Here is a 72,089-nt window from a genome sequence, read left to right as displayed (position 1 = left end):
TTTATTGCATTTCCTTATTTGTAATAGTAATCAAATCAATTCCAAAAATGTTTAGTAAATATAACCAAAGGCATCTTTAATAATCTAGATAGTAGGTGAGCGCGCCAGAATTAATAAGGAAAAGCAGAAAAAGAGGAAATACCTAATTAGTAAGGGAAAAATTATCCTTTTAAATAACACAACTTATATCATTTCACTCTTACAAAGAGGTGAGACCCATACCTTTATTTTTTTGTCAACTCTCTCTCCTCCTTTATCTATCTCTTTCTCTCTCTTAAAATGACACAACTTTTTTTTGGTAAGTTAAATGATACAACTTTACATCCTTTAAAATGACACACACTTTTCTCAGTTATTAAAGTCTACACGTTTATCTTTAAATGATTAGTAGAAATTTTTATCCCTTTATTTTGAAAAAAATTAAATTCATCCCTTTCTTCAATATAGGCCAACATCGAATACAGGCTTCCTTTACTAAGCTTAAAGGGGCATTTGATAGATGAGAAAAAAAAAATTACCGGAGAAATATAATTACTAGGAATATATATGGTGAAAAGTTAAAAAATATTGTTTGGCAGACCAAAATATTATCGAAAAAATTGGGTTATATTTTCTAATTCTATGTTTGGTTGAAGATAAAATATTGATGAAAAATGAAATGAAATTACCAAACTAACCATTGATTAAATACAAAGAAGACTCTCTCTCCAGTTTTCTTTTGGCACGTTTTTTTAGAAGGAATATTTGTGTCCATTGCCTTTTTTTTCTACTTTTTAGTTTGATGGGGGAATAAGGTGATATTCTTAAATGACAATTTTTTTTTTAATTTTACACACAAACCGAGATTACTATGCAAATTCGAATGATAGACAAATTCTTTAAAACCTCCTACCAAACATGATCAACTAGAAAACTCATCTAAACCTTTCCGGTCATCCTAAAAAAAACCTCCTACTAAATACCTCCTAAAGGAATATGCTAGGGAGAATATCTTCTTTGTTTTGTTATCAGAAGTGTCCTAAACTTTTAGCTTTAGAAGAAAAATAAGGAGAGTGAAGATTCAAGTAGAGATCAAATACCTCCCTTTAGGGCCTATTTTGTGTGATGTATAAGGCTTATTAGTATAAGTTTATACTATACGTTATAATATTTTTAGTTGTTGACAGTGACATTCGTATAGTATAAGCTTATACAGTAGAACCCCTTAATACATCAAAATAATGTATAACTTAGTCAGGCATAAGAGAGTGAGATTAAGGCTGATAAGGGGTTGATGTATGAACATTGTTGACGAGTGAAATTCTCAATTAATAATTAATTTTTAAAATATGGAATTTTTTTATTTTTATAAAATTTAATATATTTTATTACAGACCGATCAATATAATTTTATAAAATTAATATCATTAATATATTTGGAATAATTATATAAATTATTTATTACAGGGTAATTTTGTTAAAAATATTTATTTTTTTCCTATCTAGTATTACAGAGTGCATTACCAAATATTGGATGATATTATCTTATACAATATATTATCTTATACAATATCGTGTCAAACACTGGAGAATACTAAAATTTAATCAATCTTATACAATCAGATTTTATACTCTCATGTCTTATACTATCAGATCTTATTCTATACTGTGCACAAAATATGCTCTTAGTGTCAAGTTTGGAAATTCAAAACTTATGATAGTATTGGTCAAATATAGAATTATAATGATAAATATTAATTCTAAATATCAAAACTTCAGATTTAATGGTAATAAATATCTCGAATAAATATAAACATTAAAATATGGGATATGATCCGTTTACAAATTTTTTTTTGTAAATTACACTAAGTACGACCGGTCGTACACTGCATGATTAAAGTATGACTGGTCGTACTTAGTGTAATCTGTAAGAGTTTTTAAACAAAAAAATTTATAAATATAACCTGCCCCTTAAAATATTAACATATTTATTTGCTTAAATATTTAAAATTTTCAAAATATACAAAAAACAATTTTAAAATGTAAAATTAGTAATATTATTTAAAATTTCCTATAAATATTATAAAATTTAATTCGATGATATTAAATATCTTTATATAAATACTAAATGAATAAAAGTTTAAAATTTCCAATATAACGCCTAAAACAAACAAGATGTAAGATGAAAGGCTTCAAGATAGACACAAAACAATTCAACAAGACCACTGAATATAATAATAATAATAAAATAATAATATTAAAAACAATAAGACAAATTCTAGACTGGCAAAACCTCACCCAGCGAAAACTATGAAGCACCGACACTTCAAAAACTCTAACGTGTCGTGTCCGACACTTTCCGACACTCTCCTACACTCCGACACTCCAACACGCGTTATAGAAATTCAAAAAAAATATTTAAAAGTTACGTTGCGTGGAGTTTTTAGTTCCAACTATTAGATTCGTTGGATTACGATTACCATTTTATTGAGTTTAATATAAATATTTGGGATATCTTATGTTTCTTTGCAAAATTGATGAATATTATAAGTTTAATTTTATTTTTTTGTTAAATTATTGAATATTAAATATAATAAACACTACATAAATTAAAAAAAAATATTTAGTATCAAAACGTGTCCTAATGTGTCGAAATCTAACATTTTTAAAATTAACATGTCGAAGTGTCGTGTCATATCGCGTCACGTGTCCCGTGTTAGTATCGTTGCTACGTAGAGCCAAAATGTCATTGGTGCATAGGAATTGATAATTAATTTTACTTAATACAATGAGTAAAATTGTTACAGGTTCCTTTCAAAATTTGAATGTAGACAACACTTTGTATAGTAACTCCTTGAATATATATTTTCTAAAATTTCTTTCTTACAATGGGGTCCATTAAATGATGTAAGAAAAATACAAATAATCCAAGAAAAAACGCAAAAGAACATATATACCATATAAGCATGGATTTCGTCAAAGCTAGCCTTAAAAGAGAACATGATAACGTCTATTCCATAAGGTTGTATCCATTGCCTTCAATCTCTATAAACACACACACACACACACACACCAGATAAACTCAAAAAAAAATCAAGGTTTTCTTCAATCACCATAGCCATATGGCACCAAGCTTTGACATGCTGAGTTCGTTGCCAGATTCTTTGCTTTCAAGCATCGTTTCCTACCTTCCATTCAAGGAAGCGGTAAGAACATCTGTCCTTTCCAAAAGCTGGGAAAACATTTTCAAGGCAACAAAAAACATAGAGTTCAATGAACTCTTTTTTGTTAGATTTGATCAACCTGCTGATGATGAAACTAGAGAAGCCCAAAGAAGGGCTTTTCTGGATTTTGCAACATCTTGGATTGATAACCATGGACAAAATGTCTTGGACAAGTTCTCTTTGAGGTTATCAATGCCTAATAGAAATGCTGTTGGGGTCATAGAAAGATGCATTGCTTTTGCTACACAGCATGGGGTGAAGGAGTTGGAGCTTGACTTTTCTGATCCAGATTGGAACGAGAATATTATTTATTATGATGATCATGAGGCCTTGTTTGAATTGCCTAGGCATGTTTATGACCACAGTTGCCTTGAATATTTGAAGTTGTTTTCTTGTAGTTTTGTTGCAACTGATACGGTTAACTTTCATGCACTCAAAGAAGTTTCTTTGGGTTGGATGGAAGTGAGACTCACTGCTATTCAGGCTTTGTTATCCAATTGTAAAATGCTTGAGATTTTGAGTCTGAAAAAGTGCTGGAATTTTGATGCCTTTGAAATCGGGGGAGAAATCCTGAGCCTAAGAAAGCTGGTGGTGGAAAAGTGCCGTTTTCAATTTGATATTTTCAAAGTGCATGCACCAAATCTAAAGTATTTCAAGTACTCCGGGTTGATGAATTTTTTTGTCCTGGAACTACGTTCAATGGTAATGGAAGAGGCAGATCTTGATTTCTCCCTTGAATTTGGATTCGAAGGACATGGTTCTTTCCTTTACCACCTCTTGGAAGATCTCCACAATGTTAGTGTTTTGACTGTCTGTAGTTACTTGCTTCTGGTAATTTTCTTCACCCAGTTTTTTTCTTCTCAAAATTAATTTTTTATTAATTATATATAGTCAATCAGCTGCATTAATTAAGGTACTTCTGTATTTTTATTGTATTCAAATAGTATTAATATTCTAGATAAGAGAGAACTAAAATACAAGTGGTGTATTAAATCTGGATTCACATAATACACAGGGATATGGGATATTGGAGAGAACCCTGGTCTCTTAGAACACATTGTTGTCTAGAGCCACCTAATACATATATCCTTTCCCTTTAACCAATCTTTAGTTTTCAACCTCCTTCTACACCTTGATCTCTAGATACACCTATTATACAAGCATATATCCTTTCCCTCCTAGCCCTCCTTGGTTTTTAACCTCCCCTAATAACTTGTTGGGGTTACGTGACCCAACAATTTCTTCTGTGTGCTCGCAGGTCTATATAATCCCTTCAGGTATATGTAATGTGTAAATGTGATGTTCATCAACACAAATGTGCAACCTCTCATATCCGCCCATCATATAATATGATGCTCTAAATATGTATATGAACCAAATGGATAAAGAAGTAAATTAAGTGGTTAATATCCCCATAAATTCTTACAAGATAGAAGATTGTTCCATTTAATTAAGTAACCCATTTCTTGAGGAAAAAACATATCTACCAGAGCCATATCCACAACTCTATATCTTCCATCTACCTTTTGCTTCATTCTTTGCTGAGCATGAAGCAAATGATGCTGATCAGTTCACCATGCTAGATGATATTATGTGCTTGCAGCATATCCTCAGTATTAGCCACACTCGGTTCAAATTAGATTAGTTCAGATGAATAATATATATATATATATATATATATATATATATATATATAGCCACACAGCTTCCATCAGGCTATAAGTAACTAACTATTTCCCTCCCCTTCGGTGCTTGTCATGTGTTGTTATCTCTGTCCTACCTAGTGTATTAGAGGCTTATAATATAATATTCATTTTAGTCCATGATAACTTTCAGTCTTGATATATATATATATATATATATATATATATATATATATATATATATATATATATATCTTTTTTGTTTTAATTAACGTTTTGTGTTTGATATATATGCCAAGGTTATTCCTACTCCAATGGAACCGATGCGTACTCACCGTGACATGAATGTAACGCATTTGACAATGAAGACGGCTTTGCACGAGAATGAGTTTTGTGGAATCACATTCATGCTTAACAGCTGCCCGATATTAGAGCGTCTCACCATTGAATTAGGTTTTGCAAAACACTTGTTTGTGAGTATTGCATATAATTTATGTTCCTATTTATACATATATATATATATATATATATATATATGATTCATTGGAAGAAAAACGGGCAAATAAATTTTTGTTGTTTATATTGTAGGGTTACGAACCAGTATTCCAATATGATCCCAAGAGATTCTGGATAGACGATGTATATATTTACAGATGCGTGAGACATACACTCAAGGAGGTGGAGATTAAAGGGTTTACAGGAACTGCGAATGAGCTTCTTGTGCTGAGCTATTTTATCGTTTGTGGGAGTGTGCTGAAAAAGATTACTATCAATATAGTGAAGGATGATGATGATGCTACAGCTGCCTACACCCGTGAAGTTGCAGAAATCCTCCTCACCTTTCCAAAAGCTTCACCTGATTTGGAGATTTCAATCTCTTAATGCATATTAATTTCAGAGTAAACTGCGTCTGTGTGCTACTTTTTTTATTTAATATGTTATTGTGTTTAATTAATTAGTTGCTAAGACACTTTTTGACTTATTTCAGTGTTGTGTCAATAAATCTTTAGAACCTTCAGTTATATAGACAAACAGATGCCGGTTGCGTTGGATAATTATATGCATCGTGTGATTCGTGTTCATGATTTTTATACATCTTGATTTCTTAAATTTCGTTTTTTTTTTTTATTTCATAATGAAAAAATATATATCTAAGGAGTTATAAATTGCACATTCAGGTTTTGATGGTATAAATAATTTATACATTAGCTTTAATGTGATAAGTTTTGATTCTGATACCGGCTAGCTATTTATTTCTGTGCATTAATTCGGTTTTTAAACCTCACTAAATGCAAGACGGCTGACTATGTTATATATGTACTTTTTTTTTTTTTAACTTCATGAGTTTAGATATATATGAGTATTACAATATTATTCAATTTACGATTTAATTTTGACAGAGTGCCTTTCAGGTTTAGATTTTTTTTTTTCTTCAACTACGGTAAAATCTAGTATTTATATGCATCTAATCATTCACGCATAATGTTAATACTTAAAATCTAAAAGCTTAGCAGTATTAAGTACTTCATCAAAGGGGTTAGATAGATCCAAATTTGCTGCTTTTATGGCAGGACAATGATATTCTACATAAAAAATACTTACATTAATTATACATTTTATTTATTTGAAAAAATAAAGATAAAAATTTGTTTTATTTTATAAGATAAATCACAACATATAACTCTCACTTAGGTTGTTTTTCATAAATGCCCTCGTGTGCTCTCAGTTAAAACAATTAAATTTGCATTATATCATTATAAACATTAAACATAACCTCTTGCTTATAATTAAGATTAAAAACACCATAACCTCTTGCTTATAATTAAGATTAAAAACACCATAACCTCTTGCTTATAATTAAGATTAAAAACACCCCAATTCATCAACCCACCACCAGCTGCGGTCACCACCGGTTGGGGCAGCAGTGGCCATGATAAGTAATTTTGGTGACTGTATTGGCGATGGTGGACTAAAGGAATATGAATGTTTTTATCATAAAATTAAGATATGTGCTTAATTGTTATAATATTATAACATAAGTAGATTAATTGAGTCAATTAAAAATACATTATATTTTAAAAAAAAAATTACGTGATGGATGGTTTATACTTTACCTTAATTTCTATAAAAAGAAACGATATAAAAATTCTGTAATCAAAATCAGGTATAAATATCATTACTCTTTTACATGAGTGGATAAGATGTTGCATCAAGATGTCACAACTAATTTCTTTTAAGAGAGTAAATATATAAATTCCACAAAATTGTCTTCCTCTAAATGCCTTTTTTCTGGATTTTTATGAAAAATAATAGTTAGCCAATTTTTATCAAAATGAGTTAACACTGTGAGTGACTTTTAGTAATTATTATACAGTTTACACCATAATTTAACGAACAATTGATTTTAAATCTTAAAAACCTATGGCAGAAACTTAAAGAACGCATAAAATAGTTTTTTTTTTCTTGTCACTTATGCAAAACCTATTTTAATAAAGGTAAAAAGGTGTGTCATTTTAGTGTGTTTACACTATGTTTTACTACTGGTAAGACATAGTGTTAATATAAAAAGTTGATTTTTTTTCTCTCTTCGGTCATATTAGTTGATGTGTAAAGTAAAAAAGAGAGTAACTTTTCATATTATAATTATGTTTTACTGATAAGACATAGTGTAACATATTAAAAAGACAAAAGTTGTGTCTTTTAAAAGGACATCCACTACACCCTTTAATAAAATAAAAACAATAAACTGGACTACAAAAAGGACTAGAGGAATATTATTCATATAACAATTTTTATTGGTGGAACACAAGCTAAGTGTAGATATCAAGAAAAGCACCATTTTAAGATTTTTGGGCAAAAGAATTATCCAGTTAAAGTTGATTGGATAAGTTTTTTCAAACTAATACAGTCAAACATGTCATTGATACTGACGGACTAGCCCCGTCAATGATACTGACGGGACTCGTGTCATGTCAGTACCACGTAGACAGTCCTGTTATCGTAAAACTTCGGAAGACCATAATTTTGACTTGGGTATCCAAATCAGATTTTTTATTTATTTCATATAACTTTTCGAGATCTACGCAATGACACCTTATTTAACATATTTTATCTTCTACAAACATAGTTTGAATTTGTAATAATGGTACCACAATCACAAGAGCGTTTAAATTCAGAAGATGGCACGTGCGGCAACTCATGGTATTGGTTCGGAAAGAACTCGGGATCTTCTGGATTTAAATGATCTTGTAATTGTGGAATTATTGTTGGAAATTCAAACTATGTTTGTGGGAGATAAAATATGTCAAATGAGATGTCATTGCATAGATCTCGAAAGTTATGTGAAATAAAAAAAATCATCTGATTTGAATATCCGAGTTAAAAGTTATAGCCTTCCAAAATTTTACGGTAGCGGGACTGCCTACGTGGCGCTGACATGGCACGAATCTCGTGAGTATCAGTGACGTTTTGATTGCATTACTTTGAAAAAACTTTTCGATATTCCTACTACCTGTTTTTTCTACTACCACTTCACTACCACTTTAATCACCATTGGATTCAAAAGTTATTTTTTTTTCTCTCTCTTCATTCAACTTTTCCTTTAATCAAATGGTGATTAGAGTGGTAGTAAAAAAAATAGGTAGTTAGAATATCCTAACTCAATGGGTAATTCTTTTGGCCAAAAATCTTAAAATGATGCTTCGGCCGTAGATACCAGCGAGTCAGCGACAGTCATATTCTCAGCCACTTCAAGATTTTGCTAACATTTATATCGTGGGTTGCACTTGGAAAAAAATAAAAGCTACCTACATCGCCTTGCATAAGCTAGCCCTTGGGCCTTGCCTTTGGGTCCATGGAATATAATATAATAAAATGTAACACTTAATTTAAAGTAATAAAGTGTGAATTTGTAACCAAAAAAAAAAAGTAATGAACTGCGAACATTACTGATCTGACTTTAATCAACATGTAGGCCCCAAATTTTATAGTTAATTTAATTAACGCGGAAACAAGTAGAATTTTGTAAAACTCAAGAGCTGAGTTTCCAATAAAGACTCCTATTTATTAGAGGAATTCTTGTTCCCAAGTCAATCAAGGGTCTATATATTCGTCAATGGGAAAAAATGACCAAGACAAATAAAGCAGGCCCCAGCATGTATGATAAAGGGAAACTTACTAAACCTACTTTCAATGTAAGTTGCAGCTGTAAGTGTTATACCTCTGCTTACAATTGACCATTGCAAATCTTGGAGAAGTCTTCCAAAACCATCAACGTGGTTACTATTAGAATGGGAATTGCACTCTGAAAGTCAATAGCACAGTCATTAGAAATTTCCCCACAAATATGTCAAGTTTGGGACATATTAACAAGAAATATTGACATGTTAAACACATATCATACATTAGCTTATAAATAATTTCAATCAGCTCCTTTTTCTTTGTAATGTTAATGAAAAATTAAAATCACTTACAGGTCATTATGGTTGTTAAAGCCTTATCAATATAATAATGCAGTTCCTCTATTCAATTGTATTTCTCTTTTTTCAAAAGAGTTTCTTGTGAGAAGCATTTGGAACTACTAGACTTTAATAAGTGACATCTAGTTCACGAATTCAAGTAATTCGAAAAGTATTGACTAAGTAAAGGCACCAGATTCCACTTTCTCGCTTCATTATAACTATGCAACCCTGCTGAAACACGGCTAAGTATTTGTTTGGTGTGATGTATAAAGTCTGATAGTATAAGCTTATATTATACGTTACGATTAGTGGCGGATCTAATTTTTTTTTTGTATATCTGCATATTTAGGACGGGGGTTTGGGGGGCGCTGCCCCCAAATTTTTTTTTTAAAGATCATGATCATGGTCTAATTTTTGCTTCAACTTCAAAAGTAAAGCTTTGGTGAATCAACCAAAGTTTTAAGGAAATAATCGATAATGATAATTAAAAATAAATAAACATCACAAAAAGACATTGATAAAATATAGTATAATTGTAGAGATTAATCGATCAAAAACTCACCTTTGTCGATGTCTATTTGATTCAAAGTTGGCCACTTTTGTTTCACAAAAAAGGTGAAAAATCTCGTACGATTCTCATCCACTTGATAAAAATTGAATTTCAGAAATCGTTGATGTCTATTAAGATTTGGAGCTAATAAAGTTTATCTAAAAAAAAAAAGAGACAAAACAATGGGCTACGATTTAAGCTTTAAGCTTTTAATTGTAGGGGTTGGGCCTATCTTTACTTTTTTTTCTTTCAATCTTCATATTTTTATTTTATTTTATTTTTGACTTGAATCACATATCCCATGTAAATTTTTTTTCCACCCAACTTTGTGTCTGCAAGTGCAGACAACTGTCAAAGAAATGAAGAAAGAGATGAACGAGAGAGAAGACATTCAGAGAATGCTGATGAGAGAGAAAGCTAAAGTATTTCATGTATTTTCTTAATGAATCAGGAACTGTACACGTTGATCTTTATAGAGATACATTGATGACACGTCACTGATTCTGTTTGAACAGAATCAGTTCCACACTAACTAATCCTTATTTGAGCTATTACAAAAGTGCCCTCAGCTGACATTACAAATATACCCTTAAGTGATACTTTACTCTAATAGTCCCCTGCAAACTCAGGGTGGATGAGAAAGAGAGGGAAGATCAGTCACACTGAGTTTGTCTCTGAGAATGGCAAACCGGGAGGCTGAGAGGCTCTTAGTTAAGGTATCAGCAATTTGATCAACAGCAGGAATGTGACACACTTTAATGTCCTTAGCTAAAACACGTTCCCGAACAAAAAATATATCTAACTCCATATGTTTCGTACGAGCATGGAGCACAGGATTGTGAGACAAAGAAACTGTGCTGAGATTATCACACAGAATGAGGGGAGTAGTAAACCGAATATGAAGTTCACTAAGAAGTGACTTTAACCAGAGAACCTCAGTTGTGGCAAGAGCTAGGCTGCGATATTCGGCTTCAGTGCTTGAGCGGGCAATCAATGTTTGCTTCTTTGACCACCAGGAGATCATATTCGAGCCAAAATACACACAAACACCAGATGTTAATCTACGGTCATCAGGGTCTCCAGCCTAATCAGCATCACAGAAAGCAGTAATAGAGAAGGGATGACTAGGATGACAAGGTTGCAATAGCATTCCATGCTGAATGGTACCTCGAAGATACCTCAAGATTCGTTTGACAGCAGTCTAGTGTTCCTCAAGAGGCTGAGCCATAAATTGACAAGCCTTGTTTACAGCAAAACTAATTTCTGGTCTAGTGAGTGTGGCATACTGCAGTGCTCCAACAATTGAGCGATAAAAGGAGGAATCTGGGTGATAGTTGGAACCATATTTGGATAACTTGCATCCAGAGGGAAGTGGAGTAGAGATTCCTTTGGCCTCAGCCATATTGGCCTTAATGAGCAGGTCTCGAACATATTTGGATTGGGAGAGCAAAATAGCACCAGATGAGGTCTTTTTAACTTCAATGCCAAGGAAAAAATCAAGATCACCAAGATCCTTCAAAGCAAAGGCACTATTTAGGTTTTGTACCACAGACTGAAGAAGAGTAGCATCATTGCCGGTGATGATTATATCATCCACATAGACTAAAAGAAAGATGCAGTGACTGGATCTTCGGTAGATGAAGAGAGATGGATCACATTTACTTGCTGTGAAACCAAGCTGAAATAAGGAAACTTTAAGCTTATCAAACCATGCTCTTGGTGCCTGTTTCAGACCATAGAGAGCCTTATGCAGCCTGCAAACAAGAGATTTGTTAGAAGATTCAAAACCAAGAGGTTGTTTCATGTATACCTCTTCCTCTAAGATGCCATTGAGAAAGGCATTGTTGACATCTAATTGCTTTAGTTGCCAACCAAATGAAATAGCAATAGTGAGTATAATCCGAATGATAATAGGCTTCACAACTGGTGAGAAGGTTTCAGTGTAGTCAAAACCAGCTTGTTGATGGAACCCTTTAGCCACTAATCTGGCCTTATACCTACTAATGGACCCATCTGGATTCTCTTTAATTCGGAAAACCCACTTGCAACCAATAGCCATTCTGTTTTTGGGAAGAGGAACCAAGGTCCAGGTACTGTTTGCTTGAAGAGCTTGGAATTCGGATTGCATGGCAGTAAGCCAATGAGGATTACAAAGAGCCTGTTTGACTGATGTAGGTTCAAGGGTGGTTAGAAGAATTCGAGGTATAAGGGCAGATTTGGAGCGGGTAATAATGGTGTGATCAGATGAAGGAGAAAGGGTTCCAGAAGGGACATATTCTGAACCAGAACTGATGGTGGAAGATGAAGAAGTAAATAAAGGAGATGATAAAGGAGTACCTGAACTTGAAGGTGTCTGATCACTGTGGAAATATGAAGTGCTTGCTGCTTTGGAGGATGACGATGGTGACACAGCTGAGTGGGGAAATTCTGAAGGAGGAGAGACTAGGAGAGGAGAATTACACTGTTGTACAAAGGTGGCAGTGTTGGAATCAGCAGTGTGTGAGCTAGATGAGGTATAAGATGACAGCTGATGACCAAAGGATGAAGGAATTGTATGCAAAAGTGAAGATGGAACCAAGGGAATTAAATTTGTAATGGGTTGTGAACCAGGACATACAGGATCAGAGGAGTGTACAGCTGTCCAGGAAGAATAAGGAGATTTTGTTTCATTGAAGAGAACATCTTTAGAGATGAACAAACGATCAGAAGAATTCAAGCATTTATAACCTTTATGATTAGGAGAGTAACCAAGGAATATGCACTCACTGCTTCTAAAGTCTAATTTGTGGTTGTTATAAGGTCTCAAGAATGGGAAACATGCACAGCCAAAGACCTTAAGGCTTGTATAGTCAGGAGTGGATTTATAAAGCTTGGTGAAGGGTACTTCAAAATTCAATGCAGCTGTTGGAAGACAGTTTATGAGATGAACAGCTGAAATGAATGCATGATCCCAAAACTTGATGGGTAGAGATGCATGAGCGAGCAATGTGAGACCAGTTTCTACTATGTGACGATGTTTCCTCTCAACCACTCCATTTTGATGATGAGTGTGAGGACATGTGATCCTATGGACAATACCCTGTTGTTTTAAAGTTTGATGAAAGGATCGAAATTCTCCTCCCCAGTCAGTTTGGAGGGCTTTTATAAGGATTGAAAGTGATTGGAGACAAGAGCTTGAAATTGAGAAAATATCACTAATGCCTCAGATTTCTGTTTGAGAGGGTAAATCCAGGTATATCTGGAGTGGGCATCCACAAAGGATATATAGTATGTAAAGCCTAAAGTAGATGTCATAGGGGCAGGACCCCATAGATCACTGAATATCAAGTCAAAAGGTTTTTGCATAAACTGTGGTAGATGGTGGAGAATGTAACCTATGTATTTTACCCAAACAACAAGCTGAGCATAATTCAACATCATTTTTATTTGGAATAGGGAGATTACAAGATTTCAAAACAGAATTAAGTGCCTCAGTATGAGGATGACCTAAACGACAATGCCATAAGGAGTACATATATGAGGAAGCTACATCTTTCTGATGACTAGAAGTTACATTTATTGTAGACTTTGAATTTACACTGGAAGAAATAGAACTATGACTTATAGGTGTATTACAAAGAGACAGTGAGGTAGAATGACAATTCTGTCTGGAGTTGGGAGTGAGACAGATTTCTTTGAAGCGATATAAGCCATCTGAACCCAAGTCACCCTCCAGCAGCACTTCATGAGATTCCTGTGATTTTACACAACAAGTAAAGGGGTGAAATTCAAAATAAACTCCATTATCTCTGGCAAATTTACTCACACTAATGAGGTTTTTGGTGATAGAAGGTACAAGTAATAGATTGTCAAGGTGTAGTTGAGTGTGTGGTTTAAAATGAGAGGGAAAGGAGGATAAACCAGTAGCATTAACCCTTAGACCTTGGCCATTCCCTATGTAGACTTGATCTGCTCCTGACAACTGAGTGCTTTGTAGAAGATTTTGAGGATGTGCTGTGACATGATGGGAAGCTCCTGAGTCCGGATACCACTCAATAGCTTGAACATTTTGAGGAGTTGGTATGATTCCTTGTCCCTGTGAGGCAACATTACACTGTGGTTGAAGTGTGTTCTGAAGTTGATTTGTTGTGAGTTGATTTGCTGTGAGCAGCACTTGAGGAGGATTTGCAGGAGGTCGAATATACTGATGTGGCCTTCGAAAGGATTGTTGAGAAATTGGAAAATAGTGTGGAGCTTCAGGTGAGGATGATTCAGGTGCAAAATTTTCATCAAACCTGTACCAACAGCTTTGAACACTATGTCCAAATTTGTAGCAAAGCTGACATTGCAGGTTGTTGCGTCCTCTACCTCTGCTATTCCTGTTGTTACAAACAAATGACCTTCCTCTTCCTCTACTGAAACCATATGACCTTTGGCTTTGAAAGTTTTGATCATGATTCTGCTGGATCACACCAAATGGAGCTCTGCCAGGTGCAGATTCGTCCTTCTGATCAGCAGAAGTTGTTTGCACAACATTCACAGACATTGATTCAGCAAGGAGTGTTTCATTCTGCTTTGTTAGCATCTGTTCATAGGACATCAGTTCAACTCGCAAATCATTTATCGAGTAAGGATTCTCACGAGCTCTTACAGATGTGACAAAAGGATTAAACTCTGCAGGAAGTCCAGCCAAGATTATTTTGGTTTGTTCTTCAAAGGATACAGGACTCTTGATAGCTTTCAGTTCATCACACAGTGATTTGAAACGTCTGAGATACTCAGCAACTGATCTTCCACCTTTCTTCATGGTTCGAAGCTCAGATCTAAGTTGATGAGCTTTAGATCTCATCATTCCTTGGAAGAACTTGTGGATCTGGTCCCACGCTTCGTATGCATGACTGACTCCTAAGATCTCGTTCAGTATATCTTCGGAGATCGTTGACAAAATCCATGAAAGGAGCATCTGATCCTGACGGATCTAGTCAGTGTATGCAGGGTTGATTACTTCATTTTCTCGATCTTGTTCTGACTCGTACTGTAGAGGAACTTTAGGGTTGACAAGAAATTTGTGGAGTTGGTGAGAAGTGATGACAGGTTCTACAACCTGATTCCACAGAAGAAAGTTGCTCTCAGTTAGCTTGACTGAGATCGTGTGGTTGAACAGCGACGGAGAAGATGAAGATCGAGCTTCTGCTGTTTCTTTTACGGTGGAAGACAGTGACGGAGATGGCGATTCGGAAGCCATGGTGAACACGTTCGTATCAGGCCCTCAGGAAGAGAGCTCTGATACCATCAAAGAAATGAAGAAAGAGATGAACGAGAGAGAGAAGACATTCAGAGAATGCTGATGAGAGAGAAAGCTAAAGTATTTCATGTATTTTCTTAATGAATCAGGAACCGTACACGTTGATCTTTATAGAGATACATTGATGACACGTCACTGATTCTGTTTGAACAGAATCAGTTCCACACTAACTAATCCTTATTTGAGCTATTACAAAAGTGCCCTCAGCTGACATTACAAATATACCCTTAAGTGATACTTTACTCTAATAAACTTCAACAACTTCAGTCCGCTATTGGTTACGACATTTTTAGTTGTTTGGTGTAACCATAGTATAGTATAAGCCTATACAACAAAATCTCTTTATACATCAAAATGATGTATAACTTAATCAGGCCTAAGAGGGTAGGATTAGGCTTGATAAGGGATTGATGTATTAACCAATACAATTCTCAAGAATTAATATATTATTTTAATTTTAGTATATTAAAATAAAAATAAATTTTCAATATATAATTTTTTAAAATATTGGACATTTTTATTTTTGTAAAAAATAATATTTTTTGGACACACTAATCAACATATTTTTATAAAAAATAATATCATCTGATATATTTGAAAGAATTATGTAAATTTATAATTAAAAGGTATTTTTTACAAAAATATTTATTTTTAACCTTTCTAGTATTATACAGTGTATTACTAAGCATTTGATGATATTATTTTATACAATATATTATCTTATACAATATTATGCCAAACGCTGGATAGTATTAAAATTTAATCAGATCTTATACAATCATGTTTTATACTATCAGGCCTTATTTTATGCTATGTACCAAACATGCCCTACCAAAAAGCAAGTAATTATTTGTAACCGACAAAAAACAACTTCTACATAATATAATCATGTTAAATAATATATGAGAATATCTATCTCTCTTTTAAAAAATGCTAAGTGAAATGAGATCTTGCTTCCCATGTATAAATAATAATTGTAAAGAATTGAGCTTTTAGATAAGATATTTATTTATCATGGTATCAGAATCATGATAAATAAGTTCAATTTTCGTCATCTCTATTTTCTAAAACATAAAGTATAATAATAATAATAAAAACCTCAAATCCAATGACCTGTTTGTGTGAGAAAATATATTAGAAAAATATAATATAAAATAATTAATTAGCGTTCACCCGTGTGACTTTTTGGGGAAATTTAACCATGGACGAGCAGGTCTACTGCCAACTTTAGGTGCGAATGCGGCTAAAGTTTTATATGATATAATTTATTGTATAATATCTGAAATTCTTATATTATTTTAGTTTTATATGATATAATTTATTAACTAATCTGTTAAATTATAATTATTTATTTCTTTAATTATTTATATTAGATTTTATAAAAACTTAATAATAATAAGAATATAATTAAATAGTCACCATTTTGATATATTTTAAAAATATATTTTGTCAATATTAATAATAATAAGTTCTAAATAATTTTTAAATATAAAATATATTTTATAAAATTTTGTATATATGATATAGAAGTTTCAAATTAATGATAAATTTATAATAAAATTTTAATAATGTAAGCATAATTTCAATTAACCTTAATTAATATAAATGCGTCTCCTAATGAATATATTAGGAACAAAAACCACAACTCTAACATACACCGACATAAATGATAAATGTGACTGTTCAAGGTGCCATTGCCTTCCACAAATAGTTTCAAAGCAGTTCTACAATTGTATATATATATATATATATATGTATAAAATACAATAACATTATCTTTATCCCGAATAAACTCAAATAAAAAAGTACGAAAAAATTGAGAAAAAAAACATAAAAATAGAATTAAAAAAAGTATAAAATAACATTAGAAATATAAACATAGCAATAAACAATTCACAAGAAGTATAACATAAAATAAAGTGAAAATAAAGATGAATAAAAGATTAAATAACATAAGAAAAGGAAAAAAAAGTTAAAATAAAAATACATAGAGAAAAAAATAAATTAATAAAAGAAGATAAAAAATATTAAATAATAATAACTTTGATTCATACGAGGAGATCTACTCCCATTAGGGAACATATTCTTTCCTCCCGGTACTCATCTTCTAACTGCTATAAATATTGGATAGTACACTTTTGGGACCCCCTTAAACCATTTAGAGCCAGGGTCAATAGAAGAAGCATGGAATAAAATTGGATGTGTTTGGGTGCACTTTCCTTCCAAACTAGGCCTGCTGAGATTTCCTCTATTTGGACACATGGGAAAAATGGCTTTTCCTTAATTTATTGTAAAGCACATCCTGCTTTCCTGCTTGTGCTAATATATATACCCTACCCTACTCCACCCTCATTGTGCACCTGTGCTTGTGCTGTTTAATCAACATAGTTAATTTTACTCCAGTAAAGAGAACAAAAATCTTTGATTCTTATAAGAAGAGTCTATTTCACATTAGGTGCTACTATTTAAACTTCTTTCATCCTCTTTTATGCAATCGACTTTTATTTATTGACTCTTTGTATTTACTTATAATTGAGCATATATATTTCATTTCTAATCTCTCTTTAATTGATATATATATATAGATGGCGGATCAAAACCGTAATCATATTGCTATACAGATTGAAGAAAAACTAGCCAAGGCAGAACCTCTCTTCACGACTGAATGTTGCATCTACAGAGTGCCCCATGAAATCCGCAAATTCAACAATGGTGCATATACCCCAAAAGTTGTTTCAATAGGCCCTTTTCATCATGGCAATCCAAGACTGCGAAACACGGAAAGCCACAAACTAATATGTTGCAAAAAATTCAAAGAACGAACTGAGACAAGCTTAGACAATTTGGTTAGCTGCGTCCAAGAGTTAGAACCAAAGGTTCGTCGCTGTTACTCAGACAGCATTAAGCTTAGCACGAAGAAACTTGTGGAACTGATATTAGTGGATTGTTGTTTCATATTTGAGTTGTTCTTAACGGACTATTATTCTAAGAAGACAGATGATGATAATGATGATGACCAAGATGATGATGATGATGATGATGATGATATCCCATTCGAAGAAAGGTTGAAAGGTAGTATAAAATCAGATCTATTGTTACTTGAGAATCAACTTCCATTCTTTGTTCTTGAAAAGCTTTACAATCTAGCTCTTCCCTCGCGTCAACATCCTTCATTTGTAGATCTCACCTTTGAATATTTTGAGGAATGTAACCGACACAATATGAAACATACTGATAGCATGAAACACTTCACAGATTTGCTTAGAATCTTTTTCTTACCACAACTTGATGGACGACCTGAAAGGAGTAAAGATGAATTAATAACCCATCTTTTTAGTGCAACCGAGTTAGATGAAGCTGGAGTGAAATTTAGGGTGAAAAAAGAAAAAAGCCACTTGTTTGACTTGAAATTTTCAGGACGTTATCTTGAAATCCCAAAGTTTTCAGTGGAAGATGATACTGAAAGTTTGTTTCGAAATATGATGGCTTTGGAGCAATGCCACTATCCAAGTGAAACTTACATCACGGACTATGTTGTTGTCCTTGATTACCTTATCAACACAAGCAAGGATGTGGATGTTCTGGTTCAAAATGGAATAATTATTAATATGTTGGGTGATAGCAGTGCTGTGGCTAAATTGTTCAATGGACTTTGCAATAGTATTGTGCTAACGAATTGTAATTCTGATTACATTCGCATTTCGGAAGAGTTGAATGCTTACTATAAGCATCCTTGGAATAGTGCAAAAGCAACTTTAAGACGTGATTATTGCAATACTCCTTGGCAAATGGTTGCTTCCATTGCAGCTATTGTATTGCTTGTTCTTACTGTTATTCAAACTGTGTGTTCTATGCTCCAAGTGTAGCTTGTTTAATGCTTGTATAATTTGGACGTGATTATTAATAATTTCTTTGGCTGATTGTTGCTTCCTAAGTGCTGAAATCGTATTCCTTTCTCTTGGTATTAGCAAAACATCATGTTTAAAATTTCATTCCCAGTTTCCCACGTCGTAACGGTAAAAGGCAGGGTTGAGCAGCACCTTCTTAATGCTAGAGGACTAATTGTGTATCCATTAATTTATTGGTGGAAGATTTTATTATAATTGATCTTTTGAGGAATCCAAGTTTGAATACATTGTTTAAAATTGGACTGAATGAGCACAATATAAGTGGAAGAATCTATGCACCTGATGTTTTAAGGTTTTGAATTGATTATGGTATCTAAGACAACTTAATTTACATAAATTTTGAACTTTCTATATGTTTAATATTTTAATTTTTCTTTTCCAATTTACTTCATTTGATGAATTGCCATCTAATCAGCATCAATTCTCCATATCTGCCACCATCTCGGTAATAATAATTACATCTGTTATAACTATCATGAATTTGAGATAATCTGTAAGAATTATAGAAATCTGAATAGTAGATCTAGAAATGGTTGAACTATTTAACTTAGAACTACTTATATTTGGTGTTGGAATCATAAAATATAGATAACAGCACTGCGGCAAGTAGAGGGACTCTTATTTGTATATGGATCTCTCGTTATATAAAGCGGCATAGTCAGCGTTTTATGATTCATGAGTATCATTTCTTGTGGGGGCATCTTAAAAAAAGGTACTTAATTTTGAAAAATTTGGGGAATCCCCCATCCTCCCCTGCATAAAGAGTTTGTTTTTCCTTCTGTATTTTGACATTTCGTATATACAAATCCTTTTCCAATTAGAGAAAAACAACAGACAAAAATAATAAACTGGATTTATGAAAGGACCAAAGATTATTGACATCTTGATCTTTGCATTCCTCTATTTGAAGCTAACACATTTCTTTCACAGCACAAGTGAAAAAATCAGTAGCTATGATCTTTGGCCTCGGCCACAGCATGAGGAACTAGGAGTACCAGCGACAGAATAACTGAATCACACCATCTCAGGTTCTCACCCTCTAAAGATTTATGGTCAAAATGCCTATAGAAAACATGTAAATTAGGTACCTCTGTGATGAGTGGTGATAGAGTGTCAAAATGAAAAGCTTGTCTTGTTTTTTTTCTTTTTTTTTTTCTCCTCCCTTGTCCTGCTATGTACATATATATGAATCAGGGTAAAGAACATTTTAGAAGTCAATTATGGGCTCCCCAACTGTCAAATTTCGTTCTACCGTCCATGGCAAGTTAAAGAGCTTGGCCATGATAAACTTGAAAATTTTGTTGACATTTATATTGTGGGTTGAACTTGAAAAGAAAAGGGTTGCCTTCATCGCCCTTGCATAAGCCCTTGCCTGTATGTGTGTAGTAAGTTAAATTTTGAAAAGCCAATGAATATGGCAAAAAGTAACACTTTATTTCAAGTAATTAACTTGTACCAAAGAAAAAAGTAATGAACTGCGAATATTACTGATCTAACTTTAGTCAACATGTAGGCCCCGAAGTTTATTCTTAACGCGGAAACAGATAATATTTCCTAAATTTCAAATGCTGAGGTTCCAAAAAAAGAATCCTATTTATTAGAAGAACTATTCTTGTTCCCAAGTCAGTCAAGGGTTCATACATGCATCAATAGGTGAAAATGACCAAGACAAGTAAGTTACTAAACACACTATTCATATAAGTTGCAGTTGTAATTATTATTCATTTACCTGTGTTACAATTGTCCATTGTAAATCTGGGGGAAGCCTAACGAAATCATCAAACTTGGTTCCTATTAGAATGGGAATCGCAGTCTGCATTTGAACAACATGGTTATTAGAGATTTCACCAAAAATATGTCAAATTTGGGATATTATCAGCTTAAAAGGGGATTGTTATGTTAGCAAACCATTTTGATATCTTAAACAAATATAGCATACATAAGCTTATCAATAATCAGTTCCTTTCTCTTCATGATGTTAATGAAAAATTAATGTCACTTACAGGTAATAATGGTTACTAAAGTCTCATCAATATAAAAATATGCAGTTACTCTATCCATTTGTACTACTTTAAAGCTTTTCTCTTTTTTCACATGAGTTTCGATGTGAAAAGCATTTGGAAGGAACTACACTTTAATCAGTGGCATTTACTTTACGAAAGAAAAATAATGAAAGCAATACGAAAAGTATTAACCAAGGAAATTTGATTTATGGTACCTGATTCCACTTTCTTGCTTCACCATACCATCCAACAACACTGCACAAACACAGTAAAGTACAAATCACAAATAATCATTTCTACCATTATGTTTCTAAAAAAGTTTTCCACAGAACTTATCAATCATATAGATAATGTTTCTAGGCCTACCTATTCAGTGTACAACGGCTGGTGAGATCAAACATAATCAAAATTGCAACTGCATCTTTACAAGCCATGGGAATTTGATCCAGGGATCTTTTGTCACCTACATATAATAATTTACCATCAAGAATTAACTCAAAACAACAAACACTGAAAAGAAAGGGAAGAAAAATAAAAAATAAAAAATAGAACACAGAGACAGAGGAAAGGAAAGTTTAACCACAAAGTAAGCACCTGCAACATCCCATATACTAAACGAAATACGAGCTCCTTCAACAGACAATGTTTTGTCCATTAGATTTAGTCCTTCCATTTGCAAGCTTCTCTTTTCTTGCTCATTCCCAACATACTTGATCTAAGAAGAGGAGTTTCCATAATTCCCCAAGTTAGTTAGTTAACATAACACTAATACTCTTTGAAAAAAGAAGAAGATAAATTTACCCTTTTCAAAAGAATGAATAAAACAGAGGATTTTTGTTAAAAGTTAGAAACTTGCTCACCACAAAAGTAGTTTTTCCAATATGGCAATCACCCAACAAACTGATCTTGAGGTTAACCAAATCCGAATCCGTGTCATACCCGCTGCTATTGGTGATTGCGGCGTCGTCAACAGTGGCCGCCGGCGAAGAAGAGGAAGAATCCCGAAGGGGTAATCTTCGGTACTGAGCTTGCTTCCCTACAGAGCAAACAAGAATTCTATCCCATATGAAGCGAAAAAACTGGCCTACGAAGGACACCTTATGGAACACCCCCCACCGGACGTCGACCTGAACGATTTTCCGGCAGAGTTGTGACATCTTTCTAGTGGTTTGGTGAATGATCTTGGCCATGGATACACAAAAACATAGCTCTCTTCTTCTTCTTCTTCTTCTTCTTCTTCTTCTTCTTTGTTGTTGTGGTGTTTTTGGTTTCTTTTTCTTCTTGTTCTTTGTTGTTGTGGTGTGTTTGGTTTTTCGGTCCCACTAACTAACAAAGGGACCGGACGAGGAGGTCACTGTTTAATACAGGGGACAGTTGACCGGTATTTTTCTATTAGGTTTCCCAAACACTCCAAATCGCCGTCTTCTTGGTTACTACGTGGGAGTTGGCAGTTTGGTAAATTTATCCATACAGGGTTGTTTTAGGAAATTAACATTACTATGGAAAATGGTAGCATAACCCGTAACGATGCATAATACTTATAAATTAATATTTGTCGAGGTGCACTTAGCATCTTATGAGATGTGGCGTTTTAACTTTTAAGATAATCGAAAAACAATCAAATTATTAAATCAATTCAAATGATATAAAGGGGTAGCCTTCGGCACCACTAGGGTTAGGCTAGTGGTGTGGGGTATGTGTGTTAGGAGTGTGTGTAGTGTAGGGTGTTGTGTTTAATTTCTTGTAATCTTAAAAAAAAAAGGGGTAACCTTCGAACCGTACTCTGACGACAAGGTGATCAAAGAAGACTGAACGGAGATATCTTTCAGGATATATCAAAAAAATTATTAAATCAAATCATTTTTTAAAAAAATAAATAAATTATCTAACTATGCACCAACTACTTGTTATAGATATAACTGCTTTTTTATATTAATTCTTTGAACCAAATTATCTCCGAGCTAATATCTTCACAAGTTTTAACTCTTTGAATTAATTATGAGATTAATCTTGAGTCAAAATTTAATCACATTTAAAACTCTTTGTTTCTCCTAAAAATATATTTGGGCTGGGCTGATATTTCTTAAGGTTTAGGGTAATCACCAAAGGGTATATGGCAATAAAACTTCACCCTTTAAAACAAATAAAAAACTTGAATATTTTGGGACGGAGTACAACTGAACTCTTCTTTAAATTTTTTGTATTTTTTTTTTCTTTTCTAGTTTTTTATTTTTTTTCTTTTCTAGTTTTTCTATACAAGTTTGATTTGATTTGATTTAAAAATTCAAGTCTTTTTAGATTTTTTTGCAAGAATCAAGGTACATCAATAAAAGGAGAGAGCACACACCAAAAAAAATAAAAGGAGAGAGCAAATCAGGAAACTTTATAAAAGAGTTGATTCAAAATTAACCAAACTCTCATAAAAATAATAATAAGCGGTATACTTGATTGGCGGAAAGTATAAAATCAACCTCTTAAAGTTATAAATAATCAAAATGCGTTTTTAAATTATGTTGTCAATTAGTAATTACAAATGAACATTCTAAAATCATTAAAAAATATTATAATTTGATTATGTTTGATTTTCTAAATTGACAAATTTAATCGACGAATTAGACTTAGTACATAACTAATTTACACATTAGGAATTACAATGCATACAGAATCCCTAATTATATTTAAGGTTATTATTATTATTAGTTTTGTTGTGGGTTTAATAGACCATCAATTTATTGGTATGATTATTGACAAATTATCAGAAATGCTACTTTGATTGGTGGATCTGAATCGAGTTGGCATATTCACTTAGATGTAGGGAAAGGCCGGTGCAAATAGGGGTGTTCATTAACATATCCAAATCGATTCAAACAGCGGTGACCGAATCGAAAAATCGATAACCGAATAAATCGAAAATCGAATAAAAACTGCAAATTTTTATTGGATTGGAACGATTTTTGGATTGGTAGATGAAAATCGATACAATATATTAATTTTTCTCTGTCTATTTGAGTTTTTCCTCAATCATAGCCTACAATTTTTTAAATCCAAGACCCATTAACTCATCACTTAAATCCAAAAAAAAAATCTAGTCACATCTCATCAACAAAATTTCATTTATGTAGAGCTTCAAATCTCATAGTCAAAAAAAAAACTATATTATCTCATGCTTTTGTATTTAAAAAAATATATTACAAAGCCAATATACATAAAAGATGTTATTTGCACAATAATCATGAAATAAATTTTAGGATTTTCAAAAAATCAAAAATCGATCCAATCCAAACCGAAAAAAATTAGATTGGATCGGATCAGATTTGAAATAAAATCCAAACCGAATGAATGATTACATGATCAAAACGAAAGAATTGGATCAAATAATTTTTACTTCCAAAACCGATTCAATCCAGATCGCAAACACTCCTAGCTACAAAGCCTGCCGTTAACAACCCTAATATCTTTTCCATTGCACCAAAATGTATCATTAAAATACGCACACCCCATTGTAAAATAAAATTACACACAACATGCACATATCATTACATCTGACACAACGGGTTGGATTCCCGCCACTCGACATTTTAATTCATAAAAAAATAATGAATTGAGTCATATTTTATAATATCTTTTGGGTAGCTTATTTTAACCCATCATTGTTATCATGAATTCTTGTTTATTCCACTATTTTATTTTAAAATTAGCCTGTTATTTTTTATTTTATTTTATTTTTGAGCTGATCCACCATAAAATGAATTTGTTACCCTTCTTGCTTAATTTATTTACTAAAATATATCATCAACTTGCTCCTACCTCATTTTTAAGTCTATTGGTGAGTCAAGCGAGACTCGGTAGTTTGACGCGCGTTCCCATCATTAGTTGCCATGAATCTCCTTAAATATTAGCATATAATATCTTCACTCATATGCATACATTTGTAGACTTCATGGTATATAACCTTGGCCCTGGGCACTATTGGCAATGGCAAATGATTCCATTCTTTTGTTATCAACATCACTATCAATAATATTTTTATCCCAAGTTAATTGAAATTGATGTTAGGTGAGCTCAAATAAAAAAAATAAAAAAATAAAAAAACAAAAAACAAAAAAAATAAAAATAATAATAGTAATAATATATAAATATAAAATTAAAAATAAAAAGAGTGTAAAATAAATAAATAAAAGAAGAAGAAAAAAGAGAGGAGGAGGAAGAAAAGGATGGGAAGGAAAAAAGCGATAAAAAAAAAGGTAAAAGGAGAAAGAGAGGGGAAATGGAAAGGAAAATGACTAAAAAAGAATCATATGAATAAAGCTTTAAAATAAAAATAAAAATAAAAATAAAATAGAATAAAAAGAAAAGCTTTAAAATGCCATTCAAGTTCAACGAGAGGAAAATTCGAGTCTGCCACGAAAGTTTCCTTCGTATTTTATTTGATTTGCATATATTTCTTCGATGACATTAATTGACGGTTTCCGTGGTCTTATTAACATTGGTATGAGACCAGTTTGAGGAAATCGATTTCGCTTTCTCCTCCCACTTTTCACGAGATATAGAAAATACCACAATAGATCTCATACCCTTGAACTAATTTAGTATGGAATCTTGTTAATTCCAAATATTGTTCTATGAGAACCTATTTGATTATTCCCATATTGTTACTTTAATTAGGGATTCCCTTTTTTTTTCCCTTTGACAACCTCAGTTTTTATTTGGTGCTACACTGCTACCTCTTTTAAAAGTCTAGAGCTAGGTATCCACTGCACCAACCTATAAAAAAAATAAAATAAAAACCACCAACCTAACTATAATATATTTTTAATGCGATTTATTTATGTTAGTTACATAGATCGTGAGGTTTGGATAATGAAATAAAAGGAAAGGTTGCCAAGAATCTATATAATATGTATCTATTAATAATGTAAGAGTAAATATTTTTTTTAGTTCTCATAAAATTTTACGATACCCGCTTTAGTCCCTAGTAAATAAAAAGGTTATTCATGGTTCTTAAGAAATTCAAAATGAACCCATTTAGTTGAAATCGTGGTCCCTCATAAATTCAAAAAAAACTCATATTAGTCCCTCAAAATGACTAAAATTGGTCCACTTTAAATTTTTTAAGACCACGAATAACTTTTTTATTTGTTAAGGACTATAGTGAACATAGTAAAATTTACTGAGCATCAAAAATAATATTTACTCATAAACTAAATATAATCCAACTCACTATGATTAGGTTTACTAAAGTTTTTGTGTTGGATGTTGATGCCAAGAACACGAACACACGTGGTGACAAACAGAAAAGAAAGTTGAAAGCACACGGCTTGGAATGATGCTAACCACAAGACATTTTAGTGATAGGTCCTTTCAAATTGATTTTGCGTTATTTATTTGTGGAAGTTTGGTAAAGTTTCTAAGTGGGTTTTGTAAAGTTGTGAAGTTTGTCTTTCCAAAATTCAATTTCGCGTATGCTGTACGTGAAATACTTTCGGTGGGTTTCATATCATCTTTGATACAGATTAGCAATCTTACTCATACACTTAATTTGTTGAAAATAATCTTTCTAGAAAGATTGTTTGCAATTTTGAATTAATTAATTAATGAGAAAAGTTCAAAAAATCACAATACTATTACTTTGAATTACTTACATCCCTATTTTTTTTTTTAATCACGTAATATCCTATAATTTTTTCATCCATCCCCTCCACTGCTATTAGAAATTTGACTAAATATATCTACTTCACCCTTCTTAGAAAGAGAAAATAAAATGATAAAAAAATAATAAGATCAAATGTTATAAAAATTTAGAATACTTAATAAAAGACTAAAAGAAAATGTCTAAATAAAAAAATAGAATAAGAACAAAGAGAATAAAAAAATCAAATATGTTAAAAATCACAACAGTGACAGAAAAAATAGTTTATATAAAAAAAATAGAAAACAAAATTAAGATAAAAAAAACACAGTTACGAGTTTTTAATATATTTGATTTGATTTTTATTCTTTTATTTTTTATCCTTGATCTAATTTATTCTTTTTATTTGAATATGTTTGGTCTTTTTTATATCGCTATTTTATTCTCTATCTCTTTTTTAAAATTTTTTACGAAAATCTTTAATAGATGAGGGTGACTCAAGGCTAAAAAAGAAGAAGAAAAAAATCAGATTAAAATAGACCAAAAATTAAATAAAAATAGAAAAAAGATTAAACATATCTAAATAAAAAAGAATAAAACAGATCAAGGATTAAAAAATGAAAATAAAATAAAAAATAAAACCAAATATATTAAAAACTCGTAATTGTGATTTCTTTTTGTTTCATTTCTTTTTTATCTTAATTTTTTCTTTTATTTTTCCTCTTCAGTATTTTTTTCTTTTGAACTGTTATTTTTTTTAATTTTAATCTTTTTTGTCACTGTCGCGATTTCTAATATATTTAACCTTATTATTTTTGGTTTTATTCTATTTTTATTTAGACAAATTTGATTTTTTTTTTAGTTTTTTGTTAAGTGTTCGAAGCTTTCATAACATTTGATCTTATTTTTTTTATCACTTTATTTTCTTCTTCCAAAAAAGATAAAATATGTATACTTAGTTTAAGTTACTAACAGTGTTAAGCAACGGTGTGGATGAAAAAAATCAGAGAGGTTAAATGATTAAAATAAGCATAGGAAATAAGTGATTCAAAACAATACTATAGAGGAGTTTTTGAACTTTTTCCTTAAATAATCAATGAATCACTAGATATATATATATATATATATATATATATATATATATATATATATATATATATATATTTATTTAATTATCAAATTTTGATAATTAGAAATAAATATCCAATTTAAAAAAGTAAGTACTTAAATAATCAATAATAGAAACAATAATTTTTTTTATTCATAATTTTCTTATGACTTATTTTTTTATTTAGAATGTAAGCCATATCTTAAATTACAGTTGTGGATATAAAAAAGAAGAAGAAAATTTACTGAGTAGCTATTTCAATTTTTTTATTCTTTAAATCATTTGAATTAAATACAAAAAGCTAAAAACTAGCATCTACGTATCAAAACTCTATTTCATATGTTGTACTACAAAAAGTACTGAAAAGGTCTCATTAACTTCTGATATTTTATAATGTTGTAGACAAAGTAACACAATTATCAGGAAAAAAAAAATCATTTTTTTAATGAAATTAAGGCTAGAGCCCCAATACAAAGAAAACAAAACAGCAACCAAATAACAATCAAATACCAATTCTACGAAGAGAACATATTGAAGTCCAACAAGGTGAAGGATCCTGAAGACGAGCAAATGAGTCCTGATGGTGATTATTTAGTTACAGATTCGCCGGCCAATCAGCACATTGATTCACATCCCTCTAGATGTGTTGTAACTGAACTCCCCAGGAGTCCAGGACTAAAAGCTACCGGCCCTAAAGGAAGTCTTGAGCTTAAGATTGAAAGGATAACACAAATATTATTAGGAAAAATTGAGTATTCAGTCATTGGATATAATGTTTTATATATTTTGGAGAATACGTAATTATAATATTAATATTGTATTTTTTTTTCTTTCCTTAAAAATTGTTTGCTAACGTAAAAAGAAAAAGAAAAATTAATATTATAATTATATATTTTTTGAAATATATAATTATAATGCGGTGACTAGATAAAATCTTATATCCAGTGGCTCTGAATAACATATGAACCCATATTATTAATGTCAATTTTATATACTCTGATAAATTGATCTTTGGTTTTTAATGAAGGTTAAACAAGATTAAAATAATCGATGAACAAAGCACTAAAAAAAATTAAATCAATTGGGAAGGGATTGTTGGTCTTTAGTTTGTGTCTTATGTATGTAGCTTTGTTAAAAAGTTAGTAGGAAAAGTTTTACCGTCTTTATAGTTCTACTTTGCTCGATCAATTAGTCAATAATTAATAAACCGACGAAGAAATCTATGAGATTAAAATATACAGAGAAGACATACACTCAATTTAATAAAAAAATAAAATTATTCAGGACGAGTGTCATGCATCCAATATCCCAGGGGTCAATTTAATAAATTTAGGTCTAAATTTCTTGAACCTTCTCATAAAGCAATTTTATTACACAAGTCAGTCCATAACTGGATCACTGCACCACCAAGAAGCTACAAATTGACATTTGACACCATTATGCGTGTTACACTAGACCACGATATGGATGTTCAAGCCTATGTACATATATCTTCTCTCAATTTACTTATACTTGCCTGTACAAGTATTGATTTGAACATTTGAGACACTTTCAATTACTCGAAATTTGGGTTTGCCCATTATTTCTCTATTTTATTTTTTGCTTTGGTCTCGGCAACATTTAAGAGGACGCTTGGTAGATGAGATATTTCTTTTTATTAAAAAAATATAATTACTAGGGAAATAGTGAGAAAATGAATTTGGTAGAAAAATGAGAAAAAAATTATTTGGTAAGACAAAAAATTACCGAAAAAAATTGATTTTAAGTTTTTAAAATCTATGTTTTGTTGAAGATAAAATATTGGTGAAAAAATAGAATTCAATTACCACAATGCCCCTTTAGTTATTTGGTTTTTTTTGACTATCATTGAGTCCCTCAACAAAGAAAATGAAAGTCTTAATCTACTGCAGTATTTACGATGGCGCTTTTTTTTTAGAAAAAAGAAAGAGAAAAGAGACTCCACTAATCATTTTGGTCATAGCAAATGGCTCTCCGTTTGCTTTCCTAGTTAAATCTCAAATACCACCCTCCATGTGATTTTTTAAAACAGTATTTTTCATTTATTTTTGCAAATGAATTGCAATAGTTGAGGAAACGATTTAGCTAGTAAAATTTGCTAAACTCTTGTAACAAACGTGATCAAATAGAAATACTGCCTGATTATCTATATTAAAACCCCTTATCAAACGTCTCCTAAGAAGAAAAAGGTTTGATCGAGTTCAAGCCTTCAAGGTTTGTATCTAATAATCTAATATTTTCCTCATCTAACCCAAAATGAACAATGCGATTAGGAATCAAAATAAAATAAACAATTAACTTCTCTTAAATTGGAATTCAATCATTAATCCTAATGCCCTACAAAGCGTACACACAACATGAGCACGTGACATGACACAAAGATAACAATTTTTTAATAATTAATAATGAAAAACATTAAACTAATTTATATAACAGTAACAAGTGGAACAAATTTATTTTTTTTGGCGATAACGTGGTTCTGAAAATAACAATTAATAAATTGGGCCTTGATAGCCCAGTTCAACGGCAATTCCAAATAAAAAAAGAACAAATGATTCAACAAAAAATCTGGCCCGTGAGGCAGGCCCAGTTTGATTCATGGGACCTTGGACGATGATGTTTGAAGAGGATCTTGGTAATAGAAACCAGAAGAATAGAAAGATCACGATGGACAACGGTAGACAAGTGAGAAAGCAAAGACATGGTAGAGATTCTTCTAGGAGCATCACCTCCTCTACTTCAGTGCTCTTCTTATCCTCTGTAACAAACCCAACTCCTTTTTTTTTTCTCTTTTCATTTTTAGCATTAATAACTGTTGTAATTTTGTTCCTGAGCCTTTGTTTTTGATGTCCCATTATTTGTTTTTCCAGTTCTAGAATACCCCATTGAAGTATTTTACAATGATTTTTCTCCCCATGTTTGTTTCAGATTTTTTATTTATTTATGATTTTTCTGTGTATTTAATGTAGCTTTCCCACATTCATGTACGATGTACCCAGTATTCCTGAATGAACTTTGCTCATTATGCTCTCAGAATTTTGTTCTGTGATAAAAAAAAAAAAATTAGTGAATTAGATGGTTGACTCCTTTTTCTCGTTGTTGACTCCCATTGGGATTAGAAGTCTCATCATTATTAGATGAAATTTTGTTAATAATTTCATCTAATAGGATACTCAATCTGGCATGTTTTGTTAATAATTTTGTTATAATTTATTTTTAGCCTTTTTCTTGCTGTTCAAATAGGATGAAATTTTGTTTTCAGACAATGCAGGGGAGTGTCAGGAAGAAAATTGTTGAAGTGCTCATTGGGGCTACCAAGTAAGGTTCTGACTAAGCATGTCTTATCTGGGCTTTCTGCTTCCTTGTTATTTATTTCTCCAGTAAATCAGGTATGTATTGTATTCCAGAACCCAAGCAAAAGTCACTGTTATTTATTTTTGTTGTTTTCATTATCAGTGCCATTCCACTTTTCTATCGATCTCTTTACTCATTTCGATATTTTGTATTCACTATTTAGTTTTTCCCATATTGAAGTTCTTATAAAGGCTGGATGTTGGTATGGAAATTCAGCAAATGAGAATATTATTGATTGATAAGAAATCTACTAATAAAAAAGGGAGCGAACCGGAGCAGTGGTAAAACGGTTATTTCATGACTGAAAGGTCATGGGTTCGAATACAGGAAACAGCCTCTTTGTAATTATGCAAGGTTAAGGCTACGTACAAGGGATTGCCTCCACCCCACATTCGCTAGTCGGGTTTAACGGGGAGTGATTTTTTTTTTTTTAAGAAATCTACTAAATATATGTCTATTGTTATGATGAGTGTGAGCTGCTTTAAATTTTTACTATCTTATTTCATCTGCAGTCTGTAGCAGCAGATCTATCTCCTCAACAAAATATATCGCAGCTTGCCAGTGGCAGTGATAATGCAGTTACTCTACCATTTGAGAACGGGTCTAATGAGCAAGTTGCAAATCTGATGATGATGAGAGGTATGACAGCCAAGGATTTTGACCCTATCAGATATTCGGGAAGATGGTTTGAAGTTGCTTCACTAAAACGTGGATTTGCTGGACAAGGCCAAGAAGACTGTCATTGCACTCAGGTAATGGTAAAATAAATATGGCAGTCAATATATAGAAAGATATTTATTTTAGAAAAGAGCATATTGCATTTAGGTTCTACCAGCTTGTTGAAATATATAAAACCATTAATGTAGCCTCACCTAACAGCTTAAGCTTTTAGGTTGAATTGGTTTTTTATATGGTATCAGAGCCTCTTTCTTTCTTCGCACAGATAGGTGGGTCTGTGCATTGTTCACCCTTCAAGTCCAGTGGACTCTCGTGTGAGGAGGCGTGTTTAAATATATAAAATCATTAATGTCGCCTCACCCAACAGCTTAAGCTTTTGGGTTGAATTGGTTCTTTATACAGCTTCTTTCCCTAATCAACTTCACATTATTCATAACAAATTGCTAAATTCGGAAGCATAGACAGAATCTTAAGGCATATGTGGAAAATTCTGTCATTCAGTGTAACAGTCTAGTGCATCTTGGAGATAAGCCTTGTCGTTTACTTTGTTTGGCATCCATAAGCTTCTTGATATTAATTTGGGTATACTAATGACATTTCAGGGTGTATATACATTTGATAGGGAAGCACCATCTATCCAAGTTGATACTTTTTGTGTTCATGGAGGCCCTAATGGATTTATTACCGGAATTAGGGGAAGGGTTCAATGTGTTTCGGAAGAAGATTTGGACAAAAATGAAACACAGCTAGAGAAGCAGGAAATGATCAAAGAAAAATGCTATCTCCGCTTTCCTACATTGCCATTCATTCCCAAGGAACCTTATGATGTGATTGCTACTGATTATGACAACTTTTCTCTTGTTTCAGGAGCTAAAGACAGAAGTTTTATTCAGGTATTTACTGACATAAAAAAATATTGCTCTACTTCAAGTAATCTCGATCATGTGTTTGGAAAGCATTTAACTTTGTAGTTATTTAACTTCGTACAAAAAACTTTTTCTGAATTTTCAATGATTGCATATATGATATCCAATGCTAATTTCTCACCTTAAGATTAGTAAAAGGAACATGGCAGCATATGATTCTGTTTTTTCCTTTTATATCTTCATAGTTTTGGATGTAGAAAAGAGTTGTTAAACCTGGTTAACCTGCAGGAATCCAGGTTAACACACACACACATATATATGGCAAAAAGATTGTAATGTGACTGCATATAAGTATTGGTATAGTCACCAAAAAACTAAGTCGTTTTGGGTGAGATAAAGGAAGTTCGTGTTCAAAATTAATTATAGAAAATGAAAATATTATATTTATTTCCACCTTTGTATGGTTATGATTCCCCATATTTAATGCTTTATATTTATTTCCACCTTTATATGGTTATGATTTTCTATATTTAATGCTTTCACATTATAAAACGACGTAGTTTTATATGACTGCTCCAATCCTTAGATGCAATGATTGTACATCCGCTAAATCCACATATATATATATTATGACAGTCATTCATAATTAGAATTTATTTCCCTGTGATCAATATTACAGATATACTCAAGGACACCTAACCCTGGACCCGAATTTATAGAGAAGTACAAATCTTACTTGGAAAACTTTGGATATGATCCAAGCAAAATTAAAGATACACCCCAGGATTGCGAAGTTATGTCCAATAGTCAGCTGGCAGCAATGATGTCCATGTCTGGAATGCAGCAAGCACTAACAAACCAGTTTCCTGATCTAGCACTGAAGGGCCCTATTGAATTTAATCCCTTCACAAGTGTATTTGACACTTTGAAGAAGCTTGTTGAGCTTTATTTTAAGTAGTAACTAATAACTATAGCCCAATTAAGTTACGTCATGTTTTATTTGTAAGACACTTACTGCTTCTACATTCTTGTACTTAACGAATAGCAATCCTTTATCGCAGCCTGTGTATCTGGTGAAATCGTGTGTATATGGGGGTCTTATCTTTATATAAACGTTTGTCCAGTGTGTATACTGTGTTTAAAGAGTGGATAAGAGAGTGAAAAAGGAGCGGGGTGGTAGTCTGATGTGGCAGGAGCATTACTAGTTAAGCATATAATATGTCAACTATTCTAAAAGTTCAACAGGAAAACATGATGTATTATTATCATAAACAAAGGGAGAGAAAACATGCTGGATTATGGCATTTTACTTGGGTTTTAGTCTGATAGCTTATTAATGTAGTGGAATTTCATTAAAAATTAAAATTTGAGTTTAGATCCTTAGACCTTTGCACGACACCCATAATTAATGAAGTAGATGAACTTTTTATTGTTAGACAGTGAATGATTATTATATTAGGTTCATAAATAAATTTTTGTGTACGAGCTATTTAATTCATCATTTCTTTATAGTTCTTCATATGCATTCTTAGTGGTAGGTTTACTTTCTCTACCAGTATAAGAATAACATGCCTCTTATTCTAATCATATACGCAAATTGGAATAGCCTCTTGGAAGTTTGCATCCAACTCATTAATAATTTTCAAAAGGCTGCATAACAAAAATAAAGTAAATAAGGATTGACATAGTTGATCAAACTTTCTGCTTACCTGACTTGGGTTCGGTTCGATTCTTAGCTTTTCGGTATTCTTGCACTTTAGTGTGTCTTTCCCTAATCTAACCTTTTAAATATAGAAAAAATAATAAACATTACTGAATTTCTGACTAGTGGGTACTCCTACGGCACTATAAACTACTTTTTCTTTTATGTGAACTAATCTAACAGAACTGAAGTTTATTAGCTAGTCGCAACATAAGGAAAACATAAAAGCTGAAAGATACTGACATAGTGAGAATATGCCGAGGTGAAGTGGGCAGTTGGGTTTAATGTTTCAACTTTCACACTATTAATCAAATAGTGGTAATTCAGTTGGTGCATGAAAATTGAGCAGCTAAAAGAAGAGGGCTTTGATTCGATCCTCATATGTCACTTTTGAGAGAGGCTTTAAAATCTTTATCACTGATCTATCTCGCACTCCGGATTAGTCTCGTAACCGACTCAAAGAGTCGAAACTTGCAGTTACTCCGGATTAATCGAAACTCAAGGAGTCTAATTAGGGTATGTTTACAAAAGAAATTTTCACATGTGCTAATGCCATTGAAAACTTGCTAATGAAATATGAATGAAATGCAGAAAAGAATCGAAAAATTTGATCATACTTTAAAAATACAATGACAAATGATTGAAAATAACAGTTGAGTTGTCTTTATAACTACTTTACATACCACTGCTAAAAACTAATCGAAGCATTGCCAAAATTATTCATCCCAGGTTATTTGAGCTACTATGTTGCGTAACTTATTAAATAAATGATTATACTTGCTAATCAGGTCACCTTACTTCTTTTTCAATAATCACCCCCACAAAAAAAAAAAATTGCGTGGGGCACAAATCTCACATCCAAACCTCCATGACTGGGCACCCACAGCACGCCGAGTTGGTAATTTTTATTACGAGCGGTGCACCGGTGGATCACTTTTTTAAGTAGTCCATTGTAAAAGGCACTTCCCCACATTCTCCTTCCTAGTTGTCACCATCTATTCCTATGTATGACTGATAAAAGTCCTCTTTGGGACTAGAAGGAGCTTAGAAAGAATTGGATGCTATATATTCTTAAACCGCACAATATGGATAAAATAGTAAGGAGATGGGCCGATTCGTGAATGAGAAAGGGCATTCCTTAGCTTTGATTATTATGCTTTTTATTTTATTTTTATTTTCAACTCGTGAAATGGTATCAATAAGAAGTTCAAGTACAAATGAATGAACTACCCGTGAGTGACACCACAACAAAGGCCGTGATGAGGGTCCACCAGCAGTGGCGGTTTCTAGAGTGTAGAGAGGCACAAGTTCTTCAAACTCGCCCCATCTCTTTTGGGTAGTAAAGTAGGGTGGCAATAAATTTATACAGACAACAGTAGAAGAAAGGGAAGATATGAATTCCATAATGCAGAGTAGTTAAAATACATCAAAGCATGTTTCGTACAGCATGATGATACAGTTGCAAGGTAACAATTTTGAGTGAAGGAAATTATATGAATTCTATCAAGAGTTTTTGGCTTATTTCAAGATAATAGTAGATAAATATAGATTTCGTAAATGTTAAGTCTTTCTCACACCATCGCAGAACCCCATATAAAACTAAATTACACATTAGATAGAGCCAACCGAGACAAAATATCCATACTTCCCAAAACTGAAAAGCACTCGGAATAAATAGTTGCTTTCATGGCCTAGTTAGCCTACTATTCTTTCTTGACAATTAAGACACCAAAATACAACACCAACTTACTTAAAAAGTCAATGGAAGAGATCATCTTACTTTTACCTTTCACATGAATCCCATCAGATCCACTCCACTCTGACAAGAGTCTCAAAGAATGACCTAGCACATAGCTAGGAACATGATGAAACTTAAAGTAATTAAAAGGGTGGTACAGTAGTTAGGAACTCGACTGTTTTAACTGCAAGCACATGGATGCAGTGACCATGTCAATTGTCATCAACCAATCTCCCAACTACACGGACTTATGCAATGCATTTCAAATATAGAACATAAAGGTGAAGAATTCTTGTGTAACCACATCTTTTGAAACCTAAGAAAATACCCCCGAGTCTCTGCAATTTCCCCACTTGAACAAAACCACAAACAAATCTTCTTAAATCAGAAAATTTTGCTTTCTCCGCAACAGTAACCAATCAAAGCATGCATAAATCCACTACCCTTGATACAAATGACACAAAAGAGATGGCTGGATTTCCTCCAGTAGAGATAGGCAGCCGAGGCACTGTTGCATCTCTCATTATGCAAGAAATTGAGTATTTTAGCAGGATTGGATCGAATTCACAAAACAGGTCACAGAGGAACAAGCCTCAAATTATAGAGGTGGGTTCCTCCTTTAGCACGAATTCCAGAACCACAGTTGTATCCACAGTGGAAAGTACAAAGAAAAAGCGAGGAAGTAGCAAGTTCCTACCAAGCATGTGCTCTATGGTGGATGTATCAGACAACGGCAGGCCAAATGGGACCTCTGCTTTCAGTTACAGGAACCTGAAGTCTGACACAAAATATTTTCAGCTTTAGATAATGCTCTCAGAGAGCTTTGAGAAACCCAACTTCTTAAGACGAGTTGTTAAAGGGGTAGCCCAAGCCTTTTCTGTGTTCCCACATTTTATGTCCACAACTTCAACAATCTTAGGTATCTTTTTATCATTTTTTTCCCTGACTGGACTTCTATCCACTGATAAGTTATCAGAACCTAGGATGGGTATTCTATGGGTATTTCTTCCATTAGCTTTTGTTTTCTGGGACATTCCAGGGCTTCTACGGTTTGTATTTTTACTGCTTCCACTACTACTGGCTTCATCTGATGATTTTCTTGGTTGTAGTCTTTTTGGGGTTGTACTACCACAGGGAACTGATACAGGAAGTGTTCGAGGTTTACTTCTTGAAGATGCCTGCTTGTGCGATGCAGAAGAGATCTGCTCCAATTCCCTTGTCATTAAGGAACTGATTGTTCCAGTGGTCCCCAGCTTGATGGATCCTCCTCTGCCCTTAATACCTTCCAGAGTCTGAGCCATGCTCCTATTACCTCAAATTGAAGATCCAAATATTCCAGTCTTCGAGATGGATACTCCCAGCAGTTATTCAATTATCTGTAGCAAATAGAGTCACCCAATGATTTGAGATGTAAAGGCATATTGTAAAGTCAAAAATTTCTTTGTACCAAAAAAAAAAAAAAAAAAAAAGTCAAAAATTTCTTACAAAACTATTTAGCAGTTTCGTCTTTCATGTACCAAGTCAGGATTGAAAATTAAGAGATAGGCGTCATATATGCAAGGAGAAATGAACAAGAGGGGTGGGGATTCACTAGATTCACCTACAAAAGCGTAGTTCCAACATCAAATAGCAGAGCATCCATTCTGAAATAATTCAAATTAGTAATCCCTATTCCCTACTAAGCTTCATGGAATTTTATGCTACAAAACAAGCAAACTAGTTTTTCCAGGAAAGACCAAAACTAGGAGCAGAAAGATCAACAAAATAACAAACTTGATTAATTCGTGAAATGCAGATCACCAGATTGAAACATTATATATTGTGGATCATTATCTCTACAGAACTTGTATACATACAATACAAGATACTCTCACTCACTCTCTTTGTATGCCACGAGACAACAACCACACATCATGACTTCCAGATGAGAATGCCAACTCAACTATAATAATCTAATATGACAGTGTCCATGGAGAAAAGGGGAGAAAAAGAAGGAATTAAAAGGAAAAAGAATTAACCCACAAAGCAAAAAAATGGCTACCAAATCAAAATGGTTAGGGATGAAGCAGAATCAAACCTAAAACACCAGCCACATTAGCAAAACCCAGACAAGAGTGAAAGAATCCAACTTCAAGGAGCTTCACCAAGAGACAGCTAAATCAAACGCAGGAATCATCAAATTTGACAATTCAAAGAAGCATATACAAAATTACAAACAGAAAACCAATGATTTAGTTTGAACAGAAATTAAAGCAAAGGAAAAAGGCATTGCATTTCAATTCAACCAAATTTCCATACATTCAGAGAGTAGTACTTTGAATCTGACAACCCATTACTACACAGCAGAGCAGAAGAAGGAAAAACATTTCTGATCCACAATTGAAGACAGAAAACATTAAACACAGTGGAAACAAAGTTGGGTTTCGTACCCACAACAAGCTCACGGCTTCGCAGGTTTGGAAATTGCAGATTTGAAACAAACCCAGTAGGGGAAGGCAACCTTTTTCACTTTTTTTAATCGTATGTTAAAATTCACTGAAAATGAAACAGATTGGAGGCAACGTGTTTGACAAAATGCTTTTCTAGAAAATCATATCTAACCAACTTTTAAACACACTTTTCTCTCTGTCTTATTTACAATGTGCGGATCCACTGCTATTGATTTGACTCACATTATTGTGGTAGGGGTTGGAAAAGTTAATTTTCCCACCAAATATTCACAATTCATTATGATGAAATCAATTCATAATCATAGACATACGATACTCGGTGGAAATTGGAATGCAACTCACTAGTGCTAACTTTCTAATATTGAAATATTATTTGATTTGACTATTGTTTTTATACAAATTCAATAAAAAATGCTAAAATAATTTATTATAATAAATTATTTGAAAATATCATATCGAACAAGATAAATTTGAAATAGATAAAAATTTGAAAACTTAATATTATAACACAAAAATAAATTCTCAAAATACCTTTGTTTCTTATTTTTTCAAAGAATTAATATTTTTCATATTGTAGGAAATAATTTTTTTCTACGCACAAATAAAAACATGAGATATATATTTTTTCACATAATTCCACGTGAACTTATAACAGATTGAAAGATAAAACAGATTGAGATGAAATTTTGAAAAACAGATTGAAAGATAAAACATATGAGATATATTTTCTTTTCTTTTCTTTTCTTTTCTTTTCTTCTCTTCTACGTGTAAGTTATTTCATCAGTAATTCATGATTCATGTTCAACAATGCCCATTCAAGAACATGATACAGGATCTTTAGAATTCATGGTTTTCATATAAAAGTGTACCTTTCTCCATTAGTGCGGAAGAACTTTGATGATGGAATGCCTTTCTCAGAGTCTTGACCATTTTCCCTACTTGTATCTTCTTTGACAGTGATTGGATACAACTATGATGGGCAGACAATGAAGGAGAGTTTCTATGAAGATACTGTTCTTAGAAAACTACCAAAAACTCTTATAATAACTGAACCTGTCACCAGTTATTTATCCATAAATAACTTCCCAACTCCCTTGAACCGTCAATTACCGTTATGCCCTTTTTATTAATTAAACCAACTGACACATAATATTACACATGAGACAAATAGTTTTACATTCTCCCACTTGGCTCATGTTATGAGGTGTCCCTTCATGATTTAATCAACATTAATTATAATGCGCATTTACTAGGCTAAGGTTCCATACATTGACCTCATCATAATTCATTATTAGAAATAAAATCAACATGAGTCATGACGGTTGTATGCTATTAAGTCGGCATAGTCCCTTCCATGTACCACTATATTGACTCTTCTTCCTAACATGATCTTTTAATAGGAAGTACACATTATGTCCAACAATAATGTCTTCATTATGGAACCATAAACATTTTCAATATCATCACATATACTTGCATGCATACATAAATTGAAAATAAGACAATATCAGAAACATATATTCATCAATGAGCTCAGAGTGTCAACACTTAATACATAACAATAATTATCATCATTCATTAGCTGACATAATGCCCATTCTACATACATGACCAGTAAATGTCTTGGGCGGTAATCTCTTTGTCAAGGGATTAGCTATCATAAGATCGGTGCTAATATGCTCTATAGACACTCTTTGTTTCTGAACCTCTTCTTTAACGGCAAAGTACTTTAATTCCATATGTTTAGCACCTTTGGAATATTTGTCATTTTTAGAAAAGAAGACTGCTGCGGAATTATCACAATAAATTTTCAACGGCTTTTCAATATTGTCGACACTTGAAAAAAGGTATTCTAATATATTATAGAATTGTAAATAATGTGTACAAAGGGTTCTCTATTTATAGAGAATATTTGACCTACTTTTAACCTAATGGGCTTGGCCCAATACAACAAAGGGCTTGGCCCAATACAACAATAAATGACTAAATAAAAACTAAATAATCAATATTATTTACAACACTCCCCCTCAAGCTGAGGAATAGAAATTTATCATTCTCAGCTTGCTAGTAAGTTCTTGAAATCTGTCTGAAGGAAGCCCCTTTGTTAATAGATCAGCTAATTGACGCCCAGTGGGAATGTATGGAGTGGTAATCAACCCACTATCAAGTTTCTATTTGATAAAATGGCGGTCGACCTCAATATGTTTAGTCCGATCATGTTGAACTGGATTATGAGCTATACAAATAGCGGACTTATTATCACATAGCAGCTTCATAGGTCCCTCACATTTTATTTTGAGATCATCAAGTACAATTTTCAGCCACAGTAACTCACAAATGCCTTGAGCCATAGCTCGAAATTCAGCTTCTGCACTTGATCTGGCAACCACATCTTGTTTCTTACTTCTCCATGTCACCAAGTTACCACAAAGAAACATGCAATAATCAGTGGTAGAACGAAGGTCAGTCACGGATCCAGCATAATCAGCATCTGTGTAGACTTCTAAAGATAGATTGCCATCACGTCGGAATAACAATCCTTTACCAGGAGTACCTTTAAGATACAGAAGAATTCTCTCTACTGCCTGCATGTGTTTTTCCTTTGGATCGTGCATAAACCGACTGACAACACTAACAGCATAAGCTAGGTCTGGTCTAGTATGGGCCAGATATATCAATTTTCCAACTAGCCGTTGATATTGTCCTTTATCAACTGGAGGACTCTCTTCTTCATAGCCCATCTTGTGATTCTGCTCAATAGGAGTATTAGAGGGTTTACACCCGAGCTTTCCTGCTTCTTTGAGAAGATCAAGAACATATTTCCTCTGGCTGATAAAAATTCCTTTGCTTGAATGAGCTACTTCTATCCCTAGGAAATATCTCAGTTTCCCAAGGTCTTTGATTTCAAACTCAGAGGCAAGCCGTGTTTGCAGAATCTGTCTCTCCACAAAATCATCACCTGTGATAATAATATCATTAACATATACAAGGAGCACAGTAAGCTTCCCATTTTGGGAGTGCTTGAAGAAAAGAGTGTGATCTCCTTGGCTCTGTCTGTATCCTAAGGTCATCATAACCTTAGTAAATCTTCCAAACCAAGCACGAGGTGACTGCTTCAATCCATACAAGGCCTTTTTTAATCTACAAACTTTATTTTTCCCCTTCACAGAATCAAAACCAGGCGGGATTTCCATGTAGACTTCTTCTTCTAACTCACCATTGAGGAAAGCATTTTTCACATCAAATTGATTTATATCTCAATTGTAATGGGCAGCAAGGGATAACAAGATTCTCACTGTATTCATCTTTGCAACTGGAGCAAAGGTTTCTTCATAATCAATGCCATAGGTTTGAGTGTAACCTTTGGCCACTAATCGAGCCTTATATCTCTCAAGAGTGCCATCAGAATTATATGTCAGGGCATAAACCCATCTGCACCCTACTGCTTTCTTTCCATTGGGTCTATCAATAACCTCCCATGTTTTATTTTTCTCCAAAGCATTCATCTCCTCTTGCATGGCTTGAGCCCAATTCCTATCTTTCAAGGCTTCATGTACTGATTTTGGGATTGCAATAGAATCTAGTGCTTAAACAAAGCTTTTGTGCTGCACAGAAAGATTAGCAGAGGAAACAAAGTGGGAGATAGGGTATTGAGTACAAGAGGGACAGGAGGAACAAGTTTTCTTGTGACAAGATCTTTTTCCTTTTCTAAGAGCAATAGGTAAGTCATCAGAAGTAGAAGCGATGGGTAAGTCATTAGAGATATCAGAAGAAATAGACAAATCATGAGAGGAAATAATATTAGAATCAGAAACAGGAGATTCAGGAGACTCAGATGAAATAGGAGATTCAGGACTTACCAGTGGTTCAGACGATTGAGGTTGCTGGTGAGACAGTATGGGTTGTATCTCAAGTGTATTTGAAGGTTCTGACACACCAGGAGCAGACACACTAGGAAGAGAGAAGATTGATCCAGACTCAAAGAAGGAAGGGGACGATTCTTCTGAAGAACTATTCTCCCCCTGACGATGAGGACCTAGGAAATAAGATTCAGATTCTTGAAAGGTGACATCCATAGAAACAAAAAATTTCCGACTTGGTGGATGATAACACTTGTACCCTTTTTTATAAGGGTTATTACCAAGGAAGACACACTTAAGAGCCCTAGGATCCAACTTACTCCGATGTTGTTTATGAACATGGACAAAGGCAACACATCCAAACACTCTTGGTGGAAGGCTCTGCAATATGGGAACAGAAGGAAAGAAGGAAGTCATGGAATGAATAGGACTGATATTGTTAAGGACCCGTGAAGGTAAACGAATGATCAAAAAAGTTGCAGCTAATACTGCTTCTCCCCAATAAGAACTAGGAACAGATGTCTGAAAAAGTAGTGCTCTAGCAACTTCAAGAAGATGACGATTTTTCCTTTCAGCAACCCCGTTTTGTTGAGGGGTATCAACACATGTGAGCTCATGAATCATACCTCTGTCTGAAATGTATTGTGACAGGCGTTGATTGACGTACTCAGTACCATTATCAGATCTGAGTCTTTTAATACCCTTACCAAACTGAGTCTCAACCATGTGATGAAACTGAATAAATATCTCTGGTACTTCAGACTTGTCTTTCATCAAGTATATCCCATGTTATCCGAGTACAATCGTCAATAAAAGAAACAAACCACCTTGCACTTGAAACACTGTGCACTTTAGAAGGGCCCCAAACATCAGAATGGATAAGAGAAAAAGGTTCCCTGCTTTTAATAGTGCTAGAAGGAAATGACACTCGATGGTGTTTTGCAAATTCACAAACATCACAATGAAAGGTCTCAACCGACTTATTGAGAAACAGAGAGGGGAACATAGACTTCAAAAGACTAAATGGTGGATGCCCCAGACGCTTGTGATGGAGCCAAATCATAGACTCTGCAGTAGAAGGATGACGTGTCATTAATAACTGATTTTTGCTAGCATGGTCTGGAAGGAGATGATACAACCCATCCTGTTCATTAGCAACTCCAATTGTCTTCTTCGTGGTAAGATCCTGAATAAGACAATGAGAAGGAAAAAATGTGATAGAACAATTCAAATCAGTTGTAAGTTTTTGAGTGGAGATAAGATTAGTAGAAAGCTGAGGAACATAAAGAACATTTTTAAGAAACAAGAAAGGTTGAATTTGAATGTTACCAGAACCAATAACTGATTTATGGGATCCATCAGCTACGGATATAGTATGACTACCAACAGTAGGATGATAAGAACAAAACAACTCAGTACGACAAGCCATATGATCAGTTGCACCAGAATCCAAAATCCATGAGGTTTTAAAATCAGTGCAAGAAGCAAGAAGAGATATAGAACGTGTGCTCTTACCAGATAAGATCGAAGAACTATCATGCTCGGCCATTCTTTAACAAAAAAAGTTAACAACCAGCGATAAAATCAACCAAACAAAATATCAAATGACCTCTGATCAGAAAAATAATTACAGATCCAGACAGAAGACAAGAAGACGAGAAGAATGGTGGTGGTCCGGTTCAAAAACACGGTCGTACGCGCCTCCACGCGCCGGAGAAAGGAGCTGCGCGTGGGATTCACTCGCCGGGAAAGGGGCGGCGCGTGAGAGCGCGTGGATGGGCTTCGCCGGCTGAGATTTTTCTGGTGTGGTCGTCCAGTGAGCGCGCACCTGTCTGTGGGTGGTCGTGGTTGAAAAGTCGCCGGAAAGTGGTCCAAACAGTGAAGACAGATCTGATTGGAGGCGGTCGGAGGTGTTTCGGTCGTTTGTGGCGGAGGAACAATGCGTAGAATGATAGATCGGAGGAAAAATAAGGTCAACAATGGTCCCCTTGGTCCAAAAGGTCCCCGGAAAAATTTTCTGGTGGCGGCAAGAGGCAAAGAAATTAGGGTTTTGTTAAAAAAGAAGATAATATGTGCGGAAGCAAAGCCCTCAGATCGAGAGCTCTGATACCAACTTGAAAAAAGGTATTCTAATATATTACTTGTAAATAATGTGTACAAAGGGTTCTCTATTTATAGAGAATATTTGACCTACTTTTAACCTAATGGGCTTGGCCCAATACAACAAAGGGCTTGGCCCAATACAACAATAAATGACTAAATAAAAACTAAATAATCAATATTATTTACAACATCGACCAATCCAAGCCCTGAAATAAAGTTTCGTAGCCATTTAGCCTGAATCATGGCTTCAAAACATGCCACAAATTCAGATTCCATAGTGGACGCAGCTATTACAGTCTGCTTCACACTTTTCCATGATATAGCTCCTTCAGCTAAAAGATACAGGTAACCACATGTAGACTTTCTTGTGTCTACGCATCCTGCAAAATCTGAATCTGTGTATCCAATCACTTCAAGGTTGCTAGACCTTCTATAAGTAAGCATGTGACCTTTAGTTCCTTGCAAATATCTCAGAACTTTCTTTGCAGCTTTCCAATGATCCATACCAGGATTACTTTGGTATCTACCCAACATCCCAACTGCAAAGCTACTACCTGGTCTCGTACAAGTCTGAGCATACATTAAACTCCCAACTAATGATGCATACGAAATTGCTTCCATTTCTTTTCGTTCCAATTCACTTTTAGGACATTGCATGAGACTAAATTTATCTCCTTTTCTGAATTGGAACTGGAGACGATGAGGAGTTTTCCATTCTGAATCTCTCTAGAACTCTATTAATGTATGCTTTCTAAGACAAATCTAACAGTCCTTGTGATCTATCACGGAATATTTCTATTCCTATCACATAAGCTGCCTCACTCATATCTTTCATTTCAAAATTACTAGAGAGAAACTTCTTAGTCTCATTTAAAAGACCAAGATCGTTAGTTGCAAGCAAAATATCATCAACATACAGAATCAATAAGATAAACTTGCTCCCACTGATCTTCAGATATATACATCGATCAACGATGTTTTCTTTAAATCCAAAAGAAACAACAGTATCATTAAACTTAAGGTACCATTGTTGTGAAGCTTGTTTAAGTCCGTATATTGACTTCTTAAGTTTGCACACCATGTGCTCTTTACCCTTTTCTGTGAACCCCATTGGTTGGTCCATGTACACATCTTCATCTAAATTTCCATTTAGAAAGGCAGTTTTCACATCCATTTGGTGTAACTCTAGATCATAATGAGCCACCAATGCCATAATAATTCTTAAAGAATCCTTCTTTGAAACTGGTGAAAAAGTTTCTTTATAGTCAATGCCATCTTTCTGAGTGAATCCCTTTGCAACTAGTCTGGCCTTGTAACATTCCAAGTTACCATGAGAGTCACGTCTGGTCTTAAAGACCCATTTACAACCAACTATCTTGCACCCTTATGGTAACTCAACAAGATCCCAAACCTTATTCTGTTCCATAGATTTCAACTCATCTTTCATAGCATCTAACCATTTATCACCATTTTCTCCATTCATGGCTTGTGAAAACGTTACTGGATCATCCTAAACACCCATGTCAAATTCAGACTCTTGTAGATATACCACATAATCATTAGAAATAGCAGGTCTCCTTTCTCTTTGAGATCTTTTTAATGCTATTTGTTGTGGTTCTTCTACTATGGGTTCATTCGGTTCATCAACAATGATTTCTTCTTGAGTAGTGGGATCATTAACTCGTCCTTCATTATTATTGATTGGTTCAATAGCATGAGGAGCAATAACTTTACTAAAGCTACAAGGTAATGGAACTTGTACTCTCACTTCATGAATATCCACTTTACGTGGTGTTTCACTCCCACTAACTTCACCATTCTCAATGAACCTTGCATTTCCAGATTCAATAATCCTTGTAGTATGATAAGGACAATAAAATCTATACCCTTTTAATTTTTCTGGATAACCAATGAAATAACCACTGATTGTCCTTGCATCCAGTTTCTTTTCTTGCGGATTGTAGTATCTAATCTCTGCCTGACAACCCCAAACATGCAGGTGTCTTATACTAGGTTTCCTTCCAGTCCAAAGTTCAAAAGGAGTCTTTGGAACTAACTTACTAGGAACCCTATTCAATACATACATGGCAGTTTTTAGAGCATAAGTCCACAATGAAACGGGTAAAAAAGAATTACTTAACATACTCCTAACCATATCCAGTAAGGTCCTATTACACCTTTCTGATACACCATTCTGTTGCGGTGTACCGGGCATTGTGTATTGAGCACAAATACCACGCTTTTCCAGAAATTTAGCAAATAGGCCCGGATGTTGTCCACTTTCATCATACCTTCCATAATATTCACCACCCCTATCAGACCTGACAATCTTCACCTTTCTGTCTAATTGCCTTTCAACTTCATTAATATAAATCTCCAAAGCATTTGCAACTTGAGACTTATCATGCAGCAAATAGACATAACCATAACGTGAATAATCATCAATGAAAGTGATAAAATATTTTTCTTTATTGAAGGCATTAACATCAAACGGACCACATACATCAGTGTGTATAATTTCAAGAAGCTGGGTGCTCCTTGTAGCTCCTTTCTTAGTGTGTTTTGTTTGTTTTCCTTTAATACAATCCACACAAACATTTAAATCAGTAAAGTCTAAATCCGGAAGGATTTCATTATTTACCAATCTTTTCATCCTTTCTTTGGAAATGTGTCCCAAACGTTTGTGCCACAAGTAAGCGGAACATTCATTAATTAAGGTACGTTTAGTACCAACATTATAATGCAGAGTCATAAGCGTTTCAACATAAATATTACCAAGACATAATTTATATAATCCATCACATAAAGTACCATTACCAATCAAATGATTGTGCTTGTACAAACTGAAACTACCACTACCAAATTTAAAAGAGTATCCAGTAACATCAAGTTTGGAAATTGAAACTAAATTCCTAGATATACTAGGTATATAAAGAGTTTCACATAAATCCAAATGAAATCCACTGTCGATAATCAAACGGTAAGTCCCAACAGCTTTCACCGGAACTTTCACTCTATTTCCCATAAGGACAAACTTTTCATTTGGCTTTGTGGTTTGGGTCATAAGGAATCCCTGCATTGTATTAGAAACATGAGTAGTACAACCAGAATCAATCCACCAAGTATTATAAGGAACTTCAGCCAGGTTTGATTCATAACATACATAAGCACTAGGCTTACCTTTCTTTTCGAACCAAGCCTTACGTTTCAGGCAATCCTTTTTGAAATACCCTTCCTTTTTACAGAAATTGCACCTTATCTTTGCATTACTTTCCTTTTTGTGGATTTTAGAAGAAGAGGCATCATCAACTTGTTGGGTTTGCTCTTTTACTAAAGCCCAAATGGGTTATTAGTATGAGAAGAGCCCAAGGAACCTAGAGCCCAATGAGCTAGGGTTTCTTGGAACCCATATAAATAGTACATCTTAAGTCATCAGCCTCCTAAGGTCTTTTTTGTGAGAAAGAGGCAAGCTCTGAATCTAATCAGTGCCCACACACTTCCCCTTCCTCCTCGAGAGATAGTTTGGAAGATCTGCCACAGTCCAGCTTCAAGAAGGTTGTTCGTGCTGCGGCGCTGAGGTGAGCTGTTCGTGAAGAGGAATCCTACAAAGGAAGATTCTACACGAGACCTGCGCACCGAGAGGTAATTGTGAAACAATGATGATTCGGTAAGCATACCAATGTACTAGGTCCTAAACCCCTTCCGCATAAATCTAAGATTTCCTACAATTGGTATCAGAGCCTTGGCTGTACATTGGTATGTGAATCTAGTTTCACTATTCATGTAATTAGTTTTGCTTCTTGAAATGTGGCACCTAGGGTTCTAGGATTATGGTATGAATCTAGCATGTGTATTTTATAATTCATTTTCATAAAAGTTTAAATTTTAATCGGTAAAAATGCTTTAATCCATGGTTAGGGTCTCTCGTGTATTTCTCGATTTGTAACAAGGAGGCTAATCCCATATGATTAGGTTCCCTCCTTGCTGTTTTTGTTTATTTTTGGAATTTCTGTGTATTTTTTCAATATTTTGTAAAAGTTCAAGATCGAGAAATCGCGAGGAAGATGCGCAGTCAGCACTGTCGGAGACTTTTCGAGGACTTAACGATCTCGGAATGGGGCGATCTATATATGGTTGGAAAGAGGACGAAAAGACGAACGCAACGGTGGTTGCAACGGTGGGTGGATCTCCGCCATAGGAGCCTTCACTCTCCTCCACGCGCCTCCACAAGTGGCTGAGAGTGGCTGCCACTCTCCGGAAAAGAATGGGAGAGTGAGGGAGCGTCCGGCCACCTTTTTGGGTGGTTCCAGCGGCGGTGCACTTGTCTCTATGTGGCGGTCCTTCCCCTGGAGTTTCGGCCTGAGTTGACTTCGGGTGACGGCGCAGCAGACCTGACGGCTAGGGTTCCTCTTTCGCGTCGTAGGGTTTCTCGCCAAAGGATTAGGTCTTTGGGCTTTGGGCCCATGGAAACCCTAAAGGGGCTTGAGACAGATACTATGGGCTAGGCGAAAGTTGAATTCCAAAGTTGTAACATTTTTTTTATTTTCTTTAAAATAGGAATGTCATGGATTAAAGTAATTATGATTTATTATTTAATGCTTTTATTGATGGGTATAAATTATATGATTGATAACATGCTTTATTGCGATAACATGCCATATAGAATAGGTGGTGCCATATTGTTGCATAACTTGTATGATTGCATAAGCATAATAGCTATTATGTCTTCAGCGACTAGTATGATAGTTATTATGGGATTATTTTGATTTTAAATCATCCTAAGAAATTAATTAATAATTATTATGATTTTTATTAAAAATCTAGATTAATAATTGAATTAATTAATTTTGGGTAATTAACATCAAGACAAATAATCGTTATGGAAATTATTTTGATTTCAAATTATCCTCATAAATGATAATTATTATGATTGTTGCAATCTAGATTAATAATTAAGTCAGCTATTTGGATGATTTAAATCTAGAAAAATAATTAGAGAAAATTTCCTAAGAGAATTCTTTTATTTTGCGAGTAATTTGTGGGTTTTTCTGAAATGGTCATGGAATAACACACGCTGCATACAACCTTCATGTATCATGATTGTTTGGAGCACACGCTGACGTAAAGTGACCGGATTTCAGGACCTTAATGCTTTCAAAATTATGTTAAGCTTAGTGCACGTTTATCGGCGCTCTTACTTATATAGTTTTTGAAATCGAACAAAGGATACTCTCAATTAAATAATTCTTGGAAATTAGAAAATGTTGCTTATGTTGAATGGAAGGAAATTTAAATTAAGAGATTAATTTAACCTTCAAGCGCATTATAAGACCATTAATAAAATAATCATGTGAAGTCCCATCGAATAAGCATGATTGGATTTTATTAGATTGGACTTAAATATCTATGGGAGGAGATTCAAATTAAGAAATTAATTTAACTTCCAGGCGCATTATGGGCCTATCAATAAAATAATCATGTGAGGCCCCAACGGATAAGCATGATTGGATTTTATTGGGCCTTAATAATTTCAAAATTTTAATAAAGTATTGTACGGCCCATCGTCGATAATACTAAGTTATTAAAGATAATTTTGAAATTAAACAATGAATTCGACAGGGCTTATGAAAATTCTCAAACAAAAATGTTGAATGGGTGAAGGTTTTAAAAATTAATTAATTTTAAAACCTGCAGGCTCCATTTGTGGGTTTATTAGTGAAATGGTTATCGCTGAAGCCCCATCGGATAAGGATAATCAGATTTCACTAGATTAAATCTTAATAATTTCAAAATTTTAGTAAAGTATTGTACGACCCATCGTCGGCAATGCTTAGACACTAAGGATAATTTTGAAATTAAACAATGGTTAATTACATTCAACTTTGGTAAAATTGTTAACCCTTCCATCGAGGCTCTGGCAATGACACTGAAGGCCCAAATAACAATTTTGGTTTTTACAAGTGACTTGCCCATCGTAAGCCTTTTAAAGATAAACTGAAGGATTGTTAACAATAAACAAGAGTAGTTATGAGAATCTACTTGCACTTCGTTTGTTTATTGCATTATTTGTTTGTAATTGTGTGCTTTATATGTTTTTCAGAAAATATCTTAGAAATGATTTTGAGTCGAAAACCTCTAGATGGTACCAACTATGAATAAGTGAAAAGCAAATTTTTGATATTGTTCTAAAACATGGAAGCTAAAATTTGTTCTGACAATGCGAGGGCCATAGCAACCTACAGAGGATGCGCATTGGGAAAGGGCAGATATGGTAGTTCGCAGCTATATTATTGTCAGTCTTTCCAAATACTTGCAGAAGCAAGTGTACATGATTAAGAGTGGAGTAGAAATGCTTCAGACTCTTAATGACATGTTTGCTGCGTCTAGCAGCTCTGCTAGACAGAATGCAGTCGGTGCAGGTTTTGCTAAGAGTCTTGTTAAATCCAAAGGGAAACCCAAGGGTGGTAACAAGAACAAAATGACTTGGTTATCAGTTGTCAAACCAGTTGCTATGAAGAAGCCGCAAGGCAAGTTCTTCAAGTGCAGACTGAAAGAAAAATTGCCCAGAGGAGATGAAAAGAACCTGACATGGGCATATCAAGGCCTGATCAGTGAATGAATTATTGATTCAGGAATCACTGATTATGTTTGTTACTCTTTGTAGTAGTTCAAACATGGCATGCCTGTCAGCAATGGACATAGATATTTTAAGCTTGAAATTGGGAACTTGTGTCTGCATTTGCAGTAGGACAAGTTATTAATAAGACTATGGTTCTGGGTGACTGTTTATTTGTTCCAGATTTCAAGAGGAATTCAATTTTTGTTAGTTGTTTTGGTTAAAACATGGTTTGACAATGCAATTGATTCCTCAGTTACATTTTGAAGTTCATCTTCGTCTTGTTTTGTTCTGGTACATTGTTTAAATAGTCTTTATTACCTATGTCCTATACCCTTTTTAAATTTGTTATGTTGAATGGAAAGGATGATGAACAAGAACTTTCACCAAAGAAATAAAAGTTTCAAATGAAACATAACTTTGGCCTTTGTGATTGAGTCATATTATCTCAAGTAGGAAACATATTTTAGTTAAAAGAGGGACTGAAAGTTCAATAATCTTTTAACTAACAGCTACGTGTTAGTCCTATTTGGAAGGTAAAGTGGCCAAGCAATCCTACAAGGGCCAAGAAGGTTTGCGCAACTATTCAACTGGAACTGGTACATACTAAAGTATCTGGACCACTTAGCGTTCAGACCATAAGAGGTGATGAGTACTTCATTATATGAATGTTTACTCTGGATTGGGACAGATGAACCAAGTGCGCTATAAGTCTAAAGCTTCTGGAAATTTCCAAGAGGTTTAAGTCTGAGGCAGTAAAGCATGTAGGTGTTCAAATCAAAACACTTTGGTCTGACTAAAGTGTTGGCTACCTGTCTGGTAAGTTCAGGTCTTACCTGATTTAAGAGGGGATAGTTTTTGTAACTGTCAACTCTAAAAACGCGTTAGTTGAATGAAGTTGCAGTATGCAAAAATAAAACATTTCTAGACTTGGTGAAGATCATGTTCAGTTATTCATTTTTGTCAATGTTGTTCAAGGGAGATGCCTAAGAGAAGGAAATGTACCTTCTTAACTTGATTCCGTCAAAGTTTGTTGTAAAGACACCTAAAGAATTATGGAAAGGGTGCAAGCCCAGATCAAACCATATTCGGATTTAGGGTGCTAACGGCACACGTCCTACAACAACAGTCAAATGAGATGGAATCTTGTATGGAAGAGTGCATATCTTTTGGCTACCCTAAGAGAACTAGGGATGATTTCTTATTTAGTCTTAAGGACAAGATAATCTAAGTGAGCACTCACATGATTTTCTTAAAGGAGGACTAGATAAGAAATTATAAGCTCTTAAGTTAGGTTATTCTTGATGAGATCGATCTCAGATCAAGAATTTTCAGAATCTGTAGAAGCTTCATCCACTGTTCCCTTGATTGTTCAAGAGGGGATAAATATATCTCTAAGTGAACAAACAAGAGAACCATGATTGGAAATTCAACATGATAATAGATAAGTGTAACTAGTAGAAATATTAGTATCACATGTAAAGGAACAATATCAAGGATAAACGGATCCTCAAGAAATTGAAGATCCATCATTTGAGCCACTCTTTGTTTTACCTATAAATACACAAGGTCTAGTGCAGTACATTCATAGTGGGAGAGAACCTTGTTAACTCTCAAGTTTTCTCTTGTTGAGTGATATTGATCCTACTAGTTACGATAATGCATTAGAAGATGTTGTTGATCAAGTGTTGCTCAGGTTATAAACAATGAGATGAAATACTTGTATTCCAACTCCGTTCAGTCCTAGTAAAGACACCAAGAGAGGTAAAACCCACAAGGTGCATGTGGACATAAAAGGCAAAGAGAGGATGGACAGAAAGGTGAAAACCTTCAAAGCTAGCTTGGAGGCATTTTTTGCCAGACGCCATGCTTGAGTCTATCCAGATTCTCTTAGTTGCTATAAGTCTCAATTATGAGATTTCATTTTGGGAGTTGGATGTCAGGATATCTACATACAACAACCAAAAGGGTTTATAGCAAATGAGTAGGAACACACGGTATGCAAGTTGTGAAAGTCTATTTTATAGACTTAAGCAAGCATCCAGGTCTTGAAACATCAATTTTGATCAGGTTATCAAAATTTTGATTTTGAGAGAACTTTGATGAATGATGTGTATTTGTATGTAAAGGATACAACGGAAGACAGTAGCTTTTCTGGTACTTTATGTAGATGATATGCTCCTTATTAGAAACAATGTGGAGGTAATATCAAGCATAAAGAGTTGGCTAAGTTAGTGTTTTGGTATGGAAGTACTGGGGAAGCCAATTATATTCTTGGTATAAAACTCTTATGAGACCGGAAGAATAAGTTGTTGGCATCACCTCAGGCTACTTACATTGACAAAATCCAAAATTCAACATGAGAATTCTAAGAGAAGAATTATAATTCTCAGATGTGGAATTCATCTTCCTAAGGAGTGACCAAAGACTTCTAAGAAGAAAGAATGCATGAGCAAGATATCTTATGCTTTGGCAAAGGTAGACTCACGCATATCATGTTGGGCGTTAAACCAGACATCTGTCACGTAGTGGGAGTAGTGAGATAGTACCATTTTGAACCTAGAGGAATACTAGATTATTGTTAAGCATGTACTCAAGTATCTTTGGAGAACGAGAGATTATATGCTGGTATATTCTAGTGGGAGTCTTGAAAAGCTGAGTTTTCAAAAATTCAGTTATTTCAAGTGGATATTGACTCAAGAAAATCAACCTCGAGCTATGAGTTTTTCACTAAACTCAGATAGCATTAGAGGTGGTTCTTGCAGACCCAGTTAATAAGAGTTTGCCTGAACTTGTGTTCGAGAGGCATGTTACTTCTTTGGATCTTAGGAGGATCCCAGACTTGCATTAAGCAAGTGAGAGTTATTGGTTTTATTGTGCTCTTGGAATAAGACGATGAAACAATAAAATCATTTTCTGAATTTCATAAATAAGGTTTTATTTATTTATTTTGCGCACTATTTACAAACATAAAAGTTCGGATCAAATTGTGGAGTATATGATCATATGGATACGTTCATGGAGGACATGATCATAGGATCTCACAATTGATGAATGGAGTCACAACCGTTAAATAAAGTTGGGCACTTTATTCAGGCTGCAATATTTTATGAATGATTTTGTCCGAATCATTGTAAAATATTGGTGTGAATTAACATTCACATTGAAAGGATCAAGGAGAGATTTGATTAAGGTTGTTTTTCTGTCATAAGGTATCAAATCTCCAGTTAACTATAGTTATGTGATATTGCTCTTAATCCCGAGTTTATTATAAATAGGTAATCAAATAGTTTTCATTCTTTGATTTACCGACGGGTGAGGTTCGATCTATTGACGGCCAATAACTCATTTTGGGAGTGAGATTATTTGGTTATCGGTATTTATGAGATAAACAACATGGAATTTGTAGGATATGTCCCCTTGATATGTTTCGATACTTGGATATTAAAGACACTGGCCAGTGCATGTAATCCATCAGAGAAACTATCATAGTCAAGGGAATAAATAATTGATTGAGTTACAGAAAACTTGTCAATCAATTATAGACATTCTACAAAGGGGCGATGCATATTCATGTTATAAGTGTTGTTAATCTTGGAGTTCAAGTTCGGGCTTTTAGTGGAGTAGCACCGAATTAGATAATCATTCGTTGATTATCAGGAGCCTTGATTAATAACAGATGGTAGATCCCCAAGCTAGCTTGAGACAAGGGATGGGGTATTTTTCGGATAGATGATGACTTATGGGTTACATGATCTTGGGTTTTACGACTCAAGTTTGTATCCAACAGAGCAAGTGGGAGATTGTTGGGTTTGCTCTTTTACTAAAGCCCAAATGGGTTATTAGTATGAGAAGAGCCCAAGGAACCTAGAGCCCAATGAGCTAGGGTTTCTTGGAACCCATATAAATAGTACCTCTTAAGTCATCAGCCTCCTAAGGTCTTTTTTGTGAGAAAGAGGCAAGCTCTGAATCTAATCAGTGCCCACACACTTCCCCTTCCTCCTCGAGAGATAGTTTGGAAGATCTGCCACAGTCCAGCTTCAAGAAGGTTGTTCGTGTTGCGGCGCTGAGGTGAGCTGTTCGTGAAGAGGAATCCTACAAAGGAAGATTCTACACGAGACCTGCGCACCGAGAGGTAATTGTGAAACAACGATGATTCGGTAAGCATACCAATGTACTAGGTCCTAAACCGCTTCCGCATAAATCTAAGATTTCCTACACAACTTTAAGGGGTCCTCCTCCTCCTCCTTTCTTCTCATGCTTCTTACCTTTATTCTTTTCAGCTCCTTGATGCTTTACATAATTGATGGAATGAGCTCCCTGATTCTTAAGTCTGGTTTCCTCCTAAACTAGCATACTGTGCAATTTATGCACATTCCATTTGTCTTTCATGGTGTTATAGTTCATTTGGAAAGGACCATACTCAGACGGTAATGAGTTCAATACGAACTGCACCAGGAAGTTCTCATCCACCGCCATTCCCAATGCTTTTAATTTTTCCGCAATACTTGTCATTTCAATAACATGCTCATGCATAGCACGCGAACCATCAAATTTCATGGTGGTCAGTGTACTCATGAGTGTCCCAGCAAGAGACTTATCAGCTGTTTGGGAGCGCTCCTCCACAAGTTTCATCATTTCTATGGCACTTTCAGTTTGTGGAAGAGCTGACTTAATGTTGCTTGCAATGCTCACTTTCATGTACATCAGACTTAATCTGTTGGATCTTTCCCAGTTCTTAAAATGGTTTCTTTCATCCTCAGTGCTTACTGGAGTAATAGCACCAGGTTCCTCTTCTCTAAGAGCCATATCCATATCCATTACCCCAAGGTAAAATTGGATTTGCTCTTTCCATTCAGAGAAGTTCAGCCCATTAAAAACTGCAACAGTTGAGAACATGGAATGTGTCGCAACCGGTACTGCGAGGAATAACATTTAAAACATTAATGCTTTGAGTCATACATGTCACATACTAACATACTTCACAGATTCAAATATACTAACTTCAATTCATATCAATGTTCACCTTTGGGGATCCATTAACATACAACTTTAACTATAATGATGCTATATAAATTTTACATAATTTAGCAATGATGCATACCCCTATCATAATTATTTGTCATCTTTGAATGTCCAAATGTGAGAAAATATGCCAACAATACCAACATCCATGTTCATTTTATAAAACAAATAATCAACCTTTGGGTTGATCCCTAACTGTCCTATAATAATGAACTTCAATATACCATAACATGAATAATTATATCATACTATTCATAGCACCACAGTCATGGTAATTGAAATAAAATCATAATATTTGAAATTAAAATAGCTCTTCAAGATTTGGCCACTTTGGTGACTAACAAATCTACCGTAATTAATTCCAAACTTTAATATTTCATAAATAATAATAGGATTAAATTTTCACATTCAATTTTAATCCAATCACATCAGATAATCATTCACGGTTTAGAAGTAAAAAACAAAAAAATATTCATACAGTACCTAAAACTATTATGATCTTCTCATTATACTGTAATGAAAACCACCAATTAGCTTTTATTACTGTATGCCTTCGATTAAATAAGAACGAACACAGCATTCAAGAAAAAGAAAAACCGTACACTTCGTTTCCGTAATTTTTCTTCTTTCTTTCTCCAGTGATGAATTACCAAATGGCATAAAAAAACCGAATGGCATCATAATCGAATGAACGCGCAGTGCAAGAGACACAACCATATCAATAAATGAAATTTGCTTTCTAACGATACTTGTAAGCATATCATGACATGCTTAGTGACATGAATTTGCTTTTACATACCGAAAACCGAGAATGAATTTGCTTTCTAATTGCACAGTGCAGATTGGCATTCGAATGGCATTAAAATAATAATAATAATCATAAAGCCATAAAGCTTTTTCCCAGTGGTCCGAGAAAATAAAGCCATTTATTTTATTTTCAATGATAATCATAAATTTTCAAAAAAATCTTAACTTTTCATGAATCAGAAATTCATTCATAATTATTTATGAAAAAACATAAATTCTCTCTGATATCACATGTAAGTTATTTCATCAGTAATTCATGATTTATGTTCAATAATGCTCATTCAAGAACATGATATAGAATCTTTAGAATTCATGGTTTTCACATAAAAGTGTACCTTTCTCCATTAGTGCGGAATAACTTTGATGATAGAATGTCTTTCTCAGAGTTTTGACCATTTTCCCTACTTATATCTTCTTTGACAGTGATTGGATACAACTATGATGGGCAGACAATGGATGAGAGTTTCTCTGAATATTCTGTTATCAGAAAACTATCAAAAACTCTTATAATAACTGAACCTGTCACCAGTTATTTATCCATAAATAACTTTCCAACTCCCTTGAACCATCAATTACCCTTATGTCTTTTTTATTAATTAAATCAACTGACACATAATAGTACACATGAGACAAATAATTTTACACTACGCTCAACTTTAGCTCGTTTATCATGCTCTGGAGTTTTACTCCCTTTCTAAAAATTGAAAGATAATATGTATTAAAAAAAAAAAAAACAGTTTGAGATAAAATTTTGAAAAAAAAAAAAGGGTGTAAATAAAAAAAAACTTAGTAAAAGACCATAAAATAGTATTGTGCTACTCGAGCACGTGAAATCCAACTTTACCCGTTGGAGGTTATATCGAGTATCACTTTTTTCATTGATTAAATGTATGTATTTATAACATCATTTGATAGAAGGCTATAAAGTCAGACAATGAGGCTCCTCGCAGTTGGCTTTGGCTAGCCCAACGCCATCACATCACACTCTCGCCCCGCCCTCCTCCAAAGTCCACACTCTAGCGAAATCAAACTATATTAAATACATTGATTATATTAGTGCATTAATTTGATGAAAAAAATAAATTTTATGTTATAGAAAAATTCTAATCTCATATCATAAATATATCAAATGTGGGATCTATTTATTAAAAAAAAAAAGTAAAAAACAAAAAAAAAATGAGTGACATATCTTTTTATAATATGTGTAAGAAGAGTTTGTTTTCTCATGCAATATGAGAAAAATAAACCCATAGTTTTATATTACGTTATAGTGACTCTCTTTTTTTTTTTACTATTTGTTATTAATAAATAATTATTGATTTCAGCCAATATAACGATTATAATTTATTGAATAATAATTAATTAATAAGTATGACCTAATAGATTACAACCGTTAGATTGACGAAAATCAACGGTTAAAATTTGATAGTAAGAAAAAGAGGTAGTAACTATAACCTCCTCTTATTTTTTTTATTAATAAAATAAATAACATTTTCACTTACATATTTTTATTTGTTTCTCAACCAAACAAATTATAAAAATAATGTGTTAAAATCAGTATACAAATAACAAAAAAAAATTGTTTTTGACTTACGATACTATGCGACTCATCACTTATGAGCAGTTGAGAAATTAGATCGGGCTCGTCAGTTTAATGTAAAATTAAAATTAATGAGTAGGTTTATCAGTAGGGACAATCCAAAAAATTAAACAATAAAAAATCAATGCAAACATATACAAAATTGATAAAAAAACAATAATAATTTGAATTAATTTTTTTAACCTTTATATTTTTCATTCAACCAAAAAAATAGTTGAGTAATCAATGCTATTTATTGAATTAAGAAAGCTAGTACGAAGACATAGAGTATGTCTAAAATGTTTGTTACATATGACTTTATTAAAGAGCATATTTTCAAACAGATATTAAATTGTGCGGATTGGGTCGCTATTTTGAATAAATCTTTAGTACTACTATTGTACTTAGATTTAGTGCATTTTATGAATAAGAGCTTTACACATCAGAGGAGAGAGATAAAATTTGACAGAAAAAAATATTTTAACTAACATATAATATTTTTATTGGTGGGATACACTGAATCTTTGATACAACAATAGTACCAAAAATTTATTCCTATTTCAGGTGACACACTTCACACTAGCGTTGGTTATCTCCTCCACCCTGATTTCGCTTTGTAGTTTTCTGCTCTAGGTTTTGGGCTTAGCCCCTTTACTGTACAAAGGGACTATTGTTAGCATAAAATTGTTTATAATAATATAAATTTTATCTCTCATATTTACATAAAAAAAATTCGATCACACAAATTTTCTCTTTCTCTTTTTATTATGATATAATCTATTTATTTTTATATGAGTATGATAGAAAAATAATTTCCATGACAAAAATAAAAATATTTTTCCCATTAATGTATCCACATGTTATTAAAAAAGGTGATTTATTAAGTAGTTATTTTGGTAATCAACCTACTTTAATAATTTATCCATAAATGTAATTAAAGAAAAATCATTAATAGTAAATTTTTTTAATAAGTTTATCAAAATTGAATATTATTCTCATGAACATTGTTTTGAAACTTAGATTGGTCTTTCATCTGATCAAAGCAATGTAGTGAAAATCCGATCAGATCAGCTAGGTCGACTCGGAACCCGACGAATCGATCATCTGACCATTCTGATTATCATATTGGTTCGGTCAAGTACCAGACTTAGTGTGACCCGGTTCGACCTGATCGATTTTGATGAAAACCAGTGACCCTGTCAGTTAACGGTGACCCGACCTAGATGAATTCGTTGCTTGTTGACTTACATAAACTTAATTGACATAGTACATGAATTCTAAATTAAATTAGGGAGTAAATACTAATATTATAATCATCATAATCTATAATAATTTTTCATTAATTAAAATTTAAAAATAAGGAACATAAATATTTATATGTGTTAGGAAATTAAAATAAGTATTTTAAGAACACTGAACATAAATTATCTAAACACACTTACAAATTGATTCAAAGAAAAAATGAATAGAATAATTGAATAGGAATGCATATGAAGAAACTATAGGACAAGATACAACTTTAATTAAAGCAAGATATAATAATAAAGCCAACATAATAGTGTATTTCTCTTTAGGTAGAATGCACTAACCAAGATTGTAAACAAGGTCAGAAACTTAAATGAGTTAATCAATTAGCAAAACACATTGTCATAATAAGGTCAGCATAGTAATATATTTTCATTTGGATAAAATGCACAAATCAAGATCTAAATCATTGTCACTTAACTAAATGAGCTTTATACTGTTATAAAAAAAAAAAAAATGAGCTTTATACCGCATCCTCGTATACATCATTATTTAGCCAGTTTTTATTAATACAAAAAAATACTATTGATTTAAACCCACGATAAATATACAAAATTATAATAGAATAAAATGAACTACCATTCAAGGCAATTCAGTCAATTTGCAATATTCAGCCATAGCCCACATTGGAAAAATATTTTGATACATTGGATAATGAATAAGGCAATTCCTCAAGAATACTCCTAAATTCCTGCCATAAATTAATTAAAGAAATAGTTAATAACTAACAAGTATCTCATGTATTGTACTAATATTTGTTATTTCGGATAAAAATAAAACTACGAATTTAAAAAATATTTGATAGAAAAACATTTAAAATCATAAATGAGATATATATAATTAATTGATGTAAAACTTTAAAAATATAGATTAAAAGAGAAGAAGTATGTAAATTATAAATAATTAGAATATGCATAATTAATTCAAAGAATCTGGCTTGTAGAGGAAATAGAAAAGAATCATTTCTGACATGTTATCACTTTTGTGTATGCCGGATGGGAAGGATCAACAAATGATTGTCGTATTTTTAGTACTGCGCTTGAAACTCCTAAGTTGGAATTCCCTCATCCCCCACCAGGTATGATGAGTTTATACAGAAATGTGAATGACATTTTTCTTTAGTTTCACATTTGATTGTCCTTATTATTGCAATTTATATATTGGTACATTCTTGTCGACATGTAGGCAAATTTTATGTCGTTGATTCTGGATACCCAACTAGGGATGGTTATTTGACACCATTCAAAGGAGAGCGCTACCATTTGAATGACAATAGAGGAAGACGAAATCAACCCAGGTCAACTAAGGAGTTGTTCAACCATAGGCACTCTTCTTTGAGAAATGTAATTGAACGGTCATATGAAGCTTTGAAGAATAGGTTCCCAATTTTGCATAAAATGCCTTCATTTTCATTTCGGAAGCAAGCTCTCATTGTGATTGCATGTTGTGCAGTACATAACTTTATCAGGGATCATCAGATAGCAGACAAAAATCTAGCACATTATATGCAAATCCCAACATTGCAGCATTAACCCATACATCTGCAACTATAGATGATGAAGGCTCCTCAAATCAAGTGACCCAAATAGACATTATTAAGAAAAAAATTGCAAACCAATTAGCTATAGATAATCAATTTCCCCCAATATGATGTTGATGAATCAAGAGACATATTCGAAATACATTGGAGACTTGTCATTTTTTTTTGTTCTACGCAACATCAATTATTTTTTGCTTTAAGTTATTATGATGTCATGAAAATTTAGTTGAGTGATGTGACTTATGTATATGTATTTATTTATTCATTTGTATCATTAATATTAAGGTAATAATATGATATTAAAAAATAAAATGGTCAAGGGAATGAGAAACAAAAAAAAAATATGAATTGTGGTGATGATTGAAAAATAATAGTTAAAACTATATATTAGCATTTGTCGTAAAAAAAATTATATAATAAAATATTATAAATTTTTAGATAATTTTTTTAAATATAAAATTTGACATTTCGGTTACAATCTATTGCCATTTTCTATTTTATACAGTTAATGAAATCTATAAACAAAAGTAAAGAATTAGATTTTTATTGTGTTATTAAACGTAATTTTGATTCTCGGAATAAAAATAAAATGTGTTATCAAATGTAATTCTGATTCTCGGAATAAAAATAAAATATGTTAACAAACGTGATTCTGATTCTCAGAATTGTTCCAAGGCACAGAAATAGAAAAGAATCATTTTTTTTCAGAAACAGTGCCAGAAATCAAAATAGTTGTCATGCGCAGCCTTACTGACCATGGAATGAGGTAATTTTTTCTCTCCTAAAGTTTTATTAACCGGAAAATACTATTACGTTATCCCTACCCTTCGTATGTCTAACGGTTGAAATGAAGATACTATCAAAAACTATATGAGTAGACCATTATATTGAATATATTAGAAAAACATACCGAAAGCCAAATTTTCCCCCAGGATAGTATACATGTTACGCCATCATGATCATGAATCCACTTGCGAGCATAAAATAAAAGAAATAATCAAATTAAGTTAATCTCAATTTCAGGAGCATGCATAAAATAAAATTAAAATAAATATTTATTTTTGATATTTTAAAAAGAGAAAGGTTATGCTTACAACTTTTTTTTTACAACATTTTATAACCATATCTTAATACCGTTGATTTCCACACCCATCAACGGTTATCATTTATTGTGAATTAATAATTAATTAATGAGTTTAATTTGTGAAAATCATAACCGTTGATTGGCGAAAATCAACGGTTATCATTTTTAGGGTTTCTTTTAGCCGAAGATGATTGCCCGATATGTATTGTTTATATAAGCAGATTTCAGCACTTTTTTTTTTTTTGATAGATAGATTTCGGTACTTTTAATTTTGGTAGATAGATTTCAGTCCTTAATCTTCTATCTATTGTGGTAATGGATACACATTTATCGCGTTTGGTTTGGATAGAGGTGCTTCATAAAGAATATTAAATTATCTTTTTTAAATTATAAACTGATTGATAAAAATTATAGATTAACAGATTGAGTAATAAATTCATAAAAACTGATAATGAAAATATGTAATTTTTATGAATTTATAATTTTTATATTATGTAAGTTTCAAATTTCAAATTTTAAAATTTTATTATTTAGCTTGTAAGTTTAAAATAAAATATCTAATTTTATGAAAAAAATACGATATTTTATAAAAAAAAATTAATATTTCTATAGTAAATGTAGATGGGTTATTTACATTATTTCCAAAAAGATGTTATTTTGAGTTGAAAGATTAAAAAATTATAATGAGAAGATCATTATAATCCTGAAATAAATTATAATTATAAAAATACCTTAATTTTTGTCCCAAAATAATATCATTTTGAATGTAATGTAGATAATTCATCTGTATGAACAACATAAAAATGAACCCAAAAAAAAATTATGAATGGAAGTGGACCCAATCTTTTAAGAGTAAATACTCTTTTTGGTCTCTGACAATATCTAAGAAGTCCTTATTGGTCCCTAGCAATAAAAAAGGGACATAATCCCTTAAATTACAAAAAGCAGGCCACGTTAGTTCTTCTGTTAAATCCCATCCAACGGCCTAACTAACGGTGCACACTTGGCACGTTAGTTTGCTGACGCGAATTTGAGTGGTCCACCGTGAATGTTGAGACGACGATGTTTTGATAATCAGTTGCATCTCCATGGTCATGTGGACACCTGACCTAGCATCAGTTGCATCTCCAACGCCCTTATTGGTCTCTGACAAAAACCACGGGGCCTTTTTTGGTCCCTAACTAAAGAAAAACAGGGACATGAAATCAGAGGATTTCTATGCAATCAAATTTGTTAAACCAGAAGACATGGATGTACAACAATCTGAAGTTCAGCTTTCTAAATCATGAAATCATTGTATGACACTTATTGTTTCAAACGAAAGTGCAATAATTCAAACAACATATAAGCTAAAACTTTGTTGTATACCAAACATAGAAGTATGTCCCTAGCTTAAATGATAAGAGAGCTTAAACAATGCATACAACATTGCTGCTCTACTTTAGACTTCAGAGAAATAGAACTGACTAACATGCATATCTTCTCTATTCACTTTTACTGCCATATTTTTACCAACAAACACATTACTTGTCAATGATGAGAGTCTACAGCAGTGCAGATAATAAATAACATAGCTAGTTACAATTTTGCAAAAATATCCCCTTCTTTCTTCAACAAAAAAATTTAAAAGTTATTCTATGAGTAGGATAGATAAATGAGGATATAAAAATTGAACATACAGAAAGCCAAGAACAAAAAAATAATACCATGAAACTCTCAATCTCTCAGTCAATTCATAGTAAAAAGAACCTTCAAGAGCTAAGCCAAGTGAACACTTTCATTTTCACGCCAAATTAAATGTAAATTTGAATTTAATTTTTAAAAATACTAGCATCCTCTTAAACTTACATACACCTAGATCCAGAAAGCATAGAGCATAGCAACAAAGTTTTCTGTTTATTATTACCACTAACCTCTAATATCTATCAATCATAAAAAGATCCTCAAGACTAGAAGGACAAAGCAAAACCCCTCCTCACTAGTCCTCACGAATATCAAACAGTGCATACCATTGCATATATTCAACGGTGAACCTTTTACTAAAATTGTCTTTACTTCAATAGTTTCATGATTGGCATACAGTAAATAAACAAGAGGAAAGACCCAAGAAAAAGTGAAAGAGGTTTATAAATTAGATTAACCAAAGCAAAATTGAGAACTAGATTATCAATGTCTACTATCTTCAAAGCACGTTCTTGGGACAACATAAAAAGCTGCCACCCCAGAATCAAACTTCAACTTTCAGTACCCAAAGCAAGTAAAAAATAAAAACTTATATTCCAAATTTCACAAAGGACCAAGTCAAAATTTACCCCCAAAACTAAAATTATAAAAACATTTATGTAGTCAGAAATTCAAAACAAAACCAAAAAATCGGCACTCCAAACTCCAGGAAAAAAAGAGTGCTTTAAGTTGAAGTGTCACCCAAAACTTCAAAACGAACCCACATCACAATATAACAGTTAAACGATGATGAATCATTCAAAAGAGTGAAACAATTAAAACAAAAACAACCAAGTCGTGGATGTTCCAACAACGATGTTTCAACAATGATGTTTCATAGGGTTGATGAATATTTAACTTTACCTTTTCTGATTGCATTTAACATCTATAGTTGTGGTTGGTGGAAGTGTCATACAATGATTTCATGATTTAGAAAGTTGAACTTCAGATTGTTGTACATCCATGTCTTCTGGTTTAACAAATTTGATTGCATAGAAATCCTCTGATTTCATGTCCCTGTTTTTCTTTAGTTAGGGACCAAAAAAGGCCCTGTGGTTTTTGTCAGGACCAATAAGAGCGTTGGAGATGCAACTGATGTTAGGTCAGGTGTCCACACGACCATGGAGATGCAACTGATTATCAAAACGTCGTCGTCTCAACATCCACAGTGGACCACTCAAATCCGCGTCAGCAAACTAACATGCCAAGTGTGCACCGTTAATTGGACCGTTGGATGAGATTTAACAGAAGGACTAACGTGGCCTGTTTTTTGTAATTTAAGGGACCACTATGTTCCTTTTTTATTGCTAGGGACCAATAAGGACTTTGTGGATATTGTCAGGAATAAAAAAAGGTGTTTACTCATCTTTTAATAAGGATTTTCACGTACCCCCAACAACTCCAACCATTACTTTACTCATCCTAGTATACTATTATGTGTGTTGATTTTAAAATATGCTTGTCACTGTGTTGTAATTACAAAAATTAAAAAGTTACAGGTAAATCATAAATGTCGCTGATACGACCACAATTATGGTTGTGATTAGAGCCGGCAAAACAGGCTCGGCTAGACGGACCAACTCGTTCAACTCGCTAAATGAGGTGGGATGGGCTCAGTTTTTCAACCCATCTCAAAAGTGGGGCAGGCGGAGCGGGTCATTTTTTGAAGAGTTGATGGCGGGCATAGGCAAGCCAAGGCAGGTCAGTGTAATCCAACCCGCCAAACGGGACATGTCGAGCTGAGTTTTTTAGCCCACTTTCAAAAGTGGAGCGGGCAAACTGGCTTATTTTTATCGGTTGATGGCGAGGTGGGGCGGGGCGCCCACTTTGCCACGTCTAATTGTGATATAATTACAAGACTTATAGAATTATTTTTGTATTGGAGTAAAGAATTAGTAAACATTAAGTAGCTCTAAGATACTTTGTAAATCTTCCCAAAGAATACAATTGCAGACACATGTGTAAGCACCCAGTTTTTAATGAGTCCACTTCCTTTTTCATTTTTATTTTGTTTATTTTATTTATGAAAAAATATTTTTGTTTTATCATAGAAAAAGTTTTTATGCCATATCGAATAAATATGAATAATAGGTCTCATTGTAAAAATAAGAAAGAGAAAATATTAATGAGACCTATTCATTTTTAAATGAATGTGGCATAAATTTTTTTGAGTAAATATACTTTTTTGTCCTTAACAAAAAAATATGGTCCCCACTTTAATTCCTTACAAATAAAAATTAGTTTTGAGATTCCTAAGAAATTTAAAGTGGACCCATTTAGTTGAAATCGTGATCGCTCACAAATTCAAAAAAGACCCATATTAGTCCCTCAAAAGGACTAAAATGGGTCCACTTTGAATTTTATAGGAATCAACCGACTAATTTTTTTTGTAAAAGACTAAGATGGGGACCATATTTTTTGTCAGAGACATAAAAAGGTATTTATTCAAAAAAATTTCTACAAAAGTATTAAAACTTTTTTTTATTAGTCGTCTTAAAAAAAATTCTTTAATAAAAATTTTCAAGCAATTAATTTTTTAAAAAAAAAACGGATTCTTAAATTTTTTTTCTCAAACAGAAAAAAAAAAAACTCGAAAGCAATTTTTTTGTCTTCTCCTGCAGTTATTTTCTACTCAATAAAAGAACCCTATCGTGGCATGATTTTTACCCTCTCTCACCAAACACAAAATCTTTCTTTGAAAAAAATTCAAAACCAATAAAACTGGAGGCCACCGACACACTTTTGGACGGCTAGGGGACAATTATAGGATGGGGACATGCATCACTCAATATTTGCAAGTCAAACAAAGTCGGTGGAGGGCCGGGAACCTTCTTTCCTTGGAAAGAAAGGACAGGTTTTGGCCCCAAAAAAAGACGTGTGTAGCACCTAGCTAGCACGGGAGAGGAAACTATTTCAATTCAAGATAGCTCTTTGGAGGATACCAGCTGGAGTGGAGGAATATGGCGGACAGCTCTCCCTCTCGGTATCTCTGTGCAAAATCACTCCCTTCACTCGTCTCCTTTTTTTTTTTCTTTCAACCTATTAATTTGATAGATATTTATAATGTCTTAAATAATTAAATTTAGGGATATTCACAGTATGAATTGAATTGATTTTGAATTAAATTTTTTTTGATCTAATCCGTATTTTTTAATTATTTAATCATCCATTCGGTTTAAATTTTTTTAAATTTGATTCAATCTAATACAATTTTATTCGATTTGGATTAGATCGGTTTTTAATTTTTTGAAAAGCCTAACATTTCAGTTATACAAATCACTAGCTATATCAAAATAAACTCATTCAAAGTTACAAACCATTAAAAATTTTAAGTCTCAAGACTAAAACAAGTCTTAAAACTCATGAAGAGTTAAAATAGATTAATAGACGATAAAAATTAAAACAAAATAGTTTGCTATTAATAACATCCAAAACTACGTATCTACAAAACAACAAGATTTCAAGTCACCTTCTTTCAAAAATAATAAATACATAATACACCGTATCGGTTTTCACTAACAATCTAAAAATTGATACAATCCAGTTAAAATATGAGTGTTTTTTTGGGTTTTTAGTTTTTCTGTCTTCTGTTATCAATTTTTCTGTTTGATTACCACGGTTTGGATCGATTGATAAACATCCTTTATTAAATTATACTAATTAGAAATAAATATCTAATTAGAGGGTTAATCGAGTGAAAATCCTGTATTTTAGGTAAAATCTCTACTAAGGTAAAATATAATTTAACAAAGATTGTTCGATTTTGGGCTAATTCAGTAAAATACACAACATGTAAGCCTATAAAATTTGGGAAACAAATTAGAATGATTCGAATAAATTAATATTTGGGAAAAGTACGATTAACGAAGGATCTGGGTAAAAATATAATTGTGAGAAATTTTAAAATACTGTAGTGACATACTATTAAAATGAAGAATCTAATAGGATATTTTTACTACCAAATAATGTTACTATCAATATTACTATCATATCTTAACCGTGTATTTCTGCCAATCAACAATTATTATTTATTGTGAATTAATATTTAATTAATTAGTTTGATTTGAGAAAATAATAACCGTTGATTGACAGAAATCAACGGTCAAGATATGGTAGTAACATTATTTGGTAGTAACAATATCCTACCCAATGAAAAATGAAATAGGATATTGTTACTACCACTGTTACCACCATATCTTAATCATTGATTTCCGCCAATCAACTGTTATCATTTATTGTGAATTAATAATTAATTAATAAGTTTGATTTGAGAAAATAATAACTGTTTGTTAAGATATGGTAGTGACACTTATAGTAACATTATTTGGTAATAATAATATCTTATCCCAATGGAGAATGAGATAGGATATTGTTATTACCAATATTATCACCATATCTTAACCGTTAATTTTTGTCAATCAATCGTTATCATTTATTGTGAATCAATAATTAATTAATGAGTTTGATTTGAGAAAATAATAACCGTTGATTGAAAAAAATTAACGGTTAAAATATGGTAGTGATATTGATAGTAATATTATTTGGTAGTAATAATATCCTATCCCAGTGAAGAATGAGATAATATATTGTTACTACCAAATAATGTTAGTATCAATATCACTATCATATTTTAACCGTTGATTTCCGCTAATGAACAGTTATTATTTGTTGTAAATTAATAATTAATTAATGAGTTTAATTTGAGAAAATAATAATCATTAATTGACAAAAAAAAAAATCAATGATTATTAATAATAATATCATTTCTAATAACAATATTCTATCTCTACAAGGAAGTTACTCACAATGAAACTCAAATTGTTTCTTTGAAATTTTGACTTGAGAATCCAATGGCCGAGAGTGCTTGACTTGCTTTATCTCTTTCCTCGTGTTTCACCATTTTGTGTTGAAATTTTAGTTGGAAGGTCTCTGCAACTAGCAACGCAACCTCACCTTCTCCTTCACGGTTCATTCATGGCCGAGAGTAAGTCTTTTAATTTTATTTTAAGCATAGGACGAATGGCTCATCTTATTCTTGCGGCAAACGCAAAACCCAATTGTGGAAATTGACATTCAACTTCTTTACCTAACCATCTATATCGCTTTCTTTCTCTTATTAGTTATTACCCCAATTGTGATGCGCGGAAGAGCCAGATGCGCGTTTCTCAGCATCCGGTGTGCGTTTCTACCACACAGCCATGTATAGGGGGGGAAACCTAATATACGACCGTTGCAATGAGTGTTTAGCGGTAGTATTTGCAATATGTATTTTTAGGAATGTATGATGCAAATATTAAAGTTTTTTTTTTTCAGTATTTATCGACTGACATAAAGAATAGAAAAAAAACGACAAATACCCTTTTTAGTTCTAAGGATCCCATGATCCTGAACCGATCTTACCTGAGATCGCAAATCCCAAGTTTGTCTATGAAGAGCAGATCTAATTAAATTAGTGTCTACTTAGATGCTTTCAGCAGTTATCCGCTCCGCACTTGGTTACCCAGCGTTTACCGTGGGCACGATAACTGGCACACCAGAGGTGCGTCCAGCAAATTTCACGATGTCCGCTTTAGTTCCTAGCAAATAAAAAGGACCATCGTGATCACTAAAAAATTCAAAATGGATCCATTTTAATCATTTTGAGAACTAATATCGACCTTTTTTTGAATTTGTGATCCTGGAATTTATTAACCAAAGAAATACGACTTTGTACTATCGTTAGCCCAGCACCAATAAAGAATCCCCAAGGAATGCCTAGAATTCTTGTTATAAGTCCGTTCCAAGCATCAACTCTTTTTTCTAGGTTCATCGATATTGAATTAATCGAATGCACTTCTAATACCTGTTCCACTCTTGGGAGACCTTGTGTTATATCACCCGATCTCGATTTTTCATATATAAACGTAACTAATATATCTCCTTTCGAAAGGATTTCTCCATAATGTCCGTGAACAATTGCGCCTGGAATCGTCTGAAATTCAAAATGGACTCATTTAGTTGAAATCGTGATCCCTCACAAATTTAAAAAAAACTCATATTAATCCTCAAAAAGACTAAAATGGATTTATTTTGAATTTTTTAGGGACCACGATGAATTTCTTTATTTGCTAGGGACTAAAATCGTGAAATTTGCTAACGACTAAAAAAATGTATTTACTCTGGTACAAATATGATTGGTACAAATATGATTGTTGTACATGGCACATAGCATTCAATGCAATAGTGGTAGGGAAGAAGTTCTCCATGTATAGGGTGCGGTCAATGAGTGCCTGACACATTATCAATTGGTGCGCGTTATCTAAAGGTGCACGTTTAGCTCCTCGTGACCACACTTGTAGCGAACGCGTCTTCCTGCTTTACAAGGAAAGTAGTTTGACAAAAGCTTATAATGTTTTGCGAAACGCACTATATCAATCAAAAAGCCTATTCATGAAGAAGGAATGAGGGAAATAATAACGAAAACAAAACCATGTGGTCCCGTACTCGCGCATTGCATGGCAATAATTATGGCATTTTCTTTTACTATTTATCTGCTTGTGCATTTGTCCCTGAGCTGTTCAATAAACGCACTACTACTTTAGCAAATACAGGAAAAATCTCTGGTTCTTCTCAGCAAAGTCTGTCTCGCATTAGGTGCTGCTATACTCCTTCTTTTAACTTCTTTCCATCATATCTATGCAATTGGTTCATGCCGTTTATTTATTGTTTTTCATTTACTTAAGTATAATTGACAGTATTTCCTTTCAGCTATTGTTTTTAATTGGTAGATGGCAAATCAGAACCGTAATCGTCTTGCAATTCACATTGAAGAGATACTGGACAAGGCAATATCTCCCCTTACAACTAAATGTTGCATCTATAGGGTTCCCCATGAAATTCGCAAATTAAATATTGATGCATACACTCCAAAGGTTGTTTCAATAGGCCCTTATCACCATGATAATCCCAAACTCAAAAATATGGAAGGCCACAAACTGAAATATTGCAAAGAATTCAGAGAACGAGTTCAGACAAGCTTAGACAATTTGGTCACTCTTGTACAAGAGTTAGAAACAGAGGTTCGTCTTTATTACTCTGACAACATTGAGCTTAGCAGTGAGGAACTTGTCAAACTGATATTGGTGGATTCCTGTTTTATATTTGAGCTTTTCTTTACTTCTAAGTCAACAGATGATGATGGTATCCCATTCAAAGGTTGGTTGAAAAGTAGTGTAGCATTTGATTTGCTTTTACTTGAGAATCAACTTCCTTTTGATGTTCTTGACAAGCTCTACAATCTAGCCTCTCCTTCGCCTAATTTCCCTTCATTTTTTGATCTCACTTATTATTATTTTAGGAAATGTGACTCACCTTATGGAGATTCTCCTCCTAGCATAAAACACTTCACAGATATGTTAAGAATCTTTTACTTACCACCACCTCCTTATAGACTACCTCCAAGGGAGGATGAACTACTAGCACACCTTTACAGCGCAACTGAATTAAACGAAGCAGGAATAAAGTTTAGGAAGGGAGGAAGCCACTTATTAGACTTAAGTTTTTCACACAGTTATCTTGAAATACCAAATTTAAATGTAGGGGATGATACTGAAATTTTTTTCCGGAATATGATTGCTTTGGAGCAATTCCACTACCTCAATGAATCCTACATCACTGATTATGTTAGATTCCTTGATTACCTCATCAACACAAGCAATGATGTGGATATTCTGATTAGAAAAGGAATAATCACTTGCATGTTAGGTGATAACAATGCGGTAGCTGAATTATTCAATGGTCTTGGCAAAAGTATTGCACGAAGGAAATTTAATTCTGATTATTTTGGTATTGCCAAGGAGTTGAAAGCATACTATG

General features: G+C 33.2%; 6 protein-coding genes across 15 annotated transcripts in view; 4 read left to right on the top strand and 2 right to left on the bottom strand.

Moving 5' to 3' along the window:
* The first annotated feature begins 3,101 nt into the window (after nucleotides 1-3,101).
* LOC133313132 (F-box protein At3g62230-like) lies at nucleotides 3,102-5,728 on the top strand. Its single transcript, XM_061514460.1, has 3 exons — nucleotides 3,102-4,034; nucleotides 5,146-5,319; nucleotides 5,435-5,728. The coding sequence occupies exons 1-3, from the start codon at nucleotides 3,102-3,104 to the stop codon at nucleotides 5,726-5,728; spliced, it is 1,401 nt and encodes a 466-aa protein (XP_061370444.1).
* Nucleotides 5,729-17,725: 11,997 nt separating this feature from the next.
* LOC133313131 (UPF0481 protein At3g47200-like) lies at nucleotides 17,726-19,006 on the top strand. The gene has a single exon (XM_061514459.1). The coding sequence runs from the start codon at nucleotides 17,726-17,728 to the stop codon at nucleotides 19,004-19,006; it is 1,281 nt and encodes a 426-aa protein (XP_061370443.1).
* Nucleotides 19,007-19,825: 819 nt separating this feature from the next.
* Nucleotides 19,826-22,362, bottom strand: LOC133313110 (septum-promoting GTP-binding protein 1-like). Of its 2 annotated transcripts, none has more exons than XM_061514437.1 (6): nucleotides 21,912-22,362; nucleotides 21,646-21,766; nucleotides 21,418-21,514; nucleotides 21,267-21,306; nucleotides 20,778-20,861; nucleotides 19,826-20,420 (listed from the first exon to the last, which is right to left on the bottom strand). In XM_061514437.1, exons 1-6 carry the CDS (start codon nucleotides 22,239-22,241, stop codon nucleotides 20,256-20,258), a joined length of 837 nt encoding a protein of 278 aa, XP_061370421.1. In that variant the 5' UTR covers nucleotides 22,242-22,362; the 3' UTR covers nucleotides 19,826-20,255. The 2 variants fall into 2 exon arrangements, with proteins under 2 accessions (XP_061370421.1, XP_061370422.1); XM_061514438.1 differs by having other exon boundaries at nucleotides 19,826-20,110.
* An 8,116-nt stretch (nucleotides 22,363-30,478) lies between these two features.
* Nucleotides 30,479-33,859, top strand: LOC133313109 (chloroplastic lipocalin). 2 transcript variants are annotated; one of them, XM_061514436.1, is made up of 5 exons: nucleotides 30,479-30,566; nucleotides 31,078-31,195; nucleotides 31,673-31,912; nucleotides 32,441-32,731; nucleotides 33,384-33,859. In XM_061514436.1, exons 1-5 carry the CDS (start codon nucleotides 30,508-30,510, stop codon nucleotides 33,660-33,662), a joined length of 987 nt encoding a protein of 328 aa, XP_061370420.1. In that variant the 5' UTR covers nucleotides 30,479-30,507; the 3' UTR covers nucleotides 33,663-33,859. The 2 variants fall into 2 exon arrangements, with proteins under 2 accessions (XP_061370420.1, XP_061370419.1); XM_061514435.1 differs by having other exon boundaries at nucleotides 30,489-30,566; nucleotides 31,069-31,195.
* Nucleotides 33,860-36,042: 2,183 nt separating this feature from the next.
* LOC133313113 (uncharacterized) lies at nucleotides 36,043-38,711 on the bottom strand. Of its 5 annotated transcripts, none has more exons than XM_061514443.1 (3): nucleotides 38,574-38,645; nucleotides 37,630-37,787; nucleotides 36,043-37,520 (listed from the first exon to the last, which is right to left on the bottom strand). In XM_061514443.1, exon 3 carries the CDS (start codon nucleotides 37,443-37,445, stop codon nucleotides 36,945-36,947), a length of 501 nt encoding a protein of 166 aa, XP_061370427.1. In that variant the 5' UTR covers nucleotides 37,446-37,520; nucleotides 37,630-37,787; nucleotides 38,574-38,645; the 3' UTR covers nucleotides 36,043-36,944. The 5 variants fall into 5 exon arrangements, with proteins under 5 accessions (XP_061370427.1, XP_061370428.1, XP_061370426.1 ...); XM_061514444.1 differs by having other exon boundaries at nucleotides 37,630-37,744; nucleotides 38,574-38,597; XM_061514442.1 differs by lacking the exon at nucleotides 37,630-37,787 and having other exon boundaries at nucleotides 38,574-38,711.
* A 31,847-nt stretch (nucleotides 38,712-70,558) lies between these two features.
* LOC133313104 (UPF0481 protein At3g47200-like) overlaps nucleotides 70,559-72,089 on the top strand; it is a 3,438-nt gene continuing 1,907 nt past the window's right edge. For 2 of the 4 annotated variants that reach the window (XM_061514428.1, XM_061514429.1), the window contains exons 1-2: nucleotides 70,559-70,868; nucleotides 70,983-72,089. The exon at nucleotides 70,983-72,089 is cut by the window's right edge and continues 116 nt beyond it. In XM_061514428.1, the coding sequence (XP_061370412.1) occupies nucleotides 71,003-72,089 (1,087 nt within the window). In that variant the 5' untranslated portion in view covers nucleotides 70,559-70,868; nucleotides 70,983-71,002. The remainder of the gene's footprint in view (nucleotides 70,869-70,982) is intronic. The other 2 variants (XM_061514430.1, XM_061514427.1) reach the window with 2 other exon arrangements.

Source organism: Gastrolobium bilobum, unplaced genomic scaffold (genome assembly GCF_033153095.1).
Source record: "Gastrolobium bilobum isolate Gb01-03AN ecotype WA unplaced genomic scaffold, APGP_CSIRO_Gbil_v1 utg4070, whole genome shotgun sequence".
NCBI lineage: Eukaryota > Viridiplantae > Streptophyta > Magnoliopsida > Fabales > Fabaceae > Gastrolobium > Gastrolobium bilobum.
This window is presented reverse-complemented; position numbering and strand designations above follow the sequence as displayed.

Coding starts and splice junctions, on each gene's coding strand:
- LOC133313132 (XM_061514460.1), top strand. CDS start 3,102: ATGGCACCAAGCTTTGACATGCTGAGTTCGTTGCCAGATTCTTTGCTT. Junction 4,035..5,145: donor TCTGTAGTTACTTGCTTCTG/GTAATTTTCTTC, acceptor ATATATGCCAAG/GTTATTCCTACTCCAATGGA. Junction 5,320..5,434: donor GTTTTGCAAAACACTTGTTT/GTGAGTATTGCA, acceptor TTTATATTGTAG/GGTTACGAACCAGTATTCCA.
- LOC133313131 (XM_061514459.1), top strand. CDS start 17,726: ATGGCGGATCAAAACCGTAATCATATTGCTATACAGATTGAAGAAAAA.
- LOC133313110 (XM_061514437.1), bottom strand. CDS start 22,241: ATGGCCAAGATCATTCACCAAACCACTAGAAAGATGTCACAACTCTGC. Junction 21,515..21,645: donor TAGTATATGGGATGTTGCAG/GTGCTTACTTTG, acceptor TATTATATGTAG/GTGACAAAAGATCCCTGGAT. Junction 20,421..20,777: donor AATGGACAATTGTAACACAG/GTAAATGAATAA, acceptor ACACACATACAG/GCAAGGGCTTATGCAAGGGC.
- LOC133313109 (XM_061514435.1), top strand. CDS start 30,508: ATGGTAGAGATTCTTCTAGGAGCATCACCTCCTCTACTTCAGTGCTCT. Junction 31,196..31,672: donor TTATTTCTCCAGTAAATCAG/GTATGTATTGTA, acceptor TTTCATCTGCAG/TCTGTAGCAGCAGATCTATC. Junction 32,732..33,383: donor AAGACAGAAGTTTTATTCAG/GTATTTACTGAC, acceptor TCAATATTACAG/ATATACTCAAGGACACCTAA.
- LOC133313113 (XM_061514442.1), bottom strand. CDS start 37,445: ATGGCTCAGACTCTGGAAGGTATTAAGGGCAGAGGAGGATCCATCAAG.